Source organism: Erythranthe guttata, chromosome 6, assembly GCF_056151865.1.
Source record: "Erythranthe guttata isolate IM_541 chromosome 6, IM_541, whole genome shotgun sequence".
NCBI classification, from domain to species: Eukaryota; Viridiplantae; Streptophyta; class Magnoliopsida; order Lamiales; family Phrymaceae; genus Erythranthe; species Erythranthe guttata.
Window position 1 is genome coordinate 8,041,709 of NC_142538.1, and position 72,089 is coordinate 8,113,797.

Sequence of the window (72,089 nt, forward strand, 5' to 3'; positions counted from 1 at the left end):
GTAAAAAAAAAACAGTTCTTACATCCATTTGTTTTAATTCCCAGTTAAAGAAAGCATAATTCTAACAATGGTAAACTTGACAACATGAGCAAATATCTCAGTGTAATCAATACCCACGTTTTGAGAAAAAAACATTAGCAACAAGTCTAACTTTATATATAATAGAATCAGACTCATATTTGACTTTAAATAGCCATTTGCAATCAACAACAAAAAATGCAGCAGGTTTAGGCACAAGAATCTAAATATGATTATCATGCAGATATTCCATTTCATCATGCATAGCAAACAACCAATTAATAGATTCTTTAAGTTGAAAGTTTCATTATAAGACTTAGGTTTATGTCCACCTAAGGTATCAAACTCATTGAATATAAAAGATGCAAAATCATCAAGATTCTAAGGTTTTATGACTCTCCTAGGTCTATCCCTAGACAATTGATAATCATGGAAGTTAGGCACATTTGATTCAACATTTTGATCATAACCAGATTCAGAAGGCATAGAAGGTTCACTTTTAATATGAGAAACAACATTTAGATCTCACACAGTTGAAGAAGATTGAGTCTCCATCACATCAGAGAAAGACTCAACAACAACCCCATTTAGAGCAGGTAAACAAGGGAATTTATTTTCATTGAATATAACATCTCTACTGATAATAGTTCTATATACATGTTCACCCTTTAACCAACATCTAAACCCCTTCACCCTTTCATTATAACCCAAAAATACACATTTTACAAATATATGTTCAAGTTTGTCATGCTTTTGATGCACAAATGCAAAAAAACCAAACACTCTCAAGTTGGACAAGTTAATAAGTTCACTTCACACCATATAGTTTCAGGCAAATTTCCACTTAATGTAACAAATGGAGATCTATTATAACTCATGCAACAATTAAGAGGGCTTCACGGCAAAATAATTTTGGCAAACTAGAAGAGTTTAACATATCAACAAAATCATGATTATAAATTGTATGCAACACCATTTTGCTGAGAGGTGTATGCAACAACTGTCTCTTAATGCCAAATTCAGTGCACATATCACCAAAATCATGATTACAAAACTCAATTCTATTATCAGTTCTAAAAGCCTTTATTTTCTTACCATTTTGGTTCTCATAAAGTGTTTTTTATGCTCTAAATCTTTCAAAAACATCAGACTTATATTTAACAATAACACAAATACTTTCCTAGGGTAATCATCAATCACAGAGAGAAATAATTATTCCCACCATGAGTAGAAACAGGTGTAGGACCCAATACCCCAACATGCAAATATTCAAGTATTTCAGAGCATTTAGAGCAATTGTGGAAGTGGATGTGGAAAACTGGGCCTTAGTCTGTTTCCCATGATGCAAGAATCACATACAAGCAGATCACAAACAAAACATTTACCAAGATAATTGTTTTAGTAGAAAATTTATAGTCATTTTTCACTAATATGACCTAATCTCTCATGCCACAAGTCAATTTCATCTTACTGGACATAATTCACAAAAGCCGCATATATAGGAATAACAACGTACATATTATGCATTTTTATAGCTTTAAAATCTAACAAGCTACCCCTCATAATGTTCATAACCCTATTGCCTTATCTACCCTGAGAACCATAATCTTCTAGAATGGCACATGACATCAAATTACCACTTAATTAACATGTCTCACTTTTTCCAAAAGTAACTCATAACCAGTATCAAATTTAAGATATACATTTCATATACCATGTATATGCATTTTAGTACTATCAACCATTGATACATAAGCTCTATCAAATTCAACATATGATGAAAATATGGATTTGTTTGGTGTCATATGATATGGGCATACATAATCAAGTAACCAATCATCTTCATTCATAAAAGAGAGCACATAATTCACATAGGCAAACTCAGAATTCGTAATCATAAGCACATTACCCATTTAGGTCACTTAATTAGCATGTTCAGTTATAATCTTTCTTAGGCTTAGTACATTCGTTTGCATAGTGACTAGATACATTACAATTATAGCACCTTTTGTTTTTTGGCTTGGACTTAGGCCTACTCCTTCCTCTACCTTTTTGTTTATTTTGAAAACCAGGTTTCTGGTTTCTGATTGTTAGAACTAGTAGAAGATTTTTCACAATTTTTAAATCTTTGCCTAACCTCATAAAGTTTATTTCACCAAAAGATTTTGACCATTTATGCTTATCGGTTTCTAAAAAAAAGTTCATTTCACCAAAATATTTTGACCATTTATACTTATTGGTTTCTATAAAATGAAAACGCTACTATAAGGAGGGGTTATCGGTTTCTAAAAAAAATTTCATTTCACCAAATGATTTTGACCATTTATACTTATCGGTTCTATAAAATGAAAACACTACTATAAGGAGGGGTTATCGGTTTCTAAAAAAAATTTATTTCACCAAATGATTTTGACCATTTATACTTATCTGTTTGTATAAAATGAAAACGCTACTATAAGGATAAGGAGGGGTTCTCGATTTCTAAAAAATGAAAATCGCTAGAAGGAGGGGTCGAACCTCCGACCTTGTGGTTAACAGCCACACGCTCTAACCAACTGAGCTATTCCAGCCAATTTGTTATAAATGTGGAATTTTAACATTATATTTCTTTTCAATGTCTGATGATTTTTAATATATAATTTACAATCTTATATTAATTTCCTTATGTGTTATTTATACTACCAAAAAAAAATTCATTTCCATACTTAATGGCAGATTTAACATCAGTGTAAAAATCAGGAATAAAATAAAATAAAATAAAAAACAATTTGTGTTTAGTCCTTTTTTCCATAATCTATTGAATTTTGTGCGATTGCTATAGATTCAATAACTACAATGTTGTTGATTCTGGGATTTTCCATTTGCAGGTAATTCCATGTTTAGAGATGCTATATAGAAGGTCAATGTTTGACATGTGACGCCAGTAGAAATGACATCTCCACCTAGGGTTGGCATGGGTCAGGTCTGAGTAATTATCGGCCAATTATCTACCCGACTCAACCACTTGATTTTGCCGAAAACTGAAAACTATTATCGGTCCGACCATTATGGGTCGGATAATGGTTGGCAACCGACTTTGTCGGCTAAACAATGAGTGGTTGGTTGGTAATATTGGCCATTTATTTATTATTTTTTTAATTTTTTTAATCTTTTTTACAATAATAAGATGTTTTCAAAAAAAAAACAAAAGATATTCAAAATTTTGGGAAAACTTATGTTGTAAAAATCTTAACTTTAAAATTAAGAGTTTTTTTTTTATTAAACTTCTATAATAAGTAAATATATAATGAAAAGTATGAAACAAGAATTATAAAATACAAACAGTACGAGAGGTTTATAAATTTGTGTTATGAGTTTTTGAGTTTTAACGTTTTTTATATAATATATTTTAACATTAAAAAATAGAAATTACAATTAAATATTTATAATAAAAAAAATTATTAAAAGAAGTCGGTAGGCTAATAATATCGGCCAACAGATTATTGAGTATACTGAATCCACCGATCGGCCCATGTATATATGGGTCGGTTAATATTACCGGTCCGATAACAAAATTATCAGCCGAAAAAATTATCGACCGAAAGAAGCTGGTCGAAAGTGGGTCGGTTGGCCGATAAAACCGACCCATGCCCGGCCCTATCTCCACCTATTCCCTAGAATATTTTATCACACATGATTAAGTTTCATTGTTTTACTAGATTAAATATATTTTGAGATTGACTGGACTCGATTTTTTATCAAATTAGGCTTAAAATAAGTTTTAATATTCGAAATCAACAAACTTGAATAACAATGGGTTCGGCTCGACTCAATTTGGCTACAAGTCTAGTTATGTTGTTACACGAATTTGTCATATGGGGGAAAAATTATCGACCTCTTACACGACTCTATATAATATATATGAAGCGTTACTTCTTACACGTTCAAGGGGGCACTATTGACTGGAATGTCAAAACCATCATTCGGGATATCAAAAAATTCTGGGGTCTTTGGCCAAAATGGCGCTTCAAGTTTATTTCAAGAAACGCCAATTTCGCCTCACATAATCTTGCAGCATGGGCTCTCTTCTTTTTGGACCGGTTTTATTCCTCTTAATGTTTTGCCCGTTTCTTGTTTTCGCGACGGTGGCTATTCCATCGTCGACTGTTGTACTTTTTCTTTTCCGTATTAATATATTTGAATTATCAAAAAAAAAAAAGGGGGCAAAATGGCTTCAAATTTTGATATTTGCATTTCATATACACAAGAATCAAGTGAAATAATCAATTGTCATAGGAACAGATTCATGGCTTTTATATATATATATATATATATATATATATATATATATATATATATATATCAAAAAAAAAAAAAAAAAAGGAATCTCGTAACACGTTTTCGATCAGATACGACAAATTAAACCGATCATTCAACGACATGATCGATCTCTACCTAGAAAACGGTATTTTAGCTAATATGAAAAACACACAATAATTCTTAGAGGCTCTCCAAGTAGAGTTGGAATTTGGACATAATAAATTGGCTGTTTTTTAGGTGGTTTCAGTATAATAACATGGTTTCAAATAGTTATTTTTTTTTATCTACATGGAAAAGAAAACCCCATCACAAATTACAGCCTTAAGCTTAATTCCATGAGACTAAGCACCAAAACAAACTCATTCTTAAGCAAAAACTAAATCTATCTTAAGACAGGTTCTTGTTCCATGTTTAAAACAGCTGCATCTGTAACTTGTTCTAATCAATGGGTGGCACCTGCAGCATCAAGCAAGAAAACAGAGTTAAAGATGGAGCATGCTTTCCGTGTATATTTGGATTACGTAAATAACAAGCCAAGTTAGAAATAAATAAACTTTGAACAAATTGTCGAAATGAGCATCTAAAGGAGCTGAAAGCCAAACAAAGAGGCAAATAAGATAAACAAACTGATTGAAGCCAAACGAGAGGGAGGGAGGGAGGGAGAGGGATGGAGGGGAGAGAGAGAGAGAGGGGGGGGGGGGGGGGATTGTAAAGGCAAAAGAAGCAAAAAACTAAACTAATAGTAGAATCAACGGAACTGATACGATACATAAGTTCTTAAGAGGTAATCTTCAATGTCAAGTAATTGCAAAACAAGTGTCGGCCCCCCACTTTTTCATGATAACTAAATTAGTTTTACACGCTGTTTCGAAAAGCTTATGGAAAAAAAAATGAGTCAACTTGCAGTGAAATTGCAATCATGAATAAGCAAATACACAGTTACAGATCAAACAGTTAGATTAATGGGTAAAAATTATCAAAGAACCAATTATAAACGACAGTAATTAATTTCAGAACCATTTCTTTCTTGCTTTCATGCTACGCATTTCGTTATTGGATTTTACTGCAAACAGGAGGATTGTGGACGCTCCTCACATTTATGTGAAATACGTGATATCCGTTACACTTGAGAAAAAATAAAATACATTACTCTTTAATTTCTATTGGTCAACAAACCTGCAACGAAATTCAAAGAGTGATAAGATATATAAGATATATATATATATTGATCATAGTAATCATTCAACAAGTTATCCTCTCTTTTGTTTACTTTGGATTGAACCAATCACCATTTGAGTATACTCGAATTATAGCGAATTCCACAAGGAAAAATTATTTTACATTTGATTAATAGATTTTGGAAAGGAAATCACTTGCTACCAAGGATAGGTTTAATCGAACTGGTCCCGGGAGGTGGATCAAATTAAGACTCGACAAGCAATTGATTTGATAAGATTATAATATTACGGATACATAAAGATATTGAAGATATGTGTGATCAAAATACACATGCCCACCTTGCAGATTCGTTAACTAAAGAGGAACTATAGTACTACACAGTTTTTAACACATTTTTCCGTGACATTTCCTTTAGCAACAATTTCGAAACTTCACTTTTTGGCAATACTACAACTTCCGTTTTCTCTCTCTTTAATTATATGGAAGTTTGTTCGTAGGTTGTGACAAGTCAAGCAAAGCTAGGAAAGAGGCCTCGTTGAATTTTATTTATTACCCCTATATTAATTAAGGATTAAAAAAAAAAAAAAAACCATTAAGCAACAACTTGAGCTGACCTTGGAAATTACGGAGCAGTGCCACATCACATCCTAGTGGCCATCATGAACTTGTTTTTCCTTTCAGCTGGCTTCAGAATTTGAAACGAGCACATCAAGTTCTCATCCACACTCATCAAAGCACCAGCATTGTCGAATTCCCCACAGTAGTTTGGTGCCGAAAATATCGTAACAAGCTGCCTTTCCGCAAAGAATTCATACCCATCCTCCACAACCTGCAAAAATATACCACAATTAGATTATTCAAATAATAAAATAATAATATTAAAAAAAAAATCTTTACCTGATGAGCACGACAAACGAGGTCCAAATCATGCTTGGTCAAGAACTCCGAAACTTTATCAGGTCCAAAAGTAAACGAAACTCCTCTATCATTCATCCCCCATCCTTTAACATCTTTACCGGGGTCCGCCCACAGTAAATCACAAAGCAAGCCGGTGTCCGGTATAGCAGTGGGTCGAGGCAAACTTCTAATCTGATCGAGGTTATTCAGTTCGGGTGAAAGTCCGCCATGCATGCATAATATCTTTTCGTCAACTAGTGCGGCGACAGGGAGGCAGTTAAATGAGTCGGTGAATGATTTCCATAGTTTGACATTGAAGCGGCGTTTGCATTCGTCGTAGAATCCGTAGATCCTGTTTATAGAAGCGCATTCGTGGTTTCCTCTTAGAAGGAAGAAGTTTTCGGGGTATTTGATTTTGTACGCGAGTAATAAGCATATTGTCTCGAGGCTCTGTTTTCCACGATCGACGTAGTCGCCCAAGAATAGGTAGTTGGATTTTGGAGGGAAACCGCCGTACTCGAAAAGCCTTAAGAGATCACTGTATTGCCCATGAATATCGCCTGAAATAATTAAAAAAAAAATTGATATGGTTAGTTTATCGGAACCAACACGGTGACATTTTACACTGATTCGACACTAATCAGCATGTCTTTCAAGCAAGGTAGTCAAAATCGGGATTTTAAGTTGAATCGGATCATAAAATTGTAAGACTTCACATATATTGTGTGTGTGTGTCTATATATATATATATATATATATATATATATATATATATATTAGTACTTAGAAAACATCTACTAACACAAATAAAACAAGTCATAACATACATAAAACATGTTTCAGCATAAATGAAACATACTCTAGCATAAATTAAACGTAATTAAAAACTAATGAACTAGCTATTGGATGTTCTCTTGCTTGGGTCCTGGGATAAACGAAACGTAATTTCCTCTTCCCGAATCGCGATGGAATGTTAGTAAATTTCAGCTCGAATTTTGACTAAGATTGAAATCATAAAAATTGCAAAAAAAAGAAAAAGCGATTTTAACAATGTTAACAATTCTACTCCCGATTTCAACCGATTTTAAGGAACATGCAATTTCACTACGATTGCTATTCGTGAAGGTGTAAAATCGTAAAATATTACGTATTTACGATTTAAATCCCGATTTTAACTACCTTGCTTTCAAGTTAGAACAAGACTGACATTGATGGACAGAAAAAAGGCAACTAATAACTAATAAATAGCTATAAAACTAAATAGACCTTACAAAAGAATGAACGTGAGAAAGAAAGAAAGAAACCAAGAAAGAAACTTGAAAGCAAAATGTAATTTTTTGAAACTGAGGATCTATCAGAAAACGGATTCCTATTCAAATAGATTTTTGATACATCTTCTCTGATAACTCGGTCAATTGGTTATTGGCAAGTAGTTTATGTTTCATGATCGTGATTGAATAAATAAATTGACTCAATGTAGGAATAGTCTTTATGTTCTTTAGAAAAAGTTTAAATTTTAGCAGGATCAAGGGATACTTTGATATATAATTTTTTAATCGAACATTGAAGATTTTGCTATTGACATCACTAGTTGAGCTTCCCAAATACAGTTCAAGATTTCTTCCGATTATGACGTGCAATTCCACAATGGATGTGATGCCTAAAAACAATAAAAATTCATCTAATTCCTTGTCCTTAAATTTTCCTGAAGACACTCGAAAAGAAACTGTGTTCAGCGTTCGTCCAAGAGTTTTAAGTGAATCCTGCTTAGAGCCACTCCCTATAACAACTAATCATTTGTCAATTGTCTAAATAGTACGAACAAGACTTTATAACAAGTGTTTCACTTAAAACTAAAAAAGTGGTGCTGCACCTAGGCACATAAAGTTTCAGCTTAATAAGTCAAACAGCGACAAACAAGATTGGCAACAGAGAACAAGTAATCATGGAAAGCTTTCACTATTGTATTTATGTTTCTTGTTTTCTAAAATTATACTTCCGAACAACTAAACCCGAATAGAAATATTTCAAAACTTAATTCCAATATGTCCAAATGCGAAAGAAAGTATTATATCCTAATTTTTAAGTACATAGCTGAGGTTCGGTTTCGGCTTTGTTTTCGGTTTTGGTTCTAGGGAGCAAAAGGGATGATGCAACTAATTTTTCGAGTTTTCCAGTCAGGTTAATTCATGTAAATCATATAACAGAAAATCTAGAAGAGGTTTGTTCAACTAGTTTACGATAAAATTTGTGAACCGAAAGAAAGCATTCAAGCCCCAAAATCCTCAAGTGAACACAATCCAGTACCAAGGAAGGTCAAAAAACAAACCATTCGTCATCCTCATATGAAGAACTAAATAAATAAAAAATGACACAAACACAGTCCTAAAATACCAAGTACTAAAAATCCCACGATACCGCAAACAAAGCCAACCAACGAACACGAAACACCCATAACCCTAGAGCACTCGAAATTTCAGTGAGTATCAAAAAAACCCATCTGAAAAATCAATAATTTCCAACACGCATATAGGCAAACAAACAACAAAATAATTGAAAATCGAAAAGAGGGGAAATTTGTATAATACCACAAATTTTGATGGGTGCTTCAAGTTCAAGGAGATTGGGCTGGCTGATGAAGATTTCACGAGAAGCAACACAGAGCTGCTTAATCTCGGCTTCTGCGAGCTGCACTAATTTCCCCGGCTTTGACGATCGGACATCGATCAATTTCTCGATAATCCTGTCCAAACTCGCTGGGTCCATAATTTTGCCCTCCCTGCTAAACCTAATTACCCTACTTTTCTAACCCCTTTTTGTTTTTTGGGGGTTTTTTTTTACACACACACACTCACGCAAACGAGTGTGTGTATATGCTTTTTCAGTGAGGGAAAAAGGGGTGTAGCTGTTCTTCAAGTATGAACTTTCTCTCTCTGGTCTTTGGGTTTTATATATGTATTTGTGTGTGTGTTTGTGTGTCTGTGTGCGCCTATGTGTTTCTATTCCATTTGTTTAGGTTTGCGAGGGTGGTCCAGTTTATTTATTTGATCAAGTGGGATACGTATACTTACACCACCAGACATTGCTAAAATAATTTTAAGGTTTTTGTAATATTGATATTATAATCACCGGTGAAACATTGTTAGAAATCTAACGGAATAATGCGTTGGATAAGTTTTTTGCTGCGGCTATATGCAATACTCAATCCACTTGTGCAAGACCAAATTAAAGAAAGATTCCAAAAGATTCTATTTTATTAAGATGGAATGACAAGTATGCCCATAAATTAAATTGACTTTTTTTTGTCATGTAAGACCAAATACAAATAATGAGAAAAAAACAAAAATCGACACCAAGGTGTCGAAAAACTATGCTACAAATCGACACTTAAGCGTCGAATTTCATAGGTAAAAATCGACATTGACATGTCGAATTTGTAGCACAAATTCAAATGTCGAATTTTATACCTAAAAATCGACATCTAAATGTCGAATTTTATACCTCAAATTCGACATCTAAATGTCGATTTTTACCTGTAAATTTCGACCTGTACATGTCGAATTCGTTTGCGCGGGATTTTGTTTGGAAAATCGATATTCTAGCTAAAAAAAACCCATAAATGCATACATTCTTGGGTTCTTTCATCGTAGAATCTTCTATTTTGATGTCTTCTGACTCCATACTTGCCATCTTTGTAAGATTTGTTGAGTTTTGATGATTTTGAATTTCTAGGTTTGGTGGGTTAATGGAGGAGGAAGGAGAAAGGTCTTGAGAGTTTTGGAAGATGGAGAAGATGATAGTTGGTCTTGTGGTTTTGTGGTCTTGTGATAGGGTTTTTTGTGTTTTTGAATTTTTGGTCTTGCATAATTGAATTTTTTTATTTTTTTAATAAATAAGGGTATTATAGTATTTATACATTGAAAATTTTAATTTGGTCTTGCACAAGTGGAATTAGTCTTGCATATAGCCGCAACCTAAGTTTTTTTGTTAGGGTTTTAACAGATTATTAGTTTATGGCAGTGGTGATGACAACATAGAGGCTTGGGGTGACATGACTCTCGTTATATTTCTTAAATTCTTATTATTTTATATAAAATTTATAAATTTTCATCTATGATAGCATTAACGATCTATTGGGAAACAATTATAGTCCATATCGGTCCCTAGGATATGAAATTTTGGCTCTGGTAATTGATTCAGAAGAGTGACTGTAATTACCAATACCACAAGAACCTTAAAGTTGTCTTAGCATACTTTAGGGTGTAAATGTAATTTACTCTCTATACGAAGTATATATATATTGTGGACGCAATATGTATTTGTTTGAGAAACAAAAGTAGTATTAGGTTGAATTGCAAGAAAAGTACTTACTTGGCGTATGAAAAATTCAAAACAAATAACTGCATTGATATGCTCGATTCATATTAATATTATTACATAATTTTAATATATGATGTGGAATCGATTCAACGATGTCTGGTAAGAGATGTCCTCGCGGTTGTAGCAAGTGAGTATGTATCAATTGACCCAAAATCTTCTTATCAAGGTTCATAAGATCGAGCTTGTCACATATTTTAAGTCAATTGCACAAGAGTGGAAATTTATTCGGTCCATATACTTGGTTGTGGATTCCTTCATTGTAAAAAAAAGGGATCATTACAAATAAGCCCATCAATGGGTACTTATTCATAAAGAGATCCAGACAGAAATCTCTTTTACCAAGAAGTCCACACATGTTCCAGATTTTCGTAAAGGACTAAAATAACCCCTCATACTTTAATATGCTCCAATTTCATCCTTAATTTTATTTAACCTCAATTTGACTTAAAATTTCACAAATTATTCAATTTTGACCCAAAACTTTTTTTTTTCAAAAACTTTTTCTTTTCCCGCCGGATTCCGGCCTTGACTTTTAATTTTTTTTTTCTTCCGGATTTTTTCGTCAGTTTCTGACGTTGACCGGCGGTCAACGCCGGTCTCCGGCGTTGACTTTTTCCATTTTTTTTTTCTTCTTTTCTTTTTTTCTGTTACTTTTTTTTTCGTTTAAACAACAATATTGCTGTGATTGACAGTAATATTAACTATCTTACTGTTAAACACAGTAAAATTAACTAAACTACAGTTTAACACAGTAATATTGCTATATTAATCTCTAGCACAATAATATTAACATAACAAAACTCATTATTATTGTGTAATAGAGTAATATTACTATGTTGACCGTTCAACAAATGTAAACATAATAAAAAGCCAAAAGAATTAATATTACTGTGAGTGACAGTAATATTGCTATAACAACAGTAATATTACCGTCAACCACAGTAATATTACAATAATAGACAGTAATATTATTACGTTAATCCGTGAATAACTCAAACAAACAAAAAATTCAAACAAAATAATAATATTGATGTGGTTGACAGCAATATTACCATAACAACAGTAATATTACCGTCAACCACGGTAATATTATTGTGTTTACAGTAATATTACAATAATATACAGTAATATTATTACGTTACTCAGTGAATAAATCAAACAAAACAAAAAATCCAAAAAAATAATAATATTGATGTTGTTGACAGTAATATTATTGTGTTTACAGTTATTTTACTGTCAACGACAGTAATATAATAACGTTGACTTGTCAACAAATCAAACAAAAAAAAAAAAACAACAAAAAAAAAAAAAAAATACTATATTACATTAATTTACTGTCAACGGCAGCACACTTACATAAATGTATTGTCAACGGTAGTACAATTACGTTAATTAACTGTCATTGACAGTATAATTACGTTAATTTACTGTCAGTGACAGCACAATTACGGTCAACGTTTAGCGGCAGACGTTAAAAAAAAAAAAACAAAACAAACCAATAAAAAAAAAACACTAAATAAAAAAACGCCAGAGACCGCCGGAAACCGGCGAAAAAAATCGGAAGAAAAGAAAAGAAAAAAGCAAAAAGCAAAAAAAAAAAAAAAAAAAAAAAAGTCAACGCCGGAGACCGGCGAAAAAATCCGAAAGAAATTTTTTTTTTTGAAAAGTCAATGCCGGAATCCGGCGGCAAAAAAATTTTTTTGGTCAAAATTGAATAATTTGCGAAATTTGGGGTCAAATTAAGATTAAATAAAGTTAAGGATGAAATTGGAGCATATTAAAGTATGCTCCAAAAAAAAGTCAAAATTGAATTTTTGTGGACAAAATTGATTAAATTGGGGGTTACAATTAAAAATTGGGTATAAATGGTTGAGGGTAATATTGGCATATACATGAATGTTGCATTCATTTATAATAAATATTAAAGAGATGAGTTTATTGGTGAAAGAGATATAACCCCTAAACCTAGAATAATAAACATGTTTGGTTGGGAACTTATGCACAAAAACCCCTACAAAAAATTATAGACTGAAAATATGTTCAAAGTTAGTATGTTAGACGAGTGTCCGATCAATTGTTATATTTTCGATATAAAAAAAAAATCATAAGCGAATTTACTAAATATACTGAATGAATGGAGAATACAAAAATGAAATAAAATAGTAAAATAGGAAGTTTCAAATAAAAATGAAGAACGGTTGTTAGGAAGGATTTTATATCATACGATTTCTTTGAAGTTATCATCAGGTGCTTTCTTCTCCCTTCTCTTCACTCTCTTTCTCTCTTTTAAATTCAAACACTTTGCCCCTCTTTTTACACTTGCAAAATCACAACCCAAAGGTCTTTGGTAGGGGTGAGCAAGTCGGACCCATCATCCCGTTGAACCCGTCAAACTCGATAAAAATCGCCCTACTAGGACCGGACGGATAGATCCATCTATAGGATTGGGTCCTGAAAAGGACAAGATCCGCAGGTTTGAATTTAAGACGGATTCAAAAAAAATTAATACTCGTGAAATCCGTCCCGCTCCGCTATTATACAAAACGAGACGTTGTTTTGTTTATATTATGTAGTATAATAGATTAATAATGTATAATACATTAATAAAATATCTCTGACATGTCAAAACTTATATCTATAATGACGATATCGTCTCGTTTTGTCTACGATTATCTATTTTATTTTAAATATTATCTTATAAATGTTTGTATTTAGTTACTCTTTTTTGGATTTATGGTTAAAACGTATTGATTTTGATTTACTCGTGAGATTTATCATTGATGTTATTCACGTTTGTTTCAATTTAAAATTTTACGCTTGGTCAGTCATTTTAATTTCTAAATAATTTCGCGTAAAACTTATAAATTATTACAGATTTTTTTTTTACATTACGACGGGTTTTGAAGACCCGTCTATTCTAAACCCGTGGAAAACCCACAAGTTTGGTTCCTTAAAATCAAGAACCGTTGGTCGACGGGACAAGGGCGATTTTTGTTAGAACCCGCAAGTTTACGACCCGCGCACACCCCTAATAGATGGATTTAATTTTTTTAATTTTCAAGTTTTCACACAAGCCAGTTTTGATGGGAGCCGGAAAAAAAAAACGGTCGCCTTGGGCCCCCATTATTTTACGAATTTAAGAGCTCCGAATTTTGAAAAATGCTCATTATATATCAATGTTTATTTAAGGGCCCCTAGTTCTTAAAACAAATTTAGTCATACCATATTTAGTTATTTAAAAGAAAATTTAAAATAAAAATTGAAAATTCTAAGGGCGTCTCCTATCAAATAGGGGAGGAGCTGGGGTGGGGCCGGGGTCATCTCTCAAGTGGAGAGGGGTGATAGGGATGACAATTTTTATCTGAACCGCGGGTACCCGCCCCGAAATTTACGGGCAATCCCGTCCTGCAAATAAATGGAGAGGATACGAGTTTCACTTTTTCCCCCCGGAAACAGGTTCGAGGCGGTACGGGTTTATGCATACCCGCCCCATAGACCCGCCTGGTACCCGCCCCGCATGTAAATCTATATTAATTTATTATATTTTATTTATTTATATATTATATTTTAAAATTAAAAACCTTTCATATTATTTTTTGTTCAGTACCTTTTAGATTCATATTATTATTAGTAAACCTAAAGTCTCACAATTAATTTTTTTTTAAACATAACGGGTTTTTTTAACGGGGCGGGTACCCACAAATTTTTAGCACGACAGGTACATATTAATGAAATGTGCATCCATTGCGGGATGGGGTGGGTGCGGGGAATGCAAAAACCGCCCCGAAGCCCATCCTGGAGTGGGGTGGCTGGGCAGGTGAATTGATCCCAGGCTTCAATCCTGGGCTCTCGCACGTTTGTACGTTGGTATCCTCAAATTTTCTTGTTTATTTATTATTTTTCTTTCTTCTTCCACGTGACCCACCCATTATTCGCTCTTTTTTTTTTCCTTTTTCCTTTTTTCTTTTCTTTTTTTCTTTATTTATTTTTAGTTTCTTATTTTCTTATTTGTTGATTTATTTTATTTTATTTTAGTTTTCTCTTATTTTTTTTATTTATCTAACACTATTCTTTTTAAGTTAAAAATTAATAATAATAATAATAATAATAAAAATAATAATAATAATAATAATAATAATAATAATAATAATAATAATAATAATAATAATAATAATAATAATAATAATAATAATAATAATAATAATAATAATAATAATAATAATAATAATAATAATAATAATAATAATAATAATAATAATAATATAGTGAGAGTCGGTGTGGAAAAAATGTGACAGAAGCTCCTTCGGTTGGAGAAGAAGTACGAAGGGGGGATGGGAGTAGATACGGCCATGGGCCGGTTTTCGGCCCAGAACCGGCCCGTTGACAAACCGGCCAAAACCGTTGACCGGTGAACCGGCCCGTCGTCCCCGGGACGGGCCCGGTTCTATGAATTGGTGAACCGTGAACCGCTAGGCCGGCCCGGCACCCGGATTTAAAAAAAAAAAAAAAACTGAAAAAAGCTAAAAAAAAGCTGAACCGGCCGTTATTTACTCTTTTTTGAATTTTTTTCCCCCGCATTTTTTCCTATAAATACACTCACACCTCATTTTTTTCCTATAAAATTAAGTTCAAGTCCTTTTATTTATTTCCTTTTTTTTTCCTATTTAAAATTAATTCTCTTAATTTATTTATCCATAAAGTATTTTTCAAAAAAGAATATATACATATATATATATATATATATATATATATATATATATATATATATATATATATATATATATATATATATATATATATATATATATATATATATATATATAATTTTCCGGGCCGACCCGGAACCGGAGTGAACCGGCGGGCCGTCCCGGCCCGCCGAACCGCATGTAGTACGGGCCGGTTCACCGGTCAAAGGTTCCTATGCAACTCAAAGGTTCCTATCTATGGTGCACGGACACGGATACGTGGACACGACGATACGCGGATACGGACACGGTGATACGACATTTCTAAAAAACTAGGATACGGACACGTGGGGGATACGCGTAAATATAAAAAATATAGGGGTATATTTATAAATAATAAAAATATAGGGGTACCTTTATAATTGTAAAAAATATGTATAAGTCGTCATCGCATAAGAGAACCACTCGCCCTTGTTGCTCGTGTTCTTGATCGTCGTCGCATGCTAGACTTTTGGAGTTTTGGGTGGACTCACAAAGAAAACAGAGGAAATGTGTATTACAGAGAAAAGAAAATGCGCATTTTTTTTTATTAGAGCTCTCTCTTACAACGTAAGAAAAGTGTCCCAACTTTCTTAAAATTGTGGACACTGCCCGATACGGGTGTCCTACTGTTAGCGAAATTACGACACGGCCCGACACGGGTGTCCGAGAAGTGTCCGGGAGTGTCCAGGTATCGGATACGGGGACTCTTCACCTTCTAGAAGTGTCCGTGCATCATAGGTTCCTATGCAATAATGGCAATACCCCATGACCTAAAATAAATAATTTATGGTTGACTGAATTTTTGTGCTGGTTTCTTTAATTTGCTTAAGCAATTCTGGCTGCACGAGAATTGGTTGAAATTTACAACTTGACTTCCCTTCGATTGGTTTGAGCAGAGTGAACAACGCTAAGGAAAAAGATTCTCACATGCTACGCTGCCATTCAACTCAAAATAATATAACCATGTTATATCGAAATTGTACTTACCATAGTAAAGACATCACCAATCTTGCTAACTAATAAGATCAAATAATTTTCTTCTTTAAAATTTCTAATTTATATAAAACGGTATAATCAATTCAAAACATATAATCATACGTTTCCACAAGTCATCAACATTATGTCATCATAATAGCAATCAACGTGTGTGTGTGTGTATATATATATATATCACATACAAAAAAAGGGAATAATATCATATGTTATTTCACATAACCGTTTTTTGCACTTTGTCCCCAAAAAAAAAGTTGCATGAGCATATCTTGAAAGTTGAACATATTAAATTATTGCTCCGACAACTAAAATGTCCATTTTTAGTTAAATATACAAAGTTCTATTACCACTAGAAAATTTATGCTATTTGGTACAAGAAGCATAATTTTGTTTCTATTAACTATTTTTGATCGGTCAAGTCCGTCAGGATAGTTTTTTTTGTTTTTTTTTATGATTTTGTTTTACAATCCTCTCTTCTTCTTCTTCTTCTTCTTCTTCTTCTTCTTCTTCTTCTTCTTCTTCTTCTTCTTCTTCTTCTTTTAATATTTTCTTCTTCTTTTTTAAGTAATATTGTTGTGTTGATAGAGGATATAGATGCGTTGACAGATCAATACAGGTCAACACGCCAACATTAATTATTTATTATTACCTTTCTTTTTATGATTATGTTGTGGTCAATAAGTAAATAATATTATTATGTTGTGGTACGTCAAAACGATAACAATATTCTCTTGTGGTGAGCAGTAAAATAACGGTATTATATTTTTGTCAACAGTAAAATGTATACTGGATCAACATAGTAGTACATTAGCTGAAGGGTAGAGAAAAAAGAAAACTTAAAACAAAAATGCACGTTACTGCGAATAATATTGTTACTGTGAAAACTAATGTTCTTGTAGAAAGAAAAAAATATGGAAAAAAATAGTGTTAATATGAAAATTAATGTTAATGTGAATATTAATGTTACATAGAAAAATAAACTGTAAAAAAATAAATTAATATTAATGGTAAAATTAATGTTAGTGTAGAAATTATTTTTTTATTGTGAAAAGAAAAATTGTAAAAATATTAATGTTACCAAAAAAAATTTATAAATTAAGTGTAACTGTGAACATTAATGTTACTCATGTGATAGTAAATGTTATCATGAGAATTAATGTTACTGCGATAATTAACTTTACTGTAGTAGTTAATTTTACTGTAAACAAAAATAGTAAAAAAAAAATAGAGTTATTGCGAATATTAATGTTATTAAGAAAATTAATGTTTATGTGATAATTAATGTTTCTACGATATAAATAAATGAATCATTAATTCACAACACAAATGTATAAAATGACCTAGTGGTAGTAGAATATTGTGTATCTAAATCTAACTTCCAATTAGGGTTTTTCTCATAAATACCTATTGCCCAAAAATGTTTGTTGTTCAGTCCTTATACGTTTTTTCTTTAACTGCATTTCCTACTTTTAACTTTCACTTACACTTCACTCCGTACCCACTTGAATTGACATGTTTGCCCTTCGATAATTGATTTTATATTTCTTTTTTCTTCTATATATTACTATACTCATAACCAAACACTCCATATTCCTACTCCAATCAATTATTTTAGTTCCCAAACAACTCCAACGTTCACCAAAAATAAATTTAAAAAATGCCGTGAAAAAAAACGAGAAGTTTTTTTTTCCAAATTGTCATCATCTCTGCTTGTTTCCATCGTTTTATTCTTACTCTTCATCTTCCTCTTCCACTTCTTCTTTTTCTTTTTTAATTATCGGTTTTTGTTCTTGACGAATTTTCATCGAAGATATGGATTGTGCATTGTATAATGGTATTGAATATGATATGTGTAATTGTGAATCGGAAACAACTTTGGGAGAAACAACATGGTCAACGGGCAATCTTCTCCTGCAATTGCTTCCGCCGCAAACATTACCGCACACATTGATGATACTTTTCGGTACATAACATATACGTTATATATAAGTCGACTATACTTATTAGGTACTCTAGACGTACATTTGTGTTGAATGTGTAATACCGTGATTTTCAATATTTAAAGTTTAAGAATATTTTAATTTATAAATAATTAGTAGACATTACATGTCCCTAAAGCATGTTTAAAAACATCAATAAACTAAATATATATTGAAAAAATAAATGTATTAGATGTTACAAAGAATTGTATGACTAGGGAACTGTAATTGTTTACTGTTGTTCACCATAACGTATGTGTTATGTATACAGCGTGTTCATAAATAATATTACAAGAGTACGTTAATCGTATGAATAGAGAACTGTAGTTGTATACCATTGTTCTCCAAGAACGTATACACTGTACTTACATAACGTACATCGAGTGATTTGATGTTTAAATTAAAGTCAAACACCCACTTTCAATTAATTATTCTTGTCCCCAAACATATTCGTATCTTGCATCATTCTAAACTTATCGAGGTGAAAAAAATACGACGATCGTCTTCGTTCTCTCAGCCTCCCCCAGCCTCTGATCGCCGTCGTGTTTGTCGCCCCATTGTTGTCTCTGTCTCTGGTCGCCGTTGGTCTTTATTGGCATCGGCCGACCTTTTTATTGCGTCTTTGCCCTAATTTGAGCTCTGCATTTCTACTACCTAGGGGAACAATGAAAGCAAAGAGTGACGACCAACAACCCCCTGTCGAAATCTTAGCAAGTTGTCGATCCAGGGGATAGCTCCATATCTTCGTCATCAAGAATAATGCGACTCTGGTGGACCTTTATTTGATTGTGGGACAGAGGTGGTCTGATGCAAATTACAGTACAATGGTACTTGAATACCTAGCCCCCCGTGAAATAATTCACGTGAGGTTGAACACCGACGAGGACGTGCGCACAATGGTGTTCATGCATTCGATTATGAAGATGAACATCATTGACCTGTTTCTGAATAGAAACGAGAGAGACGACGAGGCTCATTTGCGTGACAACGGCCATGACAGTACAAGGTTAATATTCGTGTATTAATGTTTACATTAACGTATTTAGTGTACATATAACACGTATACACACATGATCAATATGTATGTACGTTACTGTGGTGTTCTATACTTGACGATATCCGTTAGTATCCACCCAGACACATATCGTATATAACGTATCTTAAGGACGTACCACTTCACATTAATACGTATAGTACAACCGTTGATTAATTTAATTATTTATTTTCATCTGAAAGCTTGGTATTATTTGAACAAGTGGATGCGAACGATGTGCTTCTTAAACCCTCAATTGATGCATGGAGACACTGTATTAGACGAGAGGGTCAATGTTTTAGAGGTGCTGATGAGTTTAGAGTAATGCTAGAGAACTATTGTGTTGCCAATTTGCGATCATTTAATTATAAGGAAAATGATCGGCAAAAAATAATAGTTGTTTGCATTGATGTGGAATGCAAATGGCGAGTTTATGCGGCAGATTCGTTATTTTGAATCCGAAAATGTGATCTTCACCACACGTGTGAAATGGATAGTCTCCGTTCAAGAAGTCATCCTAAAGTTGATGCAAATTGGGTTGCAGCTATAATGAAGGAAAAATTAAGATATACTCCAGCAAACAAACCCATTGAAATATTGTTTGATATCCAAAAAGACTAAGGTGTGGATATTCAGTATCACAGAGCATGGAGGGGTAAGGAAATAACAATGCATAACATCCATGGAGCTGAGCATACGTCTTATGATAAATTAATGAGATATTGCCCCGCCGTAAAAACCACAAATCCAGGGAGTATTGCAGATTATAAGATCGATCCCGTTACTCACCAATTTGTTCGGATGTTTCTTGCTTGTAGGGCTTGTATCGATGGTTTTGTTCGTGCATGTAGGCCCATGATATTCTTGAATGGAACATATATTAAAAACAAGCAAAAATGATGCTTGCTTAGTGCTGTGTGCCAGGATTCAGACAATGATCTATTCACGATTGCATATGTTGTTGTTGTTAGAGTAGGTGACCGGCAAGCCAACTTGTGGCTGTGGTCTTTCTCTTTTCTTTGTAATAAAACAATCGTTTTTCGTTCGTAATAATAAAATATCTTATTTGGCATTCTATATCTGTTATCCCATGCAAGCAGCATAGATATAGTCCTAACGAGTTACTCAATTACTGTGAGTTGATCTAGTAGAATCGTGAGATAACTCAGCAATGTAATGTAACTGTTAAACCTTGTTCCTAGTCGATGGGTTACGCCAATAATGAGGATACCGGCCTTTCCCTTTTGAGACTAGCACTTAGTGTATGTGTACTGCGTCTCATCAGTCCTCGGTGTTGTGACATCGGCATACTTGAGTGGGTGCTCATACTGGATGAGTTCACTGAACTCCCTCGCCCTAGAAATCTATAAGTGGTTCTCATTCATCGAGTAATAGGTTTCTAAGATATAGTTGTACACCATTAGTCCTTAAGACCCAGATATCACCGTGACTTCACTAGAGGACCGATTGTATCGTGACCTGTCCCTGAGTCCCACCGCGGACCACTCCAAGGGCCAACGTTCGTGCAATCCGAAATCTAGTGTGAAGTCTGTGCATTGTAGTAGGGGATTCGAGCGCTTGAGTAGTCATGGATGTCCTGTGTGTTCTGACGGTTTATAATCCATGGAATCTCTGGCCAGAGTTGATAGTGGGGTGATTAGGGAAATGTGTTTCCCTAAGTCGCACACGAACGGATTTATAATACCTAGAACGTTCGCACGGTTATTGAACTTTATAAGAGGTCTCGGTGAACCAATGCCTCTAGTTCAATCGGGACATGTGCTACGAAGGGATCGTACTGTACGCTAACTATATCATAAGGTTCTTGCAGGCACTTCATTTGTATATAGGGAATCATGATGCGTAGTTGCTAGACGCCAATCTTGATTCGTTGGGCACCGATTTGATCGGGATTAGGTAAAATGAGTTTTACTCTAATCGGGACTCTTGGGAGGAGTTCGTATAAGAACAATGTGTTGTTCGAATCACAAAGAGTTGTGAGCCCACGGCTAGCATACACCTGAACCATTGAGGGTCACACTTCTCGTGTAATATAGATCCTTGATAACAACAAGCATAGATTAATGTGTTAATCTTTGAACGATTGGATGTCGATATGATTGAATCCAAGATTCGTAATTGTGGATTGCGAATCGGAATAAACGTAGAGAAAGAGAGAAATGCGGAATTTAGTGAACTTTCTAAATTGGGAAGTTTCCCGATTTAGCAAGTCCACTGAAGTGGAAGTTTCCAATTTTGGAAATTGGAAATTTCGAAGAGGCACTCGTATCGACGAGGGCTTTGAGCTCGTCACAAATATAATTTTGTTATAATTTTGTGAACGATCGTTTATTAGAAACGAGGCCGACGAGGGAATGGGTTTAATGCATCAGTGGGTCAAGCCCAATGACTTAAGCCCGCTAGGGTTGAAAACCCTAGGTATAAATAGACCTCAAACAAGAGTTTGAGATCAGATTTTCAGCACCAAAAACCCTAGCCGCTCAGCCCCCTTCGGCCGTTGCTGCCGCGCACGCGCCACCGCCGACCACCGCCGGAAACACCGCCGGTTTTCTCCTCTTTTTCCTTCGTTTTATTCGTGTTGTTATCTAACTCGTTTACATCTAGTGTTGTAGTTCGAGTGGGTCGAAAATACGAGGTGAAACCTAATTGGAGAGGAGCTGTTGCCCCGACGAATCCACGCACCGCCGCACGCGCCGCACCGCCGCTCACGCGCCGTCGCTGCCGCTGCCACGCGCCGCCGCTGCTGCTGCCGTTCGTCGCCGCTCGTTGCTTACTGGATCAGCTTGTTCCAGCCGTGAATTGCAGCCCCGAGGATTGGTAATTTGCAGCTTGTACGTGACTCGTTCTAGGATTTCGATTCGTCGAAATCTCACGCTACAAGAGGTAAATGAATCGAAACTTTCGTAAATTAATTCGAGCATGACTGTATGAATTATAATTTATGAAGATGAGTAATATGTGATTACGTGTTTTGATTTTATTGAATGATGAACAAGCATGTTTCGTAATTTTCGGTTTTACGTGTTTTTCAATTAAATCGATAATTACCATATGTATGGCGGAAGCATTATGGTACGTTGACTATGTGATTAGTTTTGCATGTAATCGAAACTAGTTCGATCTAAAATTTTAAATTCCGCTGCGTATACATGCACGATCCCCAACAGTTGTTAGTTCCGATAATGACGTGAATTGGGAATTGTTTTGCTTCAGGTTGGGAGAAATTTTAGTTTCTCGCGGAATTTTATCGTATGTGAATTTTACTTTCTTTTTCGACCATCACTCGGGGCTTCTCAAAGCAGTCCCAAGGATGTTCTCTAATAGCCATCATGTTTATTGTTTGCGGCACTTGATTGATAATTTTAGAAAAATGTACAAAACGTAGTTGTTTTTTAAATACTATATACATTTATGCATTATACGCTTTTTATTTAGTCAGTATACAAATGATTAATTATTTTCCACATTATTTTGGTTTTAACGAAGTACCCACTGCACAGTAAAAAACACTGGACATCTCTCTTCAACAAATATGCATATGCTCCCATGCTACGCGAACATAGACAACATCATGATAGCATATTGGAGTCTATGCCTCTTGCCAAAGAATTGATGGTGGTGAATATTATTAACAGAAACCACCGTTTGATTGACACGATATTACTTTTCACACACAATTTATTACTTTTCACACATAATGTGACCCATGTAATGTATGGGTTTAGGTTTAGTGGGCAAACTCAGAGTATACGTTGTGAACGCTTTGGGAAAACCACAAGTGTGCTTCGTATATACGTCCATGCAGCAGAACCATATACGACCCCGGCAAACGACGTATACGGCAGCGTCGCATTAAATATGGCGACATATGAGAAATAATCAAATCGTACAAGTCAATCGTATATGAGGAATGATCAAATCGTATATGAAGCAGACACACATCGTATTTAATGGGTGTAATGTGCAAAAAGCTTTATATTCATATAACTTATCACATATGATTCTATAGTACCTGTTTACAAAAAAAACATCCTTATAAAACAAATAACCACAAGTTTTTAACAAAACCATCTGTGTCGCAAAATACAAAAAAAATCCCGTTATACAAAAACTACCCAATGTGTATACACTACAGTGCACTACTGGTCAATAATGCATATGCTATTACAACGTGCCACTTTGTCATGGCGCAAGTTTCCGCATCCGCCCAAACACTTTCATCGTCTCTAGCAAAGCAGTAAGCATTCGAACACAAATGTACACCGCAATCACTAGTACCCACCGGTTGGCGCGATGGTATAACATCTTCGACTGTGTTCGGAGGCAACTCCTGCTGCATAGTTTTGTAGAAAAACCTCTTGTAAAACAAAGCCTACATCCAAAAACATAGAATTGTTGACTCTAATTTATAAGAAACACGCGTGAGTGAATATAAATAAACAAGGACTTACAATTGTATTAGCAACGGATGTGTATGCGACATTCTTGATCGAGTTCATTAAATGTAAAGTTCTATCTCTCGTGTCCAAAACATTCATGTACCAATGGATGCCATCGCAAATCGGAAAGAAAATGTACCTAATGAAAACTCTGTTGGATGGATTAAATTCGCTTACCCGTGCCAGAGACTAGACACGGCCACGGGCCGGTTTTGGGCCCGGACCTGGCCCGAACCGGCCCGTTGATGGCCCAAACCGGCCCGTTGACCGAGTGAACCGGCCCGTCCTACCCGGGACGGGCCCGGTTCTGAGAAATGGTGAACCGTGAACCGCCGGGCCGGCCAGGCGGTTCACCCGGATTCATAAAAAAAATAAAAAATCAAAAAATCAAAAAAAAAGCAAATAACGGCTACTATACCGGCCCGGGTGAACCGGCCGTTATTTTTTTTTTTTTGAATTCCCCCCCCCCCCCCCCCCCCCCCCCCACCACCCCTCTTTTTTTCCTATAAATACCCCCACACCCCAATTTTGCTTTTTTTGAATTTTTTTTGCCCCCCCAATTTTTCCTATAAATACCCTCACACCCCAATTTTTCCTATAATTTACTTATTCATCAAATATTTCAAACTTGTGCTTCTAAATTGACTTTTCATTTATTTCATTTTCCTTTTTCTATTTAAAAGTACTTCTTTTAATTTACTTATTCATAAAAAAATAAAAAAAAATAAAAAATTCAAAATTTCCGGGCCGACCCGGAACCGGCCCGGATAGGCCCTGAACCGCCCCGCTGAACCGTCCATACTATGGGCCGGTTCCGGTTCCGGAAAATGTGAACCGTGAACCGGTTTGAACCGACCCGTGGCCGTCTACCAGAAACTGATCAAACTCCTCGTCACTGAGCATCGACAAATCCAACCCTTCTTTCTTTATTCGCTACAAAATATTTGCCTACGCATATTAAATTACACATGTAACATAACTGTATTTGTACTAGTCACTTAAACGAACACAATGAGTGCAAAAAAGGTTTTACCTGGACATGTGAATGAACCATATCGACAAATGTCCCGCAAAGTTATCTGAGGTTGGATTGCATAACAAATATAAGTAGGAATCGATTGCGAAACTCGAAACCCACTTACTGAATAGTAGTGTTACAATTTCGGACCCATCGACGCATGCGAAGTTTTTTGACCAAATATTTTGCTCAAATTCACCTCTCATAATAAATTCATCAATGACCACTCTTTCGTGATCTTGAATCTCAAACCGCCCTGTGTAAGTGAGTTTCTCTTTATAACTGAAAGTGTAACCCCGTTTAGGCTTATCGTTCTTGCCAACTATGTCATCTATAATGTCAATTGATAAAAGAGTAACGCGCCCGCGCCCACGTCCACGTCCACGTTCTTTCCGTTATCTTTTAGGTGCCGGCGTAGTGGTTCCCGGACTGACAAAACCAAGCTCCTTCCCCTTTACCATGCGGTCACCTCTCTGCCTAATCCTCTTAACCATGGAGGACGGACTGTAGACAACCAGTGCCTGTCTCTCCCCCTCGTCCTCTCCATTTTCCTCATCGACCTCATTTTTCTGTTCCCCGTTATGATCATCTTTTTCATTTTCATCATCTCTCGCCTTCATGAAGTATTTCCACACATAGGTTATGTTTAACAAAGCAAATGTATATGTTTTATAACGCAGACGTATGTGTTTTACAAAGAACACGTATATTTTTACAGTGAACACGTATACTGTTGACAAGTATATGTTTTATAATTTAAACGTATATATTTTATACAAACGACGTATATGATTTACAAAGAAAACGTATCTTTTACATCGAAACAGTAGATGCATGCCACAGAAAACGTATTAAATCAGTTTATCAGCAGTATGCGCATTGTACTTACCATGAAGGACGGATTGTAGACAACTATGGATGAGGGACTGTAGACAACCAGTGCATGTTTCTCCCCCTTGTTCTCTCCATTTTCCTCATAGACTTCATTCATTTGTTCCCTGTTATGGTCGTCTTTTTCATTTTTATCATCTCCGCCTTGGTTTGATTCATTTTCATCTGAATAATCATGAAGTATTTCCGCACATAGGTTCTGTTTTACAAAGGAAACATAAATGTTTTATAAAGCAGACGTATATGTTTTACAAAGAACACGTATAGTTTACAAGAACACGTATATTGTTAAAAAAACAAGTATATGTTTCACAAATCCAACGTATATGTTTTACAAAGATAATGTATATGTATGACATAGAAAACGTGTAATAGCAGTATGCATAATGTCTACATCGTTTCTCCTCTTCTTCTCCATCATTGTCCTTTTCCTCTTCTTTCTTGACTTCGTCGTCTGCTCTGTCTCCCTCCTGGTTTTCTTGTACCCCGTCCCCTTCCTCATCTTCAGTGACCACCCCCCGATCTACTCTATCATCGGCTTTTTTTTTCACTGCAATTCTTTTGACCTTTGTTTCTTTTTTCTCAATTTCTTTATTTATGTCGTCTTTATTTTTGTGTCATTATGAAAAACTTGTATCGGCGTCTCAAAGTCCTTCACAATTTGTCAAATTACATGCTCATTAATATCGTATATATCTATGTATGTATCGTATATAACTAGGTACTGAAAATGTACATAGATAGATAAAAGCTTACATGTGTTGTGGGTTATTCTCCCTTTGAATTAGGGGTGTGCGCGGGCCATAAACCCGCGGGTTCTATCAAAATCCGCCCTTGTCCCGTCAAACAACGGTTCTTGATTTTGAAGAACCAAACTTATGGGTTTTTAACAGGTTTACGATAGGCGGGTCCATGGCGGGTTTGTAGTAGGACTCAACCTTTACGGGTCGAAACCCGTTATCGTCTAAACTATTTTTATATATATATATATAATTTATAAGTTTTACAGGAGAATAATTAGAAACTAAAATGAATAACATAAAATTTTAAATTGAAACCAAACATAAATAATATAAATGTCAAGAGTAAATAAAAATTAATATAAAACCAAAAATAACTAATTCATAACTTTAAAGACAAATTTTAAATAAAATAAATATAGTTTTTTCAAGCATAACCAACGCTATTCAGCTCCATTCAACACCATTTTCTTCCTTTTTTTTTTTCTGTCGGGCGTTGACCGTTGTACATATATGTTTTTTTTCCTACATTTTCTTAGTGATTTTCATAATCTTTATAGCTATTACTTCCACAATTATAGTTTAGTTGATTTATGTATTTGATACAGATACTTTATTTGTTCATTAATATTATTAATTTATTATACTATGTAATGTAAACAAAACGACGTCGTTTTGTATGACGGGGCGGGACGGGTTTCACGGGTATTAAAAAAAATTGAACCCGTCTAAGACACAAACCCACGGTTCTTCACCATTTTAGGACCCAATCATATGGATGGATCTATCCGTCCGGTCCCAACGGGGCGGTTTTTCACGGGTTTGACGGGTGTAGCGGGTTGATGGGTCCGACTTGCTCACTCCTACTTTGAATGACTTCTTCTTTCGAATGTGTTCTTCATCTTTTGCTTCAATATTTCTATGGTTTTCAACAATGCAATTTGTTCTTCTTTATCCTGAAGACGAGAGGTATCCAGCGATGAACCACCAACTGTAGATGTATTCCGGCCAGCAAATTTCTCCTCTTCGGGGAATGCATACAGATTCTTCACCCGAAACCTCGTTATTGCATTGAATGTTGACTCAACTTCTTCTCTTGCAATGGGGATCCTGCACGGCGTATGTCCACAGATATTAGATTGCCCATGGAAGGTATGCTCTCATGCACCCAAGCTTGCACAATTCTAACTCATTGGATTGTTCTTCTATGAATAAGTATATAAAAGTACATCAAGCGTACCAATAGTCCAATAGTGCAACCGTTGAAATATGGCGCGCAATCAACAACGTGAAGCGACATTTGGCAAACCATACTCATACACAACCATCCCTCATGCAAACAATCATATATGCTCCACTTTATTAGGGATGGTAATGGGGCGGGTTTTGCAATACCCATCCCCGCCCCGTTATGGAAATCCCCATCCCTATCCCCGCTCCATTATGGAAATTCCCATCCCTATCCCCGTCAAAATCCCCGAACTTTATAAAAAGAATCCACATACCCGCCCCATAAAATTCCTACGGGTACCGTGGCGGGTAAAAATCCCCATCTATTTTTTTTTAATAAATAAATATTTAATTTACTTATAATTTAAAGGTTTATTCAACAAATAAATTAATATTTAATTATAATACTAATATTTAATTATATAATTGAAACCTAAAAATTCCCATTTTTAGTCAATATTTAATATATTACTACTATTTAATTATTTATATTTAATATAATAATTAATAAATATATATTATATATATCAATAATGCGGGGCGGGTACAGGGACGGGTATAGGCAAACCCGTCCCCGTACCCGTACATGGTAAAAAAAAAATTCAATCCCCATACCCGCCCCATTTTTTTTCGAGGCGGGGCGGGTCAAATTGCCATCCCTACACTTTATTAATGTAATGATAAATAAAAGAGAGACATGTTCGGCTAGGGATTGCAAACAAAATACAGTTACAGATGTATAAAGTGTACAAACGAATGAAGTCTTCCATTTTTTCATCCTTGTCGCATACTCTTCCAGCATAGTACCAATACGATTTCGGTTCGCATTTTTAAGATCTTCATCGAAGAGGTTAGTAACAATAGGACAATAATTGTCGGTTTTCAGATTGATGTCAATTGCATGTCCGTCGCTGTATAATCCCAGCGTTGTAGAAAATTCTACCGGATCAAACGGGACCGCAATTGAACGTTTTCTATCCCCGAACTCAAATTCATTTTAATCAACACTATACCTCGTCATCAAATTTTGTACCTTTGCAAAGATGTTCCCCAATTTGGGCATGTCTATTTAGTGCGCAAATGAATTTAAACTCAATGCCTCACGTTGTAAGGGTCCTATACTTGCCTTTACTGCGGTCATCGTTTTCATGTAATGATGAGGGGAGCATCGAGTCTCATTTTCCCTTTTCCTCTTGTTCATAACCGACTGGTTTTTTTTCTGAACTCATTTCTGGGAATACGACAAACAATACAAAATATACGAATGGGTAAGAAACTAAACACTACATAAATTCTATGGGAATATGAAAATGCTCTGTAATTTAGTCCACTACCACGGCTAAAAAAGTAATAATCAAACTCGAAAAAACGAAAAAGATAGAGTTTTTTTTACCAAAAGGGTCTGGGTATGAACGCACATGTCTCTTACAATATACTAAACATGTGTAATCACAAAACTCATCCACTTACTCAAAATCGTTCAGTTCGACAAAAAACAAGACGTTTTCGTGAAGGTGTTTTACTCAACAACAGAAGCACAAAATTTATTGTGTAATTTTAGTGTTTTTCAAATTGGGTTTCCTTAATTTTTCAAACAAACATGCAATTGTTTCAGGGCAAGAACCGAACCTTCAAAGCAGGTTAGTTTTCTATTTCTCTGCTTAGAGGTTGAAGACGACTCTGCAGTATTTTCGTATATCTTCTTCTTCCTTTTTTCTCTTTTCTTTTATTTTCTCGTCGTCAACCAATTCTTCTTTGCGAGTATTCACAACGTTGGGTTTATTCAAATTCGAATCGACGTTTCGTATCTGGAAAATGTGCTTTGTTCGACACATTTTCACGAAAAAACGTATTCATGAAAAGACGTATTCGTTCGACAAAAACATATCTGAAAAACCATGTTTTTGTTCGGCACGTTTTTACAAAAGACGTGTTCTGTAGAGGAATAAAATGGGCGGGTGTCATTTAGTATTAAGAGAGGGGTATTCCAGACATTTTGGATGGGGTAGGGAGTGAAGTGTAAGTGAAAGTTAAAAGTAGGGAATACGGACAAAGAGAAAACGTATAGGGACTGAACAACAAACGTTTTTCGGTAATAGATATTTCTAAGGAAAAACTGCACTTCCAAGCATAGTTGTAGCATAATTTATCTTTTATTTTCCTTTTTAATAGGTTTTCCTGCGGTGGCAGACGGCGGCAGGGGTCGGTCAAAGTTAAGATTTTTTTTTTTTTTTTTTGAGATTGTCAAAGTTGAGATTAATGTGCAAAATTGGTTAGTTAGTGAAATTAGTGTTACACTAGAATTTGAGAGATGAAATTGTATTAAATTACATTTTCAGAGGTATGTTTATCATTAGTGAGTTTGAAGTCCTTTTAGATAAAAAAAGGATTTTGGGCGGATGGTTTTAAAAATAATTAAATAACCTCTTATAGACTTATATGAGATTTGCCTTTAATATAAAGTATGTGGTATATGTTTTGGGCATATTAATTAGATATGCATCACATGTTGAATATTAATCCAATATTTCTATCTCAAATCAAATATTCTCTCTGCAAATTCGTCAATGGAAATATACCCAAGAACAAACTCCATTTCACGGTATCTTGTGCAAAATTCGAAAAGAAAAGAGAGAGAACAATTAGGAGGAGTCAACTATTTGAACAAGAATATGAAATACATATCCGAATATATATATATATATATATATATATATATATATATATATATATATATATATATATATATATATATATATATATATATATATATATATATATATATATATATATATATATATATATTTATATATATATATATATATATATATATATATATATATATATATATATATATATATATATATATATATATATATATATATATATATAATGTGTAGCACGGACACGGGAACGTGGACACGGCATAATCAGGGAAATGGACACATGAAAATCTCCTTTTCCAAAAAATTGGACACGAAAACCTGGGAAAACATGTGAATATTAAAAATATAGGGGTACATCCATAATTTTTACAAAATATTATAACATTTAACTGATATACTTATTTCAAGTACATATTTGTATCTAGCAATTATAAATGATTTACAAGTTCCAATCGGATTTATTATTCCAAAAATTACATCCGTGCATATAAATTTGTTATTTGGAATTACCATCTACAAAAAAATACTAAAACACAACTAAAAGTGAAAAGGAGACATGAGATTTAAGATTTTTTTTAAGCTTGGGCAATTATGAGCTTTTATATAAAACGGGTTTTGAATTTTTTGGGGCAGAAATGCGTTTCTATTTTTTTATATTACCAGAAACGTCCGTAAAACTTTTTAATATTTATAGAAACAGCCAAAAATATTTCTAATAGGTATATCATGACGTTTCGATTTCCAAAACATGAAAATGCAAATATATATATAGAAGTTTCCGTGCACCACAAAATAATATATACATATATATATATATATATATATATATATATATATATATATATATATATATATATATATATATATATATATATATATATATATATATGATATGGCTGGTGTAAAGAAAGATAGTGGGGTGGGATTTGGGGGGTATGTGGTGGGGACTAAGAAAGAAAGAAGATAATCCTAGATAACAAGATAAGGTTCTCTCCCCATGTGGAAACATATATATACATGCATATATATATATATATATATGGATTTATCATCTTGACCTACTTGATTGGATTCCTCATACAATTTGTGTGAGTATGATGTGATACAAAGATATACTCCTATAGCCCTAGACTCTAACTATTTTGTGGCCTAAAACGAGCCAATCGACCACTTAATCACTTATAGATTGATTTAAGTTAAGATGGTGTTTGCAAAAGCTTTTTAAAAATAGATTATGATCTTTTTTTCTCAGATAATTAGTTTTTAGGTGTTTGACTTTTGCTTTTGCTTCTTTTAAAATAAGCTGCTTTAAGTTATAATTTTAAAAATACCCATGTACCTGTTCTTTCTATTTATAAGCACTTATATCAATTTAACTCACAATCACTTACTTATGGTGTTTGCAAATGTTTTTCGAAAGTGATTATGAGCTTTTTAATGTTTAAAAAAACTAATTTTGAATCAAGAAAAGCTCATAATCACTTTAGAAAAGCATTTACAAACACCACCTAAATAAGCTTTCGCAAACACAATCTAAGGTTAACTTAAATTTTTTCTGTTAACTTAAATGGTTAACTTAAAATTTAAGTTAAAAAAATTGAATTAGCGGTTTGAATTAATATGTGTGGATCGCCGAGGGATCGACAAATTAAGAATGAAAATAATTAAGAATGAGACGACAATCTTCAATCAGAGCACTAAAAGATGTCAAAAATTGCTCTCCGAACTGTATAGTGCATTAATAACTTCCGAGCAATCTCTTCAACGACAATTTTTTTCTTTCCTTTTCTCGAGCTATCATAAGAGCATGTAACGCCGCTCCTGCTTGGCCATCGACAAGTCTCGATCGAACGAGAAATTTCCGTACGTTCCACCACACACTCCCCAGTTGAGTTCGGGCCGCCACTTTAAAAAACTTTTTTCGTCAGAAACACCACATCAAAATTCACTTTAACAGTACCATTATTGGCAGTAAAACAAATTCATTTCCCTCTCTTGCCAAGTCTTGCAAAATAATAGGTTTGTCTAGATGATATTCTGTCAAATAATTCTTCCCCAAAGACACCAAGTCTGATACCACTGTATTAGGCTACTCATGGACACTTTTTGGTTTCTAACATACACGATTTTCAACTGATGACAATTACAAGGTTCAGATCTTCCTTGTCTAATATCTGGTGAAGATGTTCAAACCACACCCTAAAACTATTGTATTTTCCATCCTTATCGAGTTTACTAAAAGGAGGTGTTGCCCATACATTATTCATCCCATCGCAATGACCAATGACGTGCAAAATTGATTCTCGGGATGAACCACATCGTCGACACAAAAGGCTAGTACTTATTTTTCTCCGTAAAAGCTCATTTGTCGATAGAATACCATTACAAGCCTTCCATAAAAAAAATTATAATTTTAGGTGGAAGCTTTAGATTCCAAATAACGCTCAATGCTTTCATTGTCAAAACCACTTCCAATACCATCTAACCTGCCATGTGTGTGTAGCAATGCATCACGTGTATTGTGGTAGCAGATTCGCACACTAAACATTACGTTCCGAGAATAATGCCACATCATTAATAAGTTGTTCGTTCCAAATTTTTGTGGTTATTGTCAATCAAACATGCTACTTTGGAAAGACGAATGCAACGGTCTCTTCGTTGTAATCTTGAAAGCTCCATCCATTTGAAGCCATGAATCCGCCCAAATTGTTGTATTTTCTCAATTCCCAATTATCTTCCTTAAACCAATTTCGAGAAAAGGTTTTGCGTAAATAATGTTCCTCAAAGTGGCTGAGGGTCGCACCCCAATTGAAGCTCTAAGAAAATATGTTCTCAAGAAGTACCATGTTTTAAGTAGTCTCGATAACAAAGAGTCGGGGCATGTAAGAATTCTCCAACCTTGTTTTGCGAGTAAAGCTATACTAAAATTCTTAGAGTCCGTTTGGATTGAGGGATTTGGAGGGGGGATTTGAATCCATAATAACAAATCCCTTGTACTTGTTTGGATTGAGGGATTTGACAAGGAATTTCAAATTCACACCCCTCCTTTTTAGTTGTTTCTGTAGCAATTGAGATAGATTTCAAATAACTCCAAATTAGAGTCATTTTAAATCACTTTCCCAAATCAAATCCCCTTCCAAATCCATTCATCGAAATGGACCCTTAAGATCTCTGAACCCCATACCTCCGATTTTTTTTGGCTCACACGGGCGATTGCACCAGAAACGTCGAATTGCTACCTCGCTACCTCTATATCATTGATCAAGGAATAGGTTTAAGGAGATGTTACACTGGTGAAAAGCATCCAGTAATATATATATATACGGTTCGATTCTGGGTCGGTTTCAATAAGAAAAAACATACAAATGAATGTGTGTGTTATTATGGGTAAATCAACAGTACATGATTATCCTATGTATTTCACGGTACATAGCATCTACAAAAGCACAAATCAAATCGATGCGAATCTAAATTTGGATAATTATAAGATGTAAAAAAAAAGTAATATGAACATATCACTAGAAAACAGAAAAATACAATTAAAAAAAATTGCAATTGTAAAAGGTGGGACGAGATATAGGCTTTGGGACACGAATCATGGGACATGATGGACCAATATATATATACTCATCTCTTCAAAGAATATTTTCTTCTTTTTTTTTTTTAATTTAATAATTCTCTTCAAAGAATATAATGCCTATAAATATGAGCAATGCACCATTTCAATTTCTTCACACTCAAAAAATATAAACTTCACGTCCTCAACATATATATAAATATATACAGTTTGAGCATAATTTATATTACCAAAAATTTCTGCTGATTTGTGAATCTTATCCATTTAGGGTTATATATATTAAGATTTATTATTACTGTAAAATCAAAAAAAAAAAATGGAGAAACAAGCAAAGCAGGTGGGATCATCATCTTCGTCATTCACCGTAGATTTGTTTGGACCAAAACAATCCTCAGAATCTTCGTCCTCGTCAACATGTTTCTTTGGATCAATCTTTGGTCCACCGACTTCCATGGTATATTCTCCATCTGTCCAATATTATTTATGTTTCTGACCGAAGAATTCTTTGTCCCAAATTATTTGTCATTTTACAATTCCAATGAAACATTAATTGCATTATTTTCAATTTTACCGTTTATCGCTCTTAATTAATTAAAACACTTAATCACGAGGATATTTTACTGACTTTTTTTTTTTTTTTTTGCTATATAACCTATACACATGTACTAATTTTCTTAATATGTGCGCATGCAACAGCAAAAAAACGACATATAAAATGAGACGGAGGGAGTATATGTTTGTCGTTTCTGATTTTTTTCACTTTTATTTTTTCTATTTTTCCTTTTGGTTGGATTTTTTTTTTTTTTTTTTAATTCAGCACGTTGCATTTAGGGAAGGAGGGGAGGGATAAGATATAGGAGAACAATTTGATTTTAACTTGAATATATTGACATCTTTCACTTTATTCCCACACTAGAGCATATTCCTTTTCAAATCAATATTACAATATACCCATTCAAATTTACATTGACTAGATCTTTAAACTCCATCTACACACATAAATATATATATATATATATATATATATATATATATATATATATATATATATATATATATATATATATATATATATATATATATATATATATATATTAATTATTTGCAATACTATATATGCAAAATATTGCTACAAAGATTTGATGAATCTAATTTGTAGTTTTTGTTTTTCTTGAAATTTTAGGTGCCTGGAAGAGACAGCTCTACCAAGGAATATGTGCATGCCTATGCCAATGCCAAACATGAAACTACTACAGGTTTGTAATAATAATATATTCGCCACGTTAATAATATTCTTTTTTTTTTTTTTTTTTTGTAATAAGATTTTGAAATAAGAATGATTAATGCTATATATAAATCATCAGATAATTATAAGAGTGAAAAAGGGAAGAAAGGCAAAAATTCAAATAATGAGAAAGGAAGATCTGAGCCGTGCTACTACAACTCATCCATCTACTATGGTGGCCAACAAGTTTATTCTCCCACAACTCACAATATTACTCCTCCCAATAATGTAAGTAAAGTAATTCATACAAAAATGAGGGAAACTCATTTATTATTATTCTTTCTACAAAATTAGAATTTTTTTTAATGATATATTTGATATAAAAAAAAAAAGGGTTTGAAGCATTATATTATATAATTATTTTTTCTTTTATTTTTTTGTTATATAATTGAGGTCTTAATATAATTTTGTATTTCATAAATATATAAAAAAGAAAAAAAATATAGTTAGGAGGCTTAGGGCCATCATTGCTCTACCTTCCCGTTTTTGACACGTTTGGTGCAAAACTACTCCTAATATCCGAGGAACACATTAAAATACAGTCAAACCTCTATAAATCAATATAGTTGTGACTAACAAAATTCTATTAATTTAGTGAAATATTAAATTATCGAGATAATTATTTAGCACGTTGTCACCAAGTCAGGACCGGAAAAACTTAGTATTTTAGCGAGGTTATTAATTTATCCAGGTTCCACGTACTGTATTAATGCATATATACAACAACACAATAGCAAGTGCGATAGAAGATCGAAATGTTGTAAAATATTCTAATTAAAAAACTCGATTAATTTTGGAATTAATTTGAGCAGTTGAAGAAAGATGATGAAGGAAATGGTGGTGAAAATGAAAGCAACTCTAGTAGTGCCTCAAGAGGAAATTGGTGGCAAGGTATGATTTTCTTTTTCCGACTCGTCATTTTCTTATTTAATATTTCAATTTTCGTTACCGGAAAGTTAGCTAAAATGCAAGCGCCGACATATATTTGCAGGATCACTCTATTATTGAAGAAGAAGTTGCTTTTCACTGAATTTCTGCTATGAAAGAGAAGGTGATTATATTCATGAGGAATTATGAATATAAGGTTATGCATTATGAAAGTATTATTAGTGTAGATCATTAACCTGGAACCAGCTAGTTATTGTAACGTTTTGTTCCCGTTTTAGAGTACTTAACTTAATTACGTACTTATGAGTTTAATTACTACTACTTAACCTTTGTATCGTGTTGCAATGTTTAATAAACTAAAACTACGAGTCTTACTCTCTTTTTTTCTTTATAATCTATGATAACTGTTATCTTTGCATATTAAACAGTCAAGTATAAAATGATTTACAATACGAGCTTATCATCTTGATTTAATTTAATTAACTACACTTGAAAACACGTAAATCAATAGATTTGGAATGACAAAATTATTAACTTCAGCCCTCTCGTGTGGTTACCAAGACAAGATTAGTGAAGATAAGATTAAATAATCTAATGAAAACCCAATCATTAATTTATCGGACCCGGGACCTCCAATAAAAAAGTTTCTTAAGGCAAAAAAAAAAACCATAATAACATAATATTTGCGGGTCGGCCCGGCAGGTTAATGGATTTAAGTTATTGTGAATTAATATTTGAGGTTATTACAAATAAGTTCATGGTGGGTAACTTATTCTAATCTAAGTCCACCCCTAAATCTCTTTTACAAAAAAGTCCAAACAAAGTTCAGAGGTACGTAAATGACTAAAATACCCCATCATATTTTAATATACTCCAATTCCACACTCCCCTCTTACGCCTCACTAGAACCACCATGAAATACACCTCAATTCAACAAATGCCCACATAAAATTAAAGAATAAGAGCAACAAAATCATCTCTTCACTCCTTCTATTTGAACCGCAAGGTTCTCGAAGAAAAACCCCATGAAAAAGTCCTAAATTCCAATTTCTTGCAAGGATTCTCAGGTATGTCCTTTGATCCCATTTACTCAATAGTAATCTCAAAAGATTTAGCCAAAAAACTTCAAGTTTTAGTGAAGATGAAACAACAACAACAAAGAAACAATGAGATTCCGGTGCCATGAAAAAATCGCAACTTTCTTTTATCCTTGCCGCAAAGCTCACCGTCGCCAGTCCAAAATAATTTCTTCTCTTTCTCCCCTTAGACGAACCGAAAAACCACTGCTCCGATTCAAGCATACTTCTATTGCTCCTCATTCGGCTGATTATGTCCGAGATTTGGGATTTTGATTTGAGGGGGAGGACTCAACAGGGGCTTGAAGTCGTAGAAGCGGAGGCGAAGGAGGGCCATGTTAGAACCATCAAAGAAAAGATTCTCTTCAAAGTGGGTACGCGGTGGTTGTGAGGATAGAGAATGCCGGCGAGACGCGTGTAGCGGCGTGGGTTTTGCCGCTCAAGATTTAATTTTGGGAAATTGAATTGCCGAAAAAAAAAAAAAAATTAAAGCATATTAAAGGTGAAGTGAAAGTATGTTTACCATGCTTGTACGTACTCAAAGATACAACCTCAATAGTGCAAACGTATTTTAAGGTCAAAAAGGTAAATGCCCTCATATACTTAAGAAGTTAAGTTCTTAACAATTGACTGAAAACAGCATAGTGCGTTTCGTTATGTTTTGTAGTTTAGTGGGGCGTTTGATACAAACTCATAGATCAGTAGTATAAACTGTACTTTTCCCTTTTTTTAATAATAAGTAAATAAAAATAATAATAATTATCAAAGTAAATAAGATGAAAGAAACCCTAGTAAACTTTGAAAAGGGTAAAAATAGTATAAACTAACTATTTGGGTTTATATCTAATGAAACTTTGAACAAATGTGTATTACTCAAAACATAAAAAAAAATCTTGGATTTATCCCACATTATGTAGATTAGTGAGGGACTATCACAAATAAACCCCTTATTTATTTTTGCATGTTTACATTGTTATTAACATATCAATATTTATGGATAACCCAATAAATAAAAATGATGGAGGATGGACACAAAAGTAATCAATATTTATGGATTTCTTTTTAATGCATAATTAATTATATAGACTAGATGAACTAGCCCACAACAGATCACGGGCTGCAAGAAACAAAACATGCCAAGAGCTCGTCCAGTGGAACGCGAGTGTCGAAGTGGACCAGGACATTCATTATATGGGCCGGACGAACTAAAGAGCTCGCGCCCTATGCTCCTAGTACATCTGGAGACATCAAGGAAGATGCAATAAGTAGCGAGCTGGTCTTACGATCATTGGGAATATATATATGATTCGGAGATAACTTCCATAAATAAATAATCAGTGCATATATAGTAGAGCTAGCATTTAATTGGCCAAGGGGGTGATGACCCCCAACATTTCTCAAATCCTATCATTTTATACACAGATTTCTCAAATCCTATCATTTTATACACAGATTTCTCAAATTTTGTTTTCTTTCGTTTTGTTCTGGTTCTTCTGCCTTTGTGCATCAACTCAATGCAATGTCATGGTGTTTAATTATATAGTACTGAATTATATTTTCTCACGATTAGCTATAGTTGGAGTTTGGGTGAATGGCGTTACACCAATGAAATGGCGCCTATTCCGTTTATTTTACATTTGAACGAGTCTATAGTCTATATTCAATTCATTCTTATTAAAGAAAATAAACTTTTCGTATGTTCTCGTACATTATTAGACGGTCTATATTTATTTAATTTTAGCTCCCCGCGTTGTAAATGTTTGAATGGCTCATGTTCTCACATGATCAAGAAACTACAATGAATATTGATAACTCAACTAATTAACCAATGGAAATATGATTGTGTCACTATGTAAACATTCTTTTGTAAGAAAACTAAAAGGACAGCTATCGAAAACAAGAATCCTCCTACCGGTCCATATGTTGTGTCCTAGAATCACAAGATGATGATTCCTTCACATCAATGCTCAAATGAGATCTCGTCCCATCATTTGTTCGATTCCCAACCGGTCCCACCACACATTCGAGAGTGGGTCCACCAAAATAATTCGTGAGTGCTCGCTTGACTCCCAAGCCACGACGTGCGTGCTTGTTGTGAAGTGGGGTCCGCTCCCCTCTCGCGGGGCTCGCCAGACGGGCCGGAGAAAAATTGGGAGTCGCGTATGCCGTTTTGTATGGAGTGCCCGAGAGGGACACCGAATACGGGGAGGGGGCCTTTTTGTGAGAAATGTTTGAATCGAGTTTATCGGAATCTTTATTAATGTCGTCCACGTAAAGTAGATCATCTATACGCGCCACTATGTTGAAGGCCAAACTCTCCAACACCCTCGAGTAGCTCTCCAAAATCGACTTCCCCACATCCTTCAAAACAGATCCGGCATGAAGAAATCGTCAAAACAGATGACTAATAATATAAAGTTTATACTTTATAGTTCACTGAATTTACATTTAGTACCCCTGCGTTATAGCAAACTGCTTAAAAGTTTCCCATGTTAACCCCTTATAATGCTTTTTTTTTAGCACATGAACCCCTACATAGTGTGTTTTTAGGGGGCAATTTGCTAAAAAAATTGAATCATGGGGAGTTTTGAAATTAGACAAAATACAAGGGTGTTGAATGCAATAAACCCTTATACTTTATACAGACCTCGTTTGGTTAATGCGTTAACTTTTCGGCCCCACATTAGATTGCAAATATCTTATTTAGGCTAGCTAGTTACATTGCGATCACCAAACGAGGCCTTGGGGAAAAAAAACTAGATTAGGCCTTAGAAATTAGTTAAACTACGAGAATATAATCTAACCTTGTTGCATTGTATTTTGGTGGCATCTAAAGTAGTTTGTGAGAGACCCGGAAATCTTTGCTTCAACGATAGAAGGAGGCTTTCGGCTCGTTCGGCAAGCAACTCGCTCTTGTCCACATACGTCACGAGACCCCTAACCATCTCCCAAGACGATTTGGAAACCGAGCTATTTGGACGAGCTGGCGATTTGGGGTGTTGTCTTCTGTGCCACACGTATATTGCAGCTTCGACCCGATTGGCTATCTCCAAAGCTGCATGTTCGGAAGATATATCGAGGCAATCGAGCAAGCATTTACTAGAGAAATTTTCCGAAGTGATGTAACGGTAGATTACGTCTCCAAGACAAGCTCTCCCATTCTATTTTTTTTTTTCGAAATACAATAAAATTAAACTGTCAAATTACGTTTTTAGGACATAAAAATACATATATCGCGAAAGAAGCTAACAAGTAATTAAGATGTATTTACATGTGACGAGAATCAAGATTTCTAACAAAACTATATGTAGCCCACTAATCATACTTTTATACATAATCACATACATACAATTAAACCTCTATAAATTAATACAGTCGGGACTAGGGAAATTCTATTAATTTAGTGAATTATTAAATTATCGAGTTGTTAATTTAACACGTTTTCACCAAGTGGGGACCGAGAGAAACTATTATTTAATCGAGGTTATTAATTTATCGAGGTTCTACTGTATGTAACATATAGTTACTATCATGTGTATGTATGCCGAAATATATGTTGGGATCTAGATATACGGTGATCACTAATTATAACATTGCACGAAAGTAGCTAATATGCACGGAAATAATTTCATATTCTATCGGGATTCGATTTTTTTTTTTTTTTTGGTTATTCAAACCTTTGGGAGAGTTTCCATGTACGACTCGGGAACTTCCATGTCAGCTAGAGCTATGGTGTTAATGGAGGTAGCAGCTTTAAGAATCTGGTTCGCGCATTCACGTTGGTGAAATAATTGTTTTCTCGAGCATTCGGAAAGACCGCCATGTGGGACCCGAGGAACCGGGAGCCACCATTTATCCTCTTGCCGCTTAATAGCTTTCTCGAAAGAAACCGATCCATCTGTTTCTGCTGCTACAATACCTCCTTGATCTACGTACCAAAACTCTGTTTTTTTAAATCCATCTAATATTTCCTGCAAACACCGATAAACGACGATGCATAAGATTTATTACACATGCATGCTAGAAAGATAGATAAATAAATAAATAAAGATATTGATTTCACTCTTACGAGCAGCATATTGTCGAGTTTGCGAAGTGCTGGCAGATTGATAAATAGATCACATCTTGGCCGACAAGTCATAACCTGAGAATCGAGGAGTCGAGAATTTGAAATCCTTAAACGAAATATATATATGCCACGTAAACGAGATTCCCTCGATTTTTGTGTGGACAAAATGAATTACCTCAAGCCTAGTTCCATCGGGAAACGTTTGCCAAGACGGTGTAAATTCGACAATATGGTCACTCACACATAAAAGCCATTCCATCTCTCTTTGCCACTTCGATTTCTTTTCACACGGCAAAGGCTCCAATCTCCACACTTGCCCAAAAATAGTAGCTATATGTAACAAAAATACGTAACAAATCGGAGTTAAGCCATTAATTTTGCATAGCATATATAGAGCACAAGCAAATGTCTCAAATACTTCGATTGACACAAATCTAAAACTAAAAGTAGAGATTTGTGAATACTCGGTAAACTAATAACCTTATTTAAGTAAAACAGAAAAAAATTATCGGTCCCGAGTCCCGACTGTATTTCACTAAATTAATAGAAATTTGTCTGGTGGTGCCGACAGTATTAATTTATAGAGGTTTAACTGTAATTTGTATACCACATAGATTTGTGATTGCATTCGAAATAGTCAATGCTGCGCAAACGCCTTTACCGCTACCGGACATGTCTTCGCCGAGTAACAATTTGGCAAATCGCTCTTTCATCATATCCATTTCTGCAATTCATTCGGACAAAGTAACACTTAATCACTTGATCAAATTCCAAATTATTAAACTTACTTATTTTCAGCAACTTACCTTAACATAAAAAATTAAAATTAAAATAAAAAATTAGAGGTGAAAGGTAAGTAATAATTGACCTGAAGCTTTCAAACCCTGCTTCTTCAGTTTAGACTCAACATCAACATTCAAATGTGGCGGCTTACTTTTCGAAACATTTGCCGCCTTTCTTACAGGCCAGCCCAATTGAGCCGCAGAGCAATTGTCGGAGCTCGATCTGCTGTCGGAACTCGTGCTGCCGCAGCTATCTCTTGACTCAGTAACTGAGCCGTAACTAACCGACTCGGAGCCGTCTTTCTTCTCTGTCTTCTCCGCTGCACTTTCCATTCCGGAAAAAAAAAAAAAAAAGGGGGAAATTCACAAACCCTGATTTCAACTGCAAAGATTCAGTTTTTAATACGAAATTTATCGAAGGATTTTAGCGTAGAAAATGTGGTTTCTGGGTCACACTGATTTTATTCTCTGTTATTTACTCTGTGCTACTGTGCGTAGTAGCACTGCAAGGAATTTGATTTTCAGGCCCCCCCTTTTTTTATTTGAAATGTTTCTTTTCTTGTTGATAATTTTTTTAATTTGAAATATATTAGTTTGTAGGGGTGACGATGGATCTGACAAAATGCCTTAGTATTTACGATATTGCCCTTTCTGGATTAGAGTCAAATAGAATAATATTTATATTTTAATCAACGGGTGGTAATTTTGAAATTTGGGTCTTTTTTCCTATGTTGGGAGTCATGGCATAGACCTAGGTGTTAGATATTCACCTTTTTGGTTATATTCTCTTTTGATCAATTATTCAAATTTTGAAACTCATACGAGGTTTTCAATAGTGTGTGTTGTATATATTGAATTACCATATATCACGGTATATCAATCGAGAATTGCCGAAAATTTATCGAAAGAATGGTTACTATTGTCTACGGTACGGTATTAGTATTGTACCAATACAATGTGGTACGGTAGTAGTATTATATTTTTAATACCACGGTAATATTATACTGTATCGCTATTTATATTTTATAATTTGATTAAGATATTTTGTTTCCATATTATTTTTTGTATTATATGACAACAATTATTTTTACCTTACCTTTTCTTTTTTAAACAATTTTTTTAACTTATAGGCTTTTTTTTTCAACTCCAAGTTGAATTTTGAAATTATACACATATGTTCTGTTAAGTTGTCTTTTATACTCCATATTGCCAACTAATTTTATTATATTTGATGTATGATTGATTATTTATTTTACATACAACATATGTATAATATCGGTAAAGTATTTATTGTATGTAATAATTAGTAAGTACAATAAGTTCTGAAAAATATACCTAGTTGTTCCATTAAATCATATTTACATTAGTTTGGTATATGTTCTTGTTTCAATGAAGCAAATTATATTAATTATTCATGATTATACAACCAGGTCTTCTTAAAAAAGAAGATAAAAGAGTAACTAGAACTATTTTCAGTTGAGATTTGCATTCCCGTTAACTCATTTGTTTTTTAACCTTCGATGATTTTCAACTATAGGAGAGTACTAGATACCGATTATACTGTACCAAAAATAACGGTATATCGAATATTGGTATACAAACTTTAATACGGTAATTGTATGAATTTTTCAATACTGTAATGTACAGTAGATACACGATATTGAGCCAAATATTTGGAATCATTCAAAATCTACCCATAGATCAGACTATTGTTTTTCTTTCAAATTTTTAGTAAGTTTAATTTGCAATCCTAATATGATCATCAAAGTGTAAATATAATAATATATAATGATCTTTATTGTATTTCTTTCAAATTAAACTAGAGGATTTGATTGTCACCTGATTCACCCACACTAATTATTATATGGGGCATTAACATTGAACATAGTACAAGTATATTAATAATTTTCTATGATATATTTACTTTGTCTTACACTCATACTTGCACTATTTTAACTGATATTGATGTCATTTAATTAATAATTATATTCTCCTCGTAGTTAGAGAAAAATATAAAGTCTAGAATTGATAGCCACAACAGAAAGTTGGTGATATAATTTAAAAATTAGGTGATCATGCTCCACATATGTATCCACCTACTTGAGCCCCACTTCCTTATGACTTATCTAATTTCAATTTAGAATTAATCATCCGGCTATTTTAAGATGCTGTAGGCAAAAGCTTTCATAAATAATCTACAAACTTTCTTTTACTTATAATCTGTTTATATGTGTTTGTAAAATGAACTTTTGTTTTTTATTTTTCTTAAATAAGCAATTTTTAACTTTAATTTGTAAAGTATTTATGACCTTGTTTTTTCTATTGAAATTGATTTTCCAACAAATATGCAAACACTCTTAACTCATAAAATAAACACTTAAAACACAATCCATAATTTCTTCTTGAAATAAGCTTAAAAATGTTTAGGGTAAAAAAAAATGTAACATCTTTGAGTTTGTAGCCATAAAAAAAAGGCATTTGAGAGTGTGGCTACATAGTTTATTAGGAAAGCCTATGAAAATCAGTATGTCTATATTATCAATAAAGAGATGAAGATAATTATTAATTAATTGCACATTGCTCCAAGTAAATATTTTATTATGGGTTTAAAGGTCAATTATTCCTTGGGGAATGAAAACTTTGGAATTAAGTGAAGTAAAACATTCCATTCTTTTGAATATAATCATAAATTCTATTAAATAATGAAGTATAACTCCTATACTGCATACCTAGTTTGACTTGATGATATTTTACATATAAACAATGAAAAATAAAATTTATGCAACATACAAGAAAAATATTTTAAGTTTATTTAAAAGAGTTAAATAATTCATATATAATTTTTGTTAGCAAGATCCTTTTTGCTATACTTTTTTCATTCACTATTCCCAAAATGTAAGCTACAAATTAATTGTTTGTCCGGCTTCTCATGCGAGCAACCAATTTTTTTCGAGTGGAACAAAATTTTCAATTCGAATTCAGAAAGGTTTGAGTGCGATTTTATGATTCCTTTTTCGAATGGAATTGAAACACAAATTGGACTTATTTGTATTTTATATTATAGGTAACTAAAAAAAAAAAGTTCGAGTTCACTGATTCTGATCCGAAAAATTCCAACCTTTGAACAAAAAAATTCATTCCAATTTTCAAAATTAAAAAGAATTACTTTTTCGATTTTTTATTTATTTTTTGTGAACACAATTATAATTACTTTTCACTTTCTAAAAAGATTAAAGAGAAAATTCTCACACAAAAAAAAAAAAAAAATTTAAATTTTCACTAGTGATTTGATCTGATCCGTCCGATTTTCACAACCAGTTACTATAAATTCAAAGTTTATATAAACTTCAAATTGTTCCATCCAAATACAAGTGCTAACACATATGGACGAACAAAACAGTATTCACTACATGGAAAAGAAAAGAAAAAAAATTAATAAGCGCAATATTAGTGAATGATTGATGATGATGTTGCATCACTGCATAACTTGGGAATTGAAATTAATCTAAAGTGTACATGATTAAATTAGGGACTCTATTAATTTACTTTAATTCTATGTCATGTGATATTGAAGTTATTCTACTGTCTACAATCTACGCATCGTGTTAATTAAAGTTAATTATATAATTATAAATATATATTTTAAATTACTAGACACGTAAACTAACAAATAATGCTTTTGTTTTATTTTATTTTATTTTCTTTTATTCAAACAAAACGAGATAAGCTTAAAGGATAAATTCAAACTCGAGTGGAGGGAAATAAATAATGTCATATCAGATATGCATTAGTTCATGTTCTAAAGGATCAGTTTAAAGGTCTCTCAGTGAGAATATTGAACTGATATTACTTTAACTAAAGAGAGAATGAATAATTGCTTCTTTTTTTAAAACAAAAGTTTTAAACTTTAATATTCCCTTCGTTCGTAATCAATTATCGTTTTTCAGCTTTGCAAATGTATTAAGAATGTCAATAAATGTGTCTTGATTTTTGAAAAAAAACACATTATAAAAGACTAAAATAATCTTTATTATTTAATGATGTGATTATATAAAGTTAGTAAGTAATACTTAGAGTTGAATTAATAAGGTAACAACATGAAAAATGCATCTAATTCAGTATTAAAAATCTAAAGTAACAAATAATATAAAAACAATAGAGTTATCAACTTATCATTGAACCAATGGAGGATTATATATCTATTTATGAATTTTTCTCGTACATATAAGGGCATCTCCAAGCTTGGGTGGTAAAAAATGGGATGCTATATCTATTTTAGCTAACAAATAGTGTTTTAATAACTCATTTTCTACCATTCACTCCAATCATATTATGTAGGGGTGGTTTCGGTACGGTTACCGAACATTTTGTTCAATACCGTGTACCTACCGTATCTTTCGGTATTGAAAAATTCTATACCGTTACCGTACCAACAATTGCGGTATACCGTTATTCGGTATACCGTTAGTTTCGGTACGGTATAATCGGTACGTGGTAATCTACCGTACGTCATTTTGTTGATGAACTCGGATGATACAATAATTAAGATGAATACTAATTAAATGCATAAATACAACAAATTAAGCAAATGAATATGGTAATCAAACAATTTACATGAATATACATTATACGGCCGTAATAGCGTATGTTGCTTCAATTAACTAATGATTACTAAGATATGTATAGAAAAATTGTAGAAACTAATGAGCAAAAAGTTTCATGGTTTAAGTAAGATAAATAAAAAAAATTATGTTGTAATAATGCAAATGAAACAAAAGGGTGAGAACTTAGGGGGAAAGAAAGGGAGAAGAAAATTATGGCAAAAAATATTCCACCAATAAGAGATTAGTTGGACTTTGAAACTAAAGAAGTACGTGAAATAAACAAGTTTAACGAGAACCAAATTAAATATTGAGTTTGCATAAATATATGAAAATAATAAAAAAAAAAAAATAGAATTATGTATATATAATATATATAGGATGTATCATATCTTTATTCTTGTTTTTTATTTTTATTTTATAATATTTGTTGACTATATTTTTTATATTTACAATATAAAGGGTAAAATATATTAACTAATTTTTAAAATACAAAGTTACGGTACGGTACGGTATTACCATGGTATTGAAGATACAATACCGCTACCGTACCGTAAAATAATGGTACGGTACCGATACCGTACCAAATATAGTGGTAACCGATAGTTCGGTATTTATTCGGTAATTGTTGGTAGGTATACCGTGGTAATCGGTATTTGGTAATTTTTGCCCAGCCCTAATATTATGTATAGTTTACCATTCTAATATATTTTATTATGTGTTGAATATTTATTACTTTAACTTTCTACTTTTTGCCATTAAAAACCTATTATTTCTTTTACCATGTGTGAATAGTTGAATGCTATATATAGCATTCCTCTCTCCTCCTTTAGCATGTGAGCTAAATTTTAGCTTACCCATTGGAGATGATTTTTTTCTATTTAGAAGAGGTAAAAGCTATAATTTAACTTTTAACTCTCCATATTAATCATGGTTGGAGATGCTCTAATAGTGTAAGATATTTCAAGTAAAAAGGAGTGTTTCAAGTTAGAAAGTATTAGAGCCCACTTAGTTTCATTTTCAAACTCATTTTTATCTAAACTATGTAAAATACTATGTAAAGATCGTGAAGGTGTTATACCCGGAACTAAACACGGCCACGGGTCGGGTCGGGTCCTCTCAGGCCCGGGCCGGTTCCAAGTTGGGTCCTGGTCCAAACCGGATTTTTAAATTTTTTTTTCTTTTTTGTTAATTATAAATTATAATAAGGAAAAATAAAATAAAATTAAAAGCACTTGAGCTTAACTTTAAATACATAATTATAAAAAAATAATATTAAATATTATTATTTTTTATGATTTGATTCAAAATTATCTACGATTTGATTTTTTTTTTGCAAATTAAATTTTATTATTTTTATAATAATATTCAATTAAAAAAATATTACTTAACTTATAAATAGTTAATTTGATTAATACGTCATTGTCAATAGTTGAGCTTAATTAATTTAACTCCTTGAATAAAGCTTACTGATTGAAAAAACTTGAGCTTAACCGATTTAAATCTTACGATTAAAAGATTTATTCTTATGATTTTTACGAATTATATTTTACTATTTTTATGATAAAATAATCAATAATTTTAATAAGTTGTTGTCAATAATTGAGGTTAATCGATTTAAATTAATTGAAATGAATTATAATTCTATTTTTCTAAAACAAACATCTTATTTATTTTTCTTTCGTATTTTTCACACTATCGATTTTAATAACATAAGTGAGTTTGTATTAAATCATGCATTTGTTTATATATTGAATTAATTCAATGCTTTATATTTTTCAATAGCGAGATTTATATTGAATATAGTAATTAATAATAAATATTTGGAACTTGGAAGTATTTAACCACGATTGTTTATGTATTTTAGAACTTATTACCATTGTTAATAATTTTATTAAAATTATTTAATAATAATGCATATGAAAATTAATAATTTATTTAACATTTATTTATACCTCAATTAAATTATTTTATTATATACATTTATTGCTAGCTAATTACCAAAACTCTCATATGGCCCATTGGTTAGTACTATTTAAACTCGGGTCCTCGGGTCCCCATGCCGAGTATAGACCCGTCGGGTCTCGGGTCCACAAAAATAGGATCCCAAACCGACCCATGCTAACTTGGGTTCAGGTCCGGGTCCAAGGTGATCGTGTCGGGGTCGGGATCGGGGCGGGTCGGGTCCTTTTATGGGTCGGACCCGGCCCATGGCCGTGTCTACCCAGAATGGGTAGTTTTCGACAAATTTCAACACACAATCACGCACACATATATGTGGATTATATGTGGATGTATGAAAAAAAGTGAGTAGTTATATCACGTGTGTTGAGCGATCTTTTTGATGGAGTTTGCCAGATAGATATATAATTCAAAAGTAATTTTTTTATTTATGGTATTTTTTATTTTTATTTTTTGGCACTTTATCAATGAGTATTCATTCATAAAGGGGTTCAGACAAAAACTCTTTTACAAAAAAGTCCACACATTGTCTAGAGGTTTGTAAAAGACTAAAATAACCCATCACATTTTAATATGCTTCAATTTCATCATTTAATTTAATTTAACCTCAATTTGACCCAAATTTCACAAAGTATTCAATTTTGATCCAAAACACAATTTTGAGTACAATTTCGTCTGTCGCCGCCGTTAACTTTTTCTTCTTTGTTTCTTCTTGATTTTTTCCGCCGGTATTTGGCCTTGACTTTTTCGAATTTTTTTTCTCTTCCTGATTTTTTGCCGCCGGTTTCCGGCCTTGAATTTTTCAATTTGTTTTTTAAACAACAATAGTGTTGTGGTTGACAGTAATATTAACTATATTACTGTTAAACACAATAAAATAAACTATACTACAGTTTAACACAGTAATATTGCTATATTAATCTCTAGCACAGTAATAGTAACACAACAAAAGTCATTATTATTGTGTAATAGAGTAATATTAATATGTTGATCGTTCAACAAAGGTAAATATAATAAAAGGCCAAAATAATTAATATTATTGTGTTTGACAGTAATATTACTGTAACAATAGTAATATTACTGTCAACCATAGTAATATTATTGTGTTTACAGTAATATTACAATAGTAGACGGTAATATTATTACGTTACTCCGTCAACAACTCAAACAAAATAAAAAACCCAAAAAATAATAATATTGATGTGGTTGACAGTAATATTATTGTGTTTACAGTTATTTTACTATCAACGACAGTAATACAATTACGTTAACTTGTCAACAAATCAAAAAAAAAAAAAAAAAAAACAGCCAAAAAAATAATAATATTGTCGTTGACTCTACATGTACTGTCAACGACAGTACAATTACATAAATGTACTGTCAATGACAATACAATTCCATTAATGTACTTTCAACAACAGTATAATTACGTTAATGTACTATCAGTGACAGTATAATTACTGTTAATGACAGTACAATTACGGTCGACGTAAAAACACGGATAAAAAAAATCACTAAGAGTGTTAACGCCGGAGACCGGCGGCGGAAAAAACAGACCAGAAATTAAAAAAAAAAAAAAAAATTGAAAAGTCAACGCCGGAGAAAAAGTCAAAGTTGGATTTTTATGGCAACAAATAATTAAATTGGGGTTAAAATTAAGAATTGGGTGGAGACATGACCACCGGTTCGGTTAGAACCGGAACCGGAATCGGAACCGAACCGGGGTCAACGGTTTTAGAACCGAACACGAACCGGTTTGACCGGAACCGGAACCGAAAAAACCGGTTCGGTTCCGATTCCTCATTTTTGGAATCGAGAATATATATATATATATATAAGTATTAAGAAAAATATTTCCAACGGTCAAATTAAACCAAAAGAATTTTATCTATTTAAAAAAAAATTAAGTTTTTATATATTTTCCACTTTTATATATATAAACAGTAAATTTCGACATGCATGTGTCAAAATTGATTTTTTTTATTTTCAATATTTTTTCAACAAATTGGTGTTGAAAATTGACAAAAAATCGATCTTTATGTGGTCGAAAACTATCGACGGATTTAAACAAAACAAAAACATCAAAATCGACTCTCAAGCTTTAAAAATACATGGATACATACTCTAATAGGTTCCCCTTCCATGTAAACTACCATTTTGTTGTCTTATGTCTCCATTTTGTAATTTGTTTGAGATGTTTTTTTGGATTTTGAGATTGTTTGGAAAGTTTGTTGTGCAGAAGGAGGAGGGGTTTCTAAAGATGGAGAGGGGTATGAGAAATTTTGTGTGTTTGGTATTGGAAAAAGAACATGAGATTTTTAATGTTTGTGTGTTATTAATTTTCATTAAGGGTGCGTTTGGATTGAGGGATTTGAAGAAGAGATTTCAAATCCATAATAACAAATCCCTTGATCTTGTTTGAATTGAGGGATTTGAGGATGAACTTCGAATCCCCATCCCTCTTTTTTAGTTGTTTTTGTAGCAATTGAGGTGGATTTCAAATGACTCCAAATTGGAATAACTTAAAATATCTTCCCCAATCAAATCCCTCTCCAACTTCCTCAATTCAAACGCACTCTAAGACTATTTATGTCATTATCTAATTTTATTTTAATGGTATTAAAATGAGAAAAAATATGTATTTGTTTTAGCTGTCCTCCTTATGTAAATAACTAAAGTGTGGAGGAATATAAAATTTTATTTTGACATTTTTCACCTTTAGCAAATGGCATGCTACTGAAAAATAATTATCGCATCTCCAAACATTATGTAAAATAAAAAAATAAAAAAATAATATATATATATATATATATATATACTAGTACTTCACCCGTGCGTTGCACGAGGTATTCGTCGTAAAAAAATATTTGATTTTAAAAAAGTTTTCGAAATAGTAATATCAATGATATGCAATACAAATTAGCAGAAAAGTAAAAGAAAATAAAAAAATATATTATGTATTATGTAAGTAATGAATACCAGTACCAGTATCAGTACCAATATGAATACAAATACTAATACCATTACCGTTACCATTACCATCACCAATATCAATACCATTACCATGACCATTACCATTACAATTACCGTCACCAATACCAATACTATTACCATTGCCATTATCATTATCAATACCCACTACAAAAAAAGACACTTTAAATAATGAAACAATGATAACAAACCAAGTTTTGGTTACAACAACTCATTTACTGTAACAAACTTCAAATATTGTCACGAAACATGCTGTTTTGGGTAACGACTGGGATTAGTTATTACAAAAAGAAATAACTCGTTACGAGAAATGCATTTTTTGGTGACAACTTGCTTACTTAGTTACAAGAGGTTTAGTGTTGTTACCAAAAGTTTTCTGTATAGTGACTAACAAAGTATTCGTTACATTTAGTATTAAGTTGTCACAAAAGAAAATAATCTTTAGCGACAGCAATAATGTGCTCACAAAAGGTTCCAATTTTTAATTACTTTTTATTATAAATATAATTAATATATATAATAAAAATAATATTAAGTAAATACAAGTAAAAATTAAGAAAAAATATTATTTATTTATATTCTTAGTGATAACAATATTTATAATGACAATGCAGTAGAATTAAAAAAAAGAAACAAATTTTAATTATTATGGTTTAACAATGTTGAACTAATTATCCTTGACTTGAATTAATAACCATTAAAAAATTAATTTAAATTTAAAGCTTTATATACTACATCATTTTATTAATTTTTTGTTTACTTAATTTATTAATATATTTTTTATGTTTGATTTTTTGCAGAAAATTTATCTCATGCATATTAAAAACATCAATTATTTTAATAAGTAATGTAGTGGTAGAAACTCTTTAGTTAAATAAATTTAACTTTAGATTAAAATTTGGATTAAAAGAGTACCAAAATATTGGGCGGCAAAATTAGCGCCTCTTCTTTATGTTTCTCCAAATTATTCTAGCGGAGAAAACAAAGAGTCAAATGAACAGACAAAGACGAAGATATGGTTTTTAATTTTCACCACTTTCACAGATCGTCACACCTCCTACCGCTACCGCACACACCATCTCTTCTTACTGCCGCCACACACCCCGCCAGTCCACTTGATTTTTCTAACACATGCGGCTGAGCCAATAGAGAGCGACAATTCAAGGTACATAAATCCTGAGTATTTCGCAACGATGATATGGGATGGAGTTTAAGTCCTATCCTGATTTTTTTGTCCACTGGATAAACTTTTTTTGAAAAAACATCTAATTTACATATGATTGTAGTTTAATGGTGCAATTGTACTAAGATTATGTAGTGCTTGAATCCTACTAAGTATTACAACTTATAATTCATATTACGATTCCCAAAGGGGTCGAAATAATTATTGAAGAATTGGAAACCCTTTCCCATATGAGGTATATAAATCAATTACCTGAAATCCTTTACTTTTATTTTTCCTTGTGATGACTTCATTTTTTTTATTGTTAAAAGTTGAGAATAAATTGTACATGTTTGAAACATTAAATAAATTCTTCGCATGTACAGATTGTTTGAGACTTTTTCTAACAGAACCTGAGAGAGAATTTAAATTAATTGCGTGGAACCATTTCTGAAATTTTCAAGAGCGAATTGTGTTTTACGTATTATTCTTTATTTGTTAACTTCATTGATTATTTAATTAATTGTGCAGTTAGATGCCACCTAATAATATAGTACCGCGTCGCCGCCTTTTAACTAGGAGGAGTAAAGATGGAAATGTAGAAGCATTTTCAGTCGCTCAAGAACTTCCATTTGTGTCGGCAAATTCACGATCTGAAATCCCGTCATCTCGTGTGCCAACTGTTAGGATAGTAGACTAAAAGTCTCGTTTTTAGCTACATTTTTATTACTGAATTAATAAAATAGTTTATTATCATTTTATGAGAATCTGCACTAGGGTATTCAATGCATTTAATTGATTGTTTGTCAATTAATTAAAAGCATAAGTCTAATATTCCAATAGTATTCGAGATGGTGTGCTACGTCGCACAGAAAGATCATTTCGAAAGTTCGTTTAGAATATAAAGATAAACGTTCACAATCTAGATGGAAATGGACTAACCATTGGTAAAAGATTGTAGCACAATATTTAAGTGATTGGTCTTGATCACAGTAAACAGCGAATAACTTTTGTAGTTATTGTTTTGACTTATTGTGCTAGCACACCCGGCATGTGTTGAACCGGACAAAGTAAAATAATTGTTTCATTACTGTTCATAAATGAAACTGTATTATTTCTAGTTGACAGTATATTACTTACTCTCTTAATCCCTAGATAATTAACGTACACATTTAATTGATGATCTCTACTTTGATGTCACAATGGGAGAGATTCCTATATTGAGTCAAATGGCCCCCGGTGCGTTGGGTAGAGACATTAAGAATTAATAGGTGGAAATTAATTATCGAAAGGAATCTACATCTCTGAAATATGAGATTGATAATAACCCTTGAGTAGCTTATAAGATTTGTTTATGCCAAGTCCTGGCCAGGTGGATTTCGTATCCGGCATACTCAAATAAGTTAAGCGGGCAAGACTCATGAAAAGAAACCATTTAATTTATTTAGCAGTGAATAAATTATTTGGTGGTTATAAGATATCTTAATGTGGGGAGAATCTAAGTAATGATCGACCGGAGCTCGAATGTAATATTTGAGAATATAAACGGGAGTTCAATAATTATTTGGTAGTGGAAAATAAATAATTATTTAATGATTAATTGAATGCATTCTTTTAAGAGTTTGGATTTAATTAATTATTAGTTGCCCGATTTATATTTTCTCCTTTAGTCCCTATTGTAGCCCAATGGATTTTCTAATTAATCGAGAAAATAAAGTTTAACTAATATTATATATTGGAATTAATATAGCCGAAAATTAAGTCCCCATTGGACTGCAATTTTCGACTATATAGAGTTATAGAAGGAGTGGGATTTGTTCCCATGTAATCCTCTCTATGTGTGACTCTATTCCTTGTGCTATATATAATAGAGATTAGGTTGATGAGAGAAGATAACTCCTAGACGCCTATTTCACGTTGGAGAGAAATATTTTTTCTCTTCTTCTTTTCTCTCTAAATTCTCGATTATAGGTTTAGATTTCTTCAAGTACAAGTCCACCCTTGTAGAAGAATTATTAATCCGGGATATAAGTTTTTAGAGCAAACTATAATTCTCGAATTTTCTGAGCAGTCCTGCGAAGAAAATCACCATAAATCAACTGTTAGTCGGATTGGGTCGAAATTTATACAGTAGCTTCCTAACCCTTAAATATACAATCTGTCCGAAGGGTTTCTCGATTGGTTCTACGGTCGCGGAGATATCGGTGAAGAAAGAGGACTGGAAATTTCTGGACAGCAGTTCTTCGAGGATTGAAGGCTTGGTATCCTCGTTCGTGCGCCGAAGATAGAAACGGATCTGCTCGCGAAAACTGTAAGTTGCTAGATTAGATTTATTCCGCTTTAAACGAATCTAATCAAAGCATGTTAATAAAATTAAAACCGACTAATCTAGAACCTCTTGCGAAGTTTCATTGAATCCTGGGCTTCACATCCCAACACCAACTTCATCTACATCTCCCCATCTTCATGAGGATACACAAGGATACGAAAGTGAAAGTTCTTTATCAATCCATGAAAACTCAACTGGTAATTTTATGCATTTTTCTAATAATACTTAACTTTATTATCTGTTTATTAGATATTTGTATATTTATGAATAAATATCAATTTCCACAAAGAAAAGAGGCCGCAGAGCAACTACAGGAAAATCGATAGAGAAAGCAATTGCTGAAAATCTTAGTGTCTATTGTTTGATATACATTTCTCTTTTTTTTGTTACATGTAACTAACAATAACTATATATATTCTTTTATTTGTGATTAGAAAGGACAATTATTAGAAATTGAGTTTCCTGAAGGTTTTAAAAAGCCACGTCAATTTGCTAATCACTTAGCAACTGGAATTGGAGTTGTTATTAGGCACAGTCCAGAACTTGATTGTATGAGTAACTGGAGTGACGATGCAGAACACCAAAAGTTACCTATTTATATTGGATTAGATGTAAGTATAATGGTTTTCTACATTTTTACTTTATCATAGATAAGAAATAAATTTCTTTATTTTGATAGTTACTCTTGTCCACCAATTTTAGACGACATGGCTTAATATCAAAGGATGGGAGAAATAATCCAGTAGTTCAAAGAGGTATGGAGTTGTGCCTTCTAAATGTTCGAAGAGGTTAACATGTGAATCTTCACAATTGGAGACAGTTCAAGAAAAGTTGAGTGTTACTGAAGATGAATTGAAAGATGCTACTTGTCGTATTAAATCCCAACAAGAATTGATTCAAACGCAAGAAGCACTAATTCAAAACTATGATTCAAAACTATGATGACCGTTGCAAAAAGCAAGATGATGAAATACAAGGTCTAAGGGAAGGGCAAGACAAATTGAAGCAAATGTTATTACGTTTATTGCAATAAAAGAGTTCAAGCAATCAAGACAAAACTTTGTAAGTTATACATGTTTGTTGCTATATTTTCATATTTTAATTTTATTTTATGTGAGTGTGCTGATTTTTGATAAAATATAAGTTGATTAGAACTGTGATAAAATTTGATTCCATATTCCCTTAATTTGGTGTTGTATAATATGTTTATGTGTGATTATTTTTGGGCATATGTTTGATCTGAGCATTTTTGTCTTCTTCTTGTAATATTTATTGAGAATTAATTTGTTTGATTACTCTTATTACATGCTTGAACGTACATGAGATGATATGACTAAGGAATCTTTTTTCTTCAGAAATGTGTGCTTAGAATTTGACTTTGGAAACAGGTATCTTCTTCCAAATTTTTTTCATACAACCTTATAGTTTCGTTTTTCTAATGTTTTTTTACTGGTTTTATGCTTAAACGCCTAATAAAATTTAAATAATGCTTATATTTGCAGGTTTTTGATGTAAATACAACAAATAATGGTTCATTGTGAAGTTTTGAAAGTTAGCTTGTATTTTGATCAATCGTGCATCACTAAGGATATTATTTAGAATATTTTGCAACTTCTCAATTGTTTTTGAGTCCTGATGTATCTTTGAAGCATGTATTTACAATGAAATGTTTGGTGATTATAATCGATATAATTTTTTTAATGTTGTATTATTTTGAATCAATATTCTTGTTGTCAGAAAATTCTCAATTCATTATTTTATTTTCACAAAAAAATTAATAATAATATCAAAAAAAAATAAAAAAATGAAGTATTGGTAAGGATATCATTGTCATAAGAAGTTTTTGTAACGAAAAGTATTTGACATTATTATATTTTAAATATTCATGAAACTGTTTATTGGTAACGAATTCAGACTTTCGTAACGACTAAAAATATATAGCGAGGACCGAATTTGTTACAAGTAATAAGCTATTGTAACCAATTTTATTTCGTTACCAATGTATTAGTAACGAATTATAAGAAATCGTTACCTAAACTTCTAGCGTCGAGCTTTACACGACAAAGAAAGGTAACCAATTACGTCGTTTCGAAACGTTAAGGTGACGAAAAATTGACATTTGGCGACCAATTTCGTCGTTATCCCAAGTGATTTTTCTTGTAGTGACCACTCATTACCATTACCATTACTAATGTTAATACTAATACTAATATATAATAATACTATTACTATTAGTGTTAGTAATCCTAATGTTATTGCTAATTCTAATCCTGGTATTAACTCTAATCTTAATTCTAATATTAATCTCAATCATTGTTCTAAACAAAATTGTAATCCTAATGGTAATGCTAATCTTAATCTTAATACTAATTCAATCATAATCTTAAATAATAATATGAATCATATATAATTTCAATTCCTATAGAAATGCAAATATGCTAATGCTAACAGTAATCTTAATACCAATCTTTAAATGTTAATGCTAATGGTAGTGCAAATCCTATTCTAATTATAATTCTAATCATAATGTTGATATTAATACTAATTCTAATTATAATGCTAATCTGAATACTAATATTCATACTAATATCAATTCTAATATGTTAATTCTAATTCTAATACTAATACTAATACTAATACTAATACTAATACTAATACTAATACTAATACTTATATGCTAATGCTAATACTAATCCTAATATACTAATACTATCACTAATATTAATTCGCTAATGTTAATATTAATATACAAATGCTAATACTAATACTAATACTAATGTACTAATACTAATATACTAATATATTAATACTAATATACTAATACTGATACTAATATACTAATACTAATACTAATACTAATATTAATATACTAATACCAATACTAATATACCAATATCAATATCAATATAATACCAATACCAATACCAATATCATTACAATTATCAATACCAATATATACCAATACCAATACCAATATCAATAAAATTACCAATTCCAATAACATTACCAATACTAATACCAATATCAATACAAATACTAATACCAATACCAATACCATTATCAATACCATTACCATTACCATTACCATTACCATTACCATTACCATTACCATGACCATTACCATGACAATTATCGTAATCATTACTGTTACCATTGCCATTACCATCACCAATACTAATATCATTAGCATTACCATTACCATTATCATTACCAATACCATTACTAATACTAACATCAATACCAGGATCAATATCAATATTATAGGACCAATATCAATATTGATACCAATATCAATCATTACCATTACCATTACCATTACCATTACCATTACCATTACCATTACCATTACTAATACTAATAGTAATATACTAATATTAAGACTAATCTCATAATACTACTTTAACTATTAGTAATTCTAATGATAATCCTAATCATAGTACTAACATTAATCATAATCCTAACAATAATACTAATACTAACCCTAATTGTAATCCTAATTCTAATTTGAATCATAATTTTAATCATAATCATAATCCTAATCCTAATCCTAATCCTAATGGTAATGCAAATCTTAATTCTAATATTAATTATAATTATAATCCTAATTCTAATAATAATAATACGAATCATAATTCTAATCATTATAGAAATGAAAATATGCTAATGCTAACACTAACACTAATTTTAATACTATTCCTTATATACTAATGCTAAGGGCAATGCTAATGCTAATGCTAATGTTAATGCTAATTTTTAATAATAATTCTAATCATAATGCTAATACTAATATGCACCATAATCATAATGCTAATATTCATACTAATATGCATACTGATATTCATACTAATAGTAATTGTAATATGCTAGCGGTAATGCTAATGCTAAACATAATCTTAATCCTAATGCTAATACAAATATTAATATTAATAATAATACTAAACTAATACTTATTTACTAATGCTAATGCCAATACTAATACTAATGCTAATCCTAATATACTAATGCTAATCCTAATATACTAATGCTAATGTTAATCCTAATATACTAGTTCTAATCTTAGTATACTAATGCTAATTATAATTCTAATTCTACTGCTACTGCTAATGGTAATGCTACTACTAATACTGATGCAACTCAAATAATGATACTAATATAATTATGACCGAAAATGAAGGGTAAATAAAAAGTAATTATATGGAAATTATTAAACAAAAAATCATTACAAAAACAATAATAAACCATCTACAAATTATTACCAATAATATAATTTTCTACCCCTTTAGATTTTGGAATAATCTAAGAAACTATAAAAAAGTATAGTTGAAAACATTATTGATTTAGTTTGATGGGAGTAATTTGAATAAAGATTACGAGGAGTAATTAAAATTAGGGCATAAAGCTATCCAAAAGTTTAGTAATTAATTTCATATATAAAAACGAATTGCATAAAATTAGGGGATATATATCCAACTAATAAAAAAATTATAGCGATGAAATATACGTAGTGCCAAAAGTTGAAAAATGCGTACTAAAAAAAGTTTTACTTGATGTTTTAATATTTTATTTAAATTAAGCTTGAAAGGGGATCTAATTTTATAAAACATCGGATCCTACAACTATAAATCCCATTTCAATCAAAAAAAACATTAAAATTTAAAAGAAACTTGAGGAATATTAATGATATGTATTTGGATCGAGTGCGTGTTGAGGAAGAAAATTTGGAACAAAAGAAGGTGGAGGTTCGAGTGCTGAAAATTACATATAATTATTAACACTGAAAGACAATTACATATGATAATATGAAGTAGATCATCATATGAAGTAGTTGGATCAAGCGCTGCAAATTATATTTAAATATTAAAATGGAAACATAATTGGATATGATAATATGAAGTTGTTGGATCGAGTGTTGAAAATCACATTGTTGTGGGAGATTATATAACATGGATTATTACGTAATTTTGAAAATATTTTAAAATTTCAAAATTTGAATTTTAAAATGAGCGGCAATCTAAAATTTGAAATCATTGATTATATAATGAAATGATTTGATTTGATTTGAATTGATTTGGAAATAGTTAATCATGGCAGTTAATAAATATGTATTAAGTTAATTTGGAAATAATTAATTTTGATTGACAACCAATTGAGCCACCTAATCCGAGAAAAGTTAAGCCACAATAAAAGACATAATTTATCTTATTTTATGATACATATAATATGGGAAAAAAATATAGTTATGAAAAAATGTAAAAATTGTCATTGTTTGATATATACATAATCGGGAACAAAAAATAATTTATTGAATGCATATCCCGATATTCTATAGTTACGAAAATTAAAAAAAAAAATTTATTATTAAAATTAGTCGATTATTACAATGAAAAAAAATTCCTAAACTTTATATGAATATTCATAAAAAATGAAAAATGGACGTTCAAACGAATATATTTGAATACTGTTAATGTTAATGTAGTAATTTATTCAAAAAAATTAAGATTGAAACATAAAATATAAAATTATAATGAATGTAAAATATGTAAACTATAAGAAAATAAAATAAAACTCCAAAATTGCACTAATGAAGCAAAAGTACATAAATTGTTTGTCTTTATTATTTACAAAAAAAATAAAAACATTCAAAAGAAGATACATGTCAATTGTGGTGAAACTTGTACATACAACAATATTGTCCAATCCTCTTTTCAAAACCAAAGAAAAATAAAAAAAATCTTTGATTTCCACGTTTCCACATGCAATACATGATTCAGTGTCAATTTCTCTCATTTCTGTTTGACAAAACAATAATTGATTTTTGGATAATGATAAATATACAAGTCAATTAAATAAAAAAACTAAATACAAACTTTTACATAAAAAGATAAATAAATGAAATTACAAAAATTATATGCAAACCGTAACAATGTAGCACATAGGACATAAGTTGGATTCGTAAACAACATCTGCAAAAAATACATAAAGAAAAAGTATTAGCATAGTTCTTCAGTTAAATAAAAATATGAAACGGATTTAAACCATCTAAATTAAATTATAATACGATAAATGCATGAAATCAATTGAAAAAAAAAAAAAAAAAAACCAAAAAGAGAAAACGAAAAACGAAAAATAAAAACAACTGGAATGAAATGGTGAAGAAGAATAGTGAAGGATGGAATAAATAGATGGGGGTTTATATAGTTTTGATAAGTATATAGTAATTAAGAATTTTTTTGAACTCAAATTTCAAATGACATGATTATAGGTAATCATGGGTGGAAAAAGAAAAAGAAAAGGTAAGAAATCAAATCAATTCAATTCGGATCGCATGATTTCTATTGATTAGGAATTGATTTTAAAATATTAAACAATATTTATGGTTATTGAATATTTTCCTTAAAATAACTATATTAATTAAATATAATCATCTTAAATAGGTAAGAAATCAAATTTTATATCATAAAATGTATATTCTAATTTTAGAAAATTTTAAAATAAATAAAACATACACGTTTTTTTAGTTTTTTTTTTTGTCTTTTTTTTAATTTTAATAATAAAATTATAAATTTCATAATATATTATTAATATTTTAATTTGAAATTGAATTTTAATGCATTATTTAACAATATTATATATTTTTTTAATAATTTTTTTTATAGAAGGGATATTTGAATATTCCAAAATATTGGAAATTAAAAAAGAAAACCATTGTATTCCTTTATTTTAATATTTGAATATTAAAAAATGATTTTTTTTTTGAAAATTATTTGAATATTCGTAAAAAAATTGAGTGTACTGATTTTTTTTAAAAGACTACCAATAAATATATTTTGAAATTCTGGAAATGTATATAAGATTTTTTTATTTCGAATTTATAAAATATTAATTTTGGAAATAATATATATACACGTGGTAATTGTTTAAATGAGTGTATAAATGTTAAATAGGAAATAACTTAAATACATACCAAAATAAAATTGACAACTCACCAATTGAAGAATCCATCTCATCAATTGAAATCCAACTAAGCAATTTTGACAAATGACATCATCATTTGCCACATGTCAATCATTGAGGGCATATATCCTCTTTATATATATATATATATATATATATATATATATATATATATATATATATATATATATATATATATATATATATATATATATATATATATATATATATATATATATATATATATATATATATATATATATATATATATATATATATATATATATATATATATATATATATATATATATATATAATATGGTTTTTAGTGGTAAATATGTAGGGTAAATATAAAAGAGGCCAATGACAAAGATACTTAATTAAAAATGGGAAATTCAATTTTTTTGTCTTTCAAATATTTCCAGCTCATTTAAACTTATTTGCAAAAAAGGAAAATCCTTTTATATATACCAAAATTACTCTCAATTCCATGACGCAATTCAACTCCAAGTTCATGATTTACCTCCCAATTTAGCCCAATTTCACAAATTAATCAATTTTGACCATAATTCCAATTTTGACACTAGATTTGACCCGCTACTACTGGAGTCACCGGGCAAGTGTGGGAACCATCCGTGCTAAAGATCAGTCCAAGTTGAGCAAATAAGAGCAAGAAGATGAAGACCAAGGCCCACCCAACCTTTAATTCGTGGGTTTCATCTTAATAAGCTCATATTACTGTGTTTATGGGCATTTCCTAATTATGCCCTCTTTAATTTCGTGGCTCACATATTTTGAACCTTTTTTATTAAGTAGCTTTCAGGGTTTTATTTTCCTTTCTTGAAGACTAAGTTTTGGGGGCTATATATATGCCTTCTTATTCATTGTGAAATACAACTTTTGATCATTAATTAAATCCTGAGATTATTCTCTCTAGTTCATTAAGAACTCTTCGAACATATCGGAGGATTCCGCACGTTCACCTGACTTATCAATCAATCTTCCACAATTGATTGTGGCGTCTTCACATACCAAGGTTCTTGTCTCTTTTGGGTCGCGGTTCCACCCCTCTTTGATTCTTTCTTTTGGACGGTCCAGGAGTTGATAACCGAAGTATCGTTATCGGGTCTTGTCACATGGTTGGTGTGGTTCATATCATTTGGTATCAGAGCCACTTCCAAGAAGGTTTCGTCTATCCTTTGAGTCTTTTGTTGTTTTTGTTTCGTTTCTTTCTGTATTCCATATCTTTTTTCCTTCTAGTGTCATCTTTTCTTGTTTTGTTTTGTTTCCTTCATCACATTTGTTCTTGAGTCATTAAATTCGTCCAAGCCTTCTTTATCTTGTTCGTCTTGAGTCTATTGTAAAAAAAAAAAAAAAAATCTGAAAAAAAAAAATTTCTGAAAAAAAAATAAAAAAATCCGAAAAAAAGGAAAATAAGCAAAATCGAAATTATTTGAAAGGGAATAAATTCCTTGTTGGTATTAAAAGTAGTTGAAAAAGATCCGAAACACTGCATCTTAAGTTAAGAAGGGTATATTTTGTTTCCTATCCTCGGGATCCTTGGATATCTTGTTTTCTACTCCATATCTACTTCTTTCCTACACTCTTTTGTTTCCTATAATATTTTTATAATTCAAACAAAATAAATTACTCGTGACTATACAAAGGTCATTAAATTCTGCTCATATTCTATTTCGATTCAATTTCATCGTTCATCTTCTATATCAATTCCTTGATAATTCATGGTGAATTGTTGCTGAAAATTCTGATTATTGTTTGGTGAGTTTGATTGGGACTATTGAGAATTTGAGAGGAAAAAAGCAAGAGTGCTGAGTTCATAAGAGGGTGAAAGCTAAAATTAATTGTGTGCAAACACGAGTGAACTTGAATGATATCCATTTATTGAGTGAAATACGTAAGGGAGTGTGTGAGGTCCATATTTTATTTCTAACATTGTTTTGCAGGAATCATGTCTAACAATCAAACAAATTTGGAAGACACACATAGGGAGGTAGATCCAAAGTTTATGATGGAGGCGTTGATAAGTGAGATGAAAAGATTCATGAGGGAGGCGATGGAGCAGATTCATAAGCGGATGGATCAAATGGAAAACTCACGGCAAGAGTTTCCCCAAACCATTCCTAATGTTCAAAAGAGAGGATGAGCTCCACCTAGAGAGGCTAGGGCAGAAGAGGATGAATATTACAGTGATGACTTCGATGACCAACATCCCATTGGGAAATATAAAGGTGAATATACCATCATTTCAAGGCAGAAACGATCCTGAAGCTTACATTGAGTGGGAGCGAAAGATGGAGCTGTTATTTGATTGTCACAATTACTCGGAACACAAGAAGGTGAAGTTGGCAGCGATTGAATTCTCTAATTATGCCATCATTTGGTGGGATCAATTGGTGCTGAATAGGAGGAGCAATATGGAGAATCCAGTGGCAACTTGGGACGAGATGAAAACACTAATGAGAAAGCGGTTCGTGCCAAGCTACTACTTTCGATAGTTGTATCAAAAGCTGCAGAATTTGAAGCAAGGAAATCGTAGTGTTAAAGAGTACTTTAAGGAGATGGAAATTTCAAAGATCTGAGTAAATATTGAGGAGGATTGGGAGGCTACTATGGCAAGGTTCTTGGCAGGGCTGAATAGAGAGATTGCTAACGTAGTGGAGTTGCAACACTATGTTGAGATGGAGGACATGGTACACATGGCCATCAAGATTGAGAATCAGCTCAAGCGGAGAGGTAACAATCCACGATCAGCCCCTAGTTTGAGTTTATCTTGGAGGCATAATGTTGTTAGTAGAGATGAGAAGCCGGCTATGACTAAACCCAAATTCGATCCAAAGCAAAACACTACCATCCATACAGTCCAAGGTAAAATTGATTCTAATACAACTCGGAATCGTTATATAAAGTGTTTTAAATGCCATGGCAGGGGTCACAAAGCAAACCAATATCCAAACAAGAGAGTTATGCTGCTGCGTGATGATGGTGGGTTTGAGACCGAATATGAGGAGGATTCCACACCACCACAAGAGGATGATGGAGAAGAAAAATATGCAGCACATGGTGTACTATTGGTTGCAAGGAGAGCTCTAAACGTGCAAGCAAAGGGAGATGAAGAAGCACATCGAGAAAACATCTTCAACACTAGATGTCATGTTCGAGACAAGGTGTGTAGTATGATCATTCATGGAGGGAGTAGGACCAATGTTGCTAGCAGTACGATGGTGGAGAAGTTAAGGTTACCTACAACCAAACATCCACAACCATATAAGCTGCAGTGGCTTAATGATAGCTGCAAAGGCAGGTCACGAAGTTGATGGAAAGAGGGTACGTGAGGGAGAGCATGAGTACGTGTGTTGTTCCGGTACTTTTGGTGCCTAAGGCGGATGGAAAGTGGAGAATGTGTGTTGATTCTCGAGAAATCAACAATATAACGGTAAAGTATCGTCATCCGATTCCACGTTTAGATGACATGTTAGAGGAATTGCATGGTGCTTGTGTGTTTTCGAAAATTGATTTGAAAATTGGGTATCGTCAAATAAGAATGAGAGATGGTGATGAATGAAAAACTGCTTTCAAAACAATGTATGGTTTATATGAGTGGGTAGTTATGCCTTTTGGGTTAACTAATGCCCCTAGTACTTTCATGCGATTAATGAACCATGTTTTGCGATCTTTCGTTGATAAATTTGTTGTAGTTTACTTTGATGACATTCTTATCTATAGCAAAAATATGGATGATCATGTTGTGCATTTGAAATCCGTTTTGCATGCGCTTAGGGAAGAGAAGTTGTATGCTAATTTGCATAAATGTGCATTATGCACGGATAAGCTTGTCTTTCTTGGTTTTGTTGTGAGTGCACAAGGTATTCAGGTTGATGAAGAAAAGTTTCGAGCTATTCAAGAATGGCCAAGTCCGACGAGTGTAGCGAATGTTCGATGTTTTCATGGCCTTGCTAGTTTCTATAGGAGGTTCGTGAAGGATTTAAGCACTATTACAGCACCAATGACCGAGGTGATAAGGAAGGATGTGGTGTTCAAGTGGGGGGGACGAGCAAGAGAAATCATTTCAATTGATTAAGGAGAAGTTAACCAAAGCTCATTTACTTGCTCTACCAAATTTCGGGAAAACATTCGAGATCGAGTGCGATGCTTCCGGAGTAGGCATATGCGCTGTTTTGATACAAGAGGGACGACCGATTGCATATTCTAGTGAGAAGTTGAGTGGAGCAGCCTTAAACTACCCGACTTGTGATAAGGAGTTGTATGCCTTGGTTCGAACTTTAGAGACATGGTAGCATTATCTTTGGCCTAAGGAGTTTGTGATTCACACGGATCATGAATCGTTGAAGCACTTGAAGGGACAACACAAGGTGAACAAGAGGCATGCGCGATGGATGGAATTCGTTGAGACATTTCCTTATGTCATCAAATACAAGCAAGGTAAAGAGAACATTGTGGCTGATGCATTGTCTCGAAGGTACACCTTAATCTCTACTCTTAATGTTAAATTATTTGGTTTTGAACAAATTAATGAGTTGTACATTCAAGATGCTGATTTTGGTACTGTTTATCAAGATGTGAAAAATGTGCATTTGGTAAGTTCTATAGGCATGCAGGATTCTTGTTTAGGGAAGATAAACTTTGCATTCCTATGTGTTCTATATGTGAATTACTTGTGCTTGATCGCATGGGGAGGTCTTATGGGTCATTTTGGTTTCGAAAAGATATTACACATGCTGAAAGAACACTTTTATTGGCCATATTAGTGTGTTTATGGGCCTTTCCTAATTAGGCCCTCTTTAATTTCGTGGCTCGCATGTTTTGAGCCTTTTTTTATTAAATAGCTTTTAAGGTTTTATTTTCCATTCTTGAAGACTAAGTTTTGGGGGCTATATATATGCCTTCGTATTCATTGTGAAAGACAACTTTTGATCATTAATTAAATCGTGAGATTAATCTCTCTAGTTCTTTAAGAACTCTTCGAACATATCGGAGGATTCCGTACGTTCACCTGACTTATCAATCAATCTTCCACAATTGATTGCGGCGTATTCACATACAAAGGTTCTTGTCTCTTTATAGACAACGGGTCGCGGTTCCACCCCTCTTGATTCCTTCTTTTGGACGGTCCAGGAGTTGATAACCAAAGTATTGTTATCGAGTCTCGTCACATGGTTGGCGTGGTTCATATCAAATTTAGTACCCAAGACAATAATATTAATTAAAATATTTTTTTCCTAAGAAAAAAAAATCAACTAAAAAAAAGTCAACGCCGGAGACCAGCTGCCAACGGCGGTTGACCGGCCTGAAAAAAATTTCAGAAAAAAAACAGTCGTAAAAAAAAAATTTAACGCTGGAGAACCGCCGGTCAACGCCGGAATCCTGGGCAGAAAAAAAAATTCCGAAAAAAAAATTATTTTCTGAAAAAAAATTACTTTTTCAAAAAATTATTAAAACGGGGGTTAATGTGATATATTTATTTAAATCCAAGGTCAATGTGTAATATTGAGGAAGTTAGAGTATAATGGATGTAATTGATAAAAAATATATTATGGAGGGTATTTTAGACTAAAGACATGGAGATGAGTTTATTTGAAAGACTGTTTTTTGTGTGGACCAATGTGCATCTAAGTCCCTTGTTATGTCCCTCTTTGCCATTTGCCCAAATATGTAATCATATTCGGTATTCTAAAACAAAATGTGTACAATCATTAATCATACTAGCATTTTTTTCCCGTGCGTTTCGTGGGATATTATTTAAATAGTGAAAAAATAAATAATCAATTTAATACATAATAAGAAAATATAGTACACTAATATAATAAAATTTAATAATGTAGTATTATTCATATAGAATTTATAGCTTTATTTCTTAAGATTTGAAACATATTCGCACGAGATATTATTTAAATAGTGAAAAAATAAATAATCAATTTAATACATAATAAGAAAATATAGTACACTAATATAATAAAATTTAATAATGTAGTATTATTCATATAGAATTTCTGGCTTTATTTCTTAAGATTTGAAACATATTGATGAAAATTAGGAGATCAATATCTGTAGAAAATTATGGTTAAAAAATTAGTACAGAAAAATATTAAAAATAAATAATTACATAAGTAGCAATAATGTAGGATTCTTCATGGGTTAATTTTAATGTGGATAATTGTTAAAAATTATAGTTAGAAATTAGTAGAGAAAATATATTAAAAATAAATAATTACAGAAACACCATTAGGGTTTTTTTAGGGTTGTCCAACGTTTTTTTCTTTTATATATAAGATAATACAAATTAGGGTTATGTATGTTTGGTTGGTTGAATCGGTCATTAAACAAATCCAATCCATCCAACCGACTTTGGTAAATATTAAAAAACATTATCGACCAACTTAGATGGGTCGAGTATTGGTTTATATCCAACTTTGTGGGTCGATTGAAATATGATAAGATTATAATATATACTATTTTAATTGAAAATGAACAATATAAACCTATTTTAGCAATGTCTTGTGAGCTTAATCTTTTTTTCGCGGTTCTGCCCCAAACCTCGAAATTTAGCTCGGCCCCCCACATTTTGATCCTAGGTCCGCCCGTGCACCTATCTAATACAAATCATTTTTTTTTATGGAATATTTTGTTACAACAATACTATATTCTGGGGTAATGTCAAATAGGCCCATGACAAGGGCACTTAATTAAAAAAGGGACATCCAACTTTTTTGTTTTTCAAATAAACCCACCCCATTCAAACTTATTTGCAAATAAGGAAAATCCCTTTATATATACCAAAATTACCCCCAATTCATTGAAACCCAATTCAACTCCAATTTCATGATTTACACCCCAATTTAGCCCAATTTCATCAATTAACCAATTTTAATCCTAATTTCAATTTTGACCCCAATTTTAACCCTAATACTTATCAATTCCACCCATTATGCTCCAACTTCTTAAATATTACACATTGACCCCGGATTTAAACAAATATATCACATTAACCCCCAAAACTTTTTTTTTTTCAGAAAATAAATTTTTTTCTGAAATATTTTTTTTCCGGCCAGATTCCGGCGTTGACTTTTTTTTTTCTTTTTTTTCTTTTTTTAATAATTTTGTTTTTTCTTAAAAAAATATTTTAATTAATTTTACTGTCTTGGCTGCTAAATTACTGTCTCCGGCAGCTATTTAACTGTCGGAGACAGTAATTTAACTGTTAATTGACTGTTTTTTTTTTCTTCAAAAATATTTTAATTAATATTACTGTATTCGTTGCTAAATTACTGTCTCCAGCAGTTATTTAACTGTCGGAGACAGTAATTTAACTGTTAATTGACTTTTTTATTCTTAAATTTTTTTTTTAATTAATATTACTGTATTCGTTGCTAAATTACTGTCTCCAGCAGTTATTTAACTGTCGGAGACAGTAATTTAACTGTTAATTGACTTTTTTATTCTTAAAAAAAATATTTTTAATTAATATTACTGTATTCGTTGCTAAATTACTGTCTCCGGCAGTTAAATCACTGTCGGAGACAGTAATTTAACTGTTAATTGACTTTTTTATTCTTAAAAAAAATATTTTTAATTAATATTACTGTAGTTGTTGCTAAATTACTGTCTCCAGCAGTTATTTAACTGTCGGAGACAGTAATTTAACTGTTAATTGACTTTTTTTTTTTTCCTTAAAAAAATCATTTTAATTAATATTACTGTCTCCAACAGTAATTTAACTGTCTTAGACAATAATATTAATAATATTACTGTTCGGAAAAATAATATTCATAATATTACTGTCGCAAACAGTAATATTACTGTCTGTGACAGTAATTTAGTAGTCAAGACAGTAATTTTGTAGTCAAGACAGTAATATTAATTAAAACATTTTTTTTCTAAGAAAAAACAATTCAAAAAAAAAAAAAAAAAAAAAAAAAAAAAAAAAAGTCAACGCCGGAGACCGGCGGTCAACGGTGGTTGACCGGCCGGAAAAAAAATTCAGGAAAAAAAAAATTTCAAAAAAAAAAAAAAAAAAAAAAAAGTCAACGCCGGAGACCGGCGGTCAACGCCGGAATCTGGCCGGAAAAAAAAACATTTCAGAAAAAAAATTATTTTCTGAAAAAAAAAAAGTTTTGGGGGTTAATGTGATATATTTGTTTAAATCCGGGGTCAATGTGTAATATTTAAGAAGTTAGAGCATAATGGGTGGAATTGTTAAGAATTATATTATTGAGGGTATTTTAGACTAAAGACATGGGGATGGGCTTAATTGAGAGACTGTTTTTTTTGTGGACTAAAATGCATTTAAGTCCCATGTGATGGGCCTTTTTGCCATTTGCCCATTCTTATAATTAAACATAATTAGTTCAACAATACTTGAATAAAAATAAAAATTAATACAATACAAACTATATGTATTGCAATTAAATACAAATAGTTCAATAATATTATAATAAAATTTAAATATTTCAGGTCAAATGTCTTAAAATTAAAATAGTTCAACATAAAATAAAATAAAAAAATTAAAAATACTTCACAACATATTGAAACTTTTGATGTTTCTCAATCAAAATGAACCAAACAATAATCTATCTATCTATATATAATATAAAAAGATGATCTATGCTCTGTATGAATGACGTGTGACAAATGTCTATGTCATTTATCAAAATTGCTTAGTTGTCATTAAATTGATAAGTTGTCATTTTTAATTTGGTATGTATTTAAGTTATTTCCTATTTAACATTTGTACACTTATTTAAACATGGGGTCTTTACAAATAAGCACATCAATGGGTACTTATTCATAAAGAGACCCAGACAAAAAACTCCTTTACCAATAAGTCCACACATGGTCCAGATTTTTGTAAATGACTAAAATAACCCCTCATACTTTAAATGCTCCAATTTTATCCTTAACTTAATTTAACTTCAATTTGACCCCAAATTTCACAAATTATTCAATTTTGACCCAAAACTTTTTTTTTCAATTTTTTTTTTTCAAAACTTTTTTTTTCCGCCGGATTCCGGCGTTGACTTTTCAATTTTTTTTATTTTTTTATTTTTTCCTCCGGATTCCGGCGTTGACTTTTTTGAATTTTTTTTTCTTCTTTTCTTTCTTTCTGTAACATTTTTTTGTTTCCGTTTAAACAACAATATTGATGTGATTGACAGTAATATTAACTATATTACTATTAAACACAGTAAAATTAACTAAACTATAGTTTAACACAATAATATTGCTATATTAATCTCTAGCAAAGTAATATTAACACAACAAAACTCATTATTATTGTGTAATACAGTAATATTACTATGTTGACCGTTCAACAAATGTAAACATAATAAAAAGCCAAATGAATTAATATTACTGTAAGTGACAGTAATATTGCTCTAACAACAGTAATATTACCGTCAACCACAGTAATATTACAATAATAGACAGTAATATTACTACGTTACTCCGTGAATAACTTAAACAAACAAAAAATTTCAAACAAAATAATAATATTGATGTGGTTGACAGCAATATTATTATAACAACAGTTATATTACCGTCAACCACATAATATTATTGTGTTTACAGTAATATTACAATAATAGACACTAATATTATTACGTTACTCCGTGAATAACTCAAACAAAACAAAAAAACCCAAAAAAATAATAATATTGATGTTGTTGACAGTAATATTATTGTGTTTACAGTTATTTTACTGTCAACGACAGTAATATAATTACGTTGACTTTTCAACAAATAAAAAAAAATAAAAAAAAAATAACAAAAAATAAAAAATAATAATATTACGTTAATTTACTGTCAACGGGAGAACAATTACATAAATGTATTGTCAACGGCAGTACAATTACGTTAATTAACTGTCAT

At 32.1% G+C, this 72,089-nt stretch overlaps 3 protein-coding genes and 1 non-coding gene across 5 annotated transcripts; 1 reads left to right on the forward strand and 3 right to left on the reverse strand.

The window, feature by feature from the left end:
* Window positions 1–2,514: 2,514 nt before the first annotated feature.
* TRNAN-GUU (transfer RNA asparagine (anticodon GUU)) lies at window positions 2,515–2,588 on the reverse strand. The gene has a single exon. It is a non-coding gene; the product is annotated as a tRNA-Asn (tRNA).
* Window positions 2,589–4,524: 1,936 nt separating this feature from the next.
* On the reverse strand, window positions 4,525–9,429 carry LOC105960422 (serine/threonine-protein phosphatase PP1 isozyme 3). Of its 2 annotated transcripts, none has more exons than XM_012984591.2 (4): window positions 8,982–9,429; window positions 6,394–6,953; window positions 6,111–6,325; window positions 4,525–4,773 (listed from the first exon to the last, which is right to left on the reverse strand). In XM_012984591.2, exons 1-3 carry the CDS (start codon window positions 9,157–9,159, stop codon window positions 6,137–6,139), a joined length of 927 nt encoding a protein of 308 aa, XP_012840045.1. In that variant the 5' UTR covers window positions 9,160–9,429; the 3' UTR covers window positions 4,525–4,773; window positions 6,111–6,136. The 2 variants fall into 2 exon arrangements, with proteins under 2 accessions (XP_012840045.1, XP_012840046.1); XM_012984592.2 differs by having other exon boundaries at window positions 4,525–5,493; window positions 8,982–9,426.
* A 24,813-nt stretch (window positions 9,430–34,242) lies between these two features.
* Window positions 34,243–36,642, forward strand: LOC105960338 (uncharacterized). The gene is made up of 5 exons (XM_088819793.1): window positions 34,243–34,541; window positions 35,271–35,343; window positions 35,452–35,600; window positions 36,185–36,263; window positions 36,364–36,642. Exons 1-5 carry the CDS (start codon window positions 34,404–34,406, stop codon window positions 36,378–36,380), a joined length of 456 nt encoding a protein of 151 aa, XP_088675919.1. The 5' UTR covers window positions 34,243–34,403; the 3' UTR covers window positions 36,381–36,642.
* Window positions 36,643–39,121: 2,479 nt separating this feature from the next.
* Window positions 39,122–42,754, reverse strand: LOC105960424 (rop guanine nucleotide exchange factor 7). The gene is made up of 7 exons (XM_012984593.2): window positions 42,274–42,754; window positions 42,013–42,129; window positions 41,581–41,735; window positions 41,406–41,480; window positions 41,014–41,307; window positions 40,141–40,497; window positions 39,122–39,697 (listed from the first exon to the last, which is right to left on the reverse strand). The coding sequence occupies exons 1-7, from the start codon at window positions 42,518–42,520 to the stop codon at window positions 39,245–39,247; spliced, it is 1,698 nt and encodes a 565-aa protein (XP_012840047.1). The 5' UTR covers window positions 42,521–42,754; the 3' UTR covers window positions 39,122–39,244.
* Between the last annotated feature and the right edge of the window lie 29,335 nt (window positions 42,755–72,089).

Excerpts from the sequence above, each read along its gene's own strand:
- LOC105960422 (XM_012984591.2), bottom strand. The coding sequence starts at position 9,159 with ATGGACCCAGCGAGTTTGGACAGGATTATCGAGAAATTGATCGATGTC. Across the intron at positions 6,954-8,981 it reads AGCACCCATCAAAATTTGTG|GCGATATTCATGGGCAATAC; the intron begins GTATTATACAAA and ends TAATTATTTCAG. Across the intron at positions 6,326-6,393 it reads TCGTTTGTCGTGCTCATCAG|GTTGTGGAGGATGGGTATGA; the intron begins GTAAAGATTTTT and ends ATATTTTTGCAG.
- LOC105960338 (XM_088819793.1), top strand. The coding sequence starts at position 34,404 with ATGGAGAAACAAGCAAAGCAGGTGGGATCATCATCTTCGTCATTCACC. Across the intron at positions 35,344-35,451 it reads CAAACATGAAACTACTACAG|ATAATTATAAGAGTGAAAAA; the intron begins GTTTGTAATAAT and ends ATAAATCATCAG. Across the intron at positions 35,601-36,184 it reads ATATTACTCCTCCCAATAAT|TTGAAGAAAGATGATGAAGG; the intron begins GTAAGTAAAGTA and ends TAATTTGAGCAG.
- LOC105960424 (XM_012984593.2), bottom strand. The coding sequence starts at position 42,520 with ATGGAAAGTGCAGCGGAGAAGACAGAGAAGAAAGACGGCTCCGAGTCG. Across the intron at positions 42,130-42,273 it reads GCAGGGTTTGAAAGCTTCAG|AAATGGATATGATGAAAGAG; the intron begins GTCAATTATTAC and ends AATGAATTGCAG. Across the intron at positions 40,498-41,013 it reads ACATGGAAACTCTCCCAAAG|AATGGGAGAGCTTGTCTTGG; the intron begins GTTTGAATAACC and ends AAAAAAAAATAG.